Genomic DNA, 72,089 nt, shown 5'->3' with positions numbered 1-72,089 from the left:
GAAAAAAAAAATTGCAAGTGATATGAATAGAGTTTGTAAAATGTAAAATAAGCATTCTTAAACAAATGAAAATAAGCTCAGCTGCAGATATAAAAATAGAAATGCAAATCCAGTTACACTGAAATACATGTTTTTTTCCTCACACACTGACTGGAACAAATGTATGGGGAATCTCTTGTATTATTTGTGGGAGTGCAAATTGGTGAAAGTTCTCACAAGAATTATTTGCCAATATCAAGTTATAAATTCTCCTAACTCTGTATTTCCTTCACTTTTAAAGACAGATATGCAAGCATACACGAAACCATCCATTTAACAAATCATGATCCTATTTTCAAAATGAAAATATCACAATTTGTTTGTTATACTTTATAAAATTTATTTAACAAGGAAAGTAGGATCCAGAATATTTTAAAACATTTCCTATATATACATATATTGTCAATGGGGTGAAAAAAAAGGTAACTGTTGAGATTTATTTCTCTCAGTCTTGGATTTTGGGTAGTTTCTTTTGTGTAGGGAAATTCTCATTTAATATTCCATTATTTTGATTTTCAAATTATATATATGATTCAAAAGAATTAAAGGAAATTGTTTTTAGTTTTCAGTTTTTATTATCCAACTTAAAAGAAATGTCACATCTATGTTCACTCTCAGATGGAACAAATTTTGTATGAATAAGAACTTTTTTTATCACTAATTTTTACTAAGATATTCAAGACTTGAACAAGATTTGAAATTATGGTAAATAGGGTCAATTGCATGTATTCCATATAAAAATTTGTGATTTTGATTAGTTATGTGATTTATTCTTATCATGAAAGGATGATAACCTATGTGCATATATAATTACATGACCGGTATGATTCTACATCATGTACAATCAGAAGAATGAGAAGTTATATTCCATTTTATATGATGTATCAAAATGCATTCTACTGTTGGGTAAAACTATTTAGAACAAATATAAGAAAATCAAAGAATGAAGTATACAGTAGTAATTAAATGCACACATTTGTACCCATTTCTGGGTACAAATCCAAAGGAAATAAAATCTGTATGTTGAAAAGATATCTGCACTCGCATATTCACTGAAGCAGTATTCACAATAGCAAAGAAATGGAAACAACCTCAGTGTCCATTAACTGAAAAATGGATAAAGAAAATGAGGGGCATATACATAATGGACTACTATTCAGACATATAAAGGAATGAAATCCTGACATTTACAAAAACATAGATGGAACCAGAGGTCATTATTTTAAGTAAAACAAACTAAACATATATGACAAGTAGCACATGATCACCCTGATGTAAAATACAAGAAAACTTTCTCATAGAAGTGAAGGATAATATTGTGCTTACTAGAGACCAGGGACACTGGGTGTCCAGTATGGTAACTAAAAATAACAACAATGTACTAGGTGCTTCAGAAGTGTAGAAGAAAGAATATTGAAAGATTTTACCACAAAAATGATAAACGTTTGAGGAGAAAAACTACGTACATATGTATCAGACATTATATGGTACCTCTTTGTTGTGTATGACTTTTATATTTTATTTTTAAGTTAAAAAATCAGACATCTTAGTCTTTGAATTGATTTTGTAGTATCAACTTACCTGCCTTTTTTCCCATGTTAAAGTACAAGTAATAATGTATCAACAGGTTAAAAGAATTAAAAAATACAGTTTATATAAAATGTGTGTCATGTGGTATGATGCTATATAGAATTGTACACTCAGTTAGTTTAACTGACCCTCAGTTTAAGTCACTTGAAACCACACCCATGTCCAGATAGAGGAGTAGCCCCTGTCAGGGACATGCAGATCTCAGAGCAGAGTCAGAAGACAAATATAGAAACCATCCAAAGGTTCCTAAGTATCATGAAAATTTACACAAATTTTCTTGGCCAAATCACATCACATGGTATAGAGGAAAATATAATCTTTCTTTATGGGGAAATCTGGTAAGTGATAAGGCATGTTAGGTAGCAGCAGTAGGGAATATTCTGACAATGAGACAATTTGCTATGCCCAATCAATAAATAATTATTTTATTACTTTGCTATATATTTAGGAATCAAATGCATAGTTTAAATTAATAACATATAAATTCTTATTCTAAACTTGTTCAGTTTATCTCCTCAATTCTTTTTAGAGAAAAAGGGAAATATAAAATAAAACAAATAGAAGGGTGAGACTTTTCAAAGTCTGTCTTCTAAATTGGCAATGCAGTCACATAAGATTAGTGAATAACTAATTCTGACTTGAACTTTGCAAATGTCCCTATTGCATAAGAAATACAGACTTATAAAAACTCCTAGCTATGAAAAACGTACCTGTCAAATTCATGAATTTTAAGTGAAATACAGTTATAGGTCATGTCTCTGGTGTTTTGTAAAATCTACTATTTAATATGCATGAAATAATGAGAAAGGAAAATAGTCAACTGACACAGTTACACAATGCATAGGGAGATTTTTGTCATTGAGACTCCCAGGATGTTTCAAATGAATTGAGGCAAATATAATGCTGAGCAGGTAAGTATGTAAACAAAACTTGAAAGGTGTAGTTTCTGAGTATTGCTCCTATTCTTATGCTTAAACCCATAATTAGAAGTGGTTTGTTCAGCTTGGTTGTGCTACCATGATCCCTGATTTTCTTCTACTCTATAGTTCTATATAGGGTTCCCTTACACATGGAAAACAGAAAGTAAAAACCCGATGTTTTGACTTTGTGAAGAAAGATAAATTGCCTTCTGGTACTACTTTTATCTGTTTACATTTATTTTCCACCCTGTCTCATTAAGACTTCTCTCAGGTCTTCTAATTTTATTTCTGACTATTAGGTCAAAGAGTATATCAAACCTACCTTATGTTTAGTCTCTACATATCCCAGAAGATCTTATTTATCTTACCATTCTGTAATGACAGTTGTTTATGTTGTATTATGCAATTTTAAAATGAATAAATTACATATAATGCCATTCATTTGAAAGCAGATCATAGCAAAACAAAAAATTTACTGCTTATGACTTTTAAGTATATTTTTTTCTTACTGTGCTTTTTGCTTTACATTAATGGGAATATGCTCAACTACAAATAATATATAACTCAAACTGCTCCAAAAACATACTAGAATATGTGGATAGCAAGGTAGCTGCAGTAATTCTGCTCTTTACTTTCACATATAATGCTTTTCATTTTCTGAGCCTTAACTAGCAGAGCAAAAAGATTTGCCATTATTTCTTAAAAACACCTGCATTAGACACATTGTTTTCAATCACGTGATCATCATAAGCCAATCATTTGCAAGGTGAATGGAACTACCTGTGCGCCAATCAGAGCCACTGCAGAAGCTAAACATGGAGAAAACTTTAACTGAACATATGGTAGGATTCTGTAGGGAATGAAGAAAAAGGGCATGCAGGATGCATGAACAAAAATAACCACTCTAACATTTTTTTAAAAAATATTTATTTTCTTTTACTCCCATTACTATTTTTCTTTTAAATGTTTCTACAGTAAGGAGAAAATATTATTATGAAATGCATTAATTTAAATATTTCATGGTATAAAATGTTTTCAAGTACATATTTTATTGAAAGTATCAATTTTTACTGCAAAAAACTTTTTAAAAGAGCAATATACCATTTTCTTATACTGTGTCAGAAGAAGCTATGTCTTTGACAGTAGAGACAAAGTCATAGCATTCAATAAAAGAGAAGGATAAATGGGTTGGGGCAGTGGCTCCGTGGTAGAATGCTTGCCTAGCGTGTGTGAGCCACTAGGTTTAATCCTCGGCACCACATAAATAAAGGTACTATGCCCATCTACAACTAAAACAACGCATATTTTTTAAAAAGAACAGTATTAACACTATATAACATTGAAATTAGAAAAGATGTGGTTATTTCAATGACAGTAACACAAATTTCTAGAACTATTTTCTATTTTATTTCATAAAAGCACCAAAAGTTCTCTAGATCAGTTATTTTTTTCTGATACCACTTGATTTGTATCAAATAAAATATCCAACAAAATATTACATTTTGTCTTTTTTTCCCCAGAGTAGACATTCAGGGCTTTTTTAATGAGGACTATATATAATATGTAAATACTGAACATAATTCAAAAAGTACATTATTCTAATACTATTGCTAAAAGTAATATATAAATTTCATACTTAAAATATAATTTAAATTAAATATGAGCTGTGACAGTAAATCATATCAAAGAAAATTTATTGACCTAACACTTCATTATTCTTCCTTCAGTTTCTGAGTTAGTTCATGAGTTAGATGAGAACAGAAGATATTATGGATCCTGTTTTGCAGGTACATTAACAATATGAGATATGTCTGTCACATTCATATGACAGGTAGCTGAAATAATGAGAATTAATATAATCTTACTTTTATCTGACATACTTTTAAACTCAAGAAGGGATATTCATGAGATAACTCAATTTGGTTAGTGTAAAACAGTGTAAGTATCATAAAATGATCAGTAGTTGTTATGGTTACATATGGTATGTCCCCCAAAATCTGATGCCTGAGACAATGCAAGAAACTTTAGAGGTGAAAACTTTATAGGTGAAATGATTGGGTTAAGAGAGTCTCAACTTAATCAATGCATTAATCTCCTAATGAGGATTAACTGGGTGGTAACTGTGGGCAGGTGGGTGTGACTGGAGGAGGTGGGTACCTACAGTGTGCCTTTGGGGTTTATATTTTGTCTTTGATGAGGAGAGCACTCTCCCTCTCTCTTCTCCTCCTCCTCTCCCTCTTCATCCCTTCTCTTCCCTCTCTCTCCTCCCTCCTCCTTCCTTCTTTCTGGTGGCAATGTCCTACACCACTTAACAACTCTACTCTCTTCTGCCATGAAGTTCTTCCTCACCTCATGTCCCAAAGAAGGAGTCACCATGGACTGAGACATTGAAAATCATGAACCCCCAAATAAACTTTCCCTCCTTTAATTATTTTTGAAAGTTATTTTGTTCGCAGTTGCAAAAAAGCAGACCAAACTGTGGTTATATTTTATCATTTTGAACTGACACTTTTTCATAGTGAATTGAAAGAAAAACATTTTGTTTTATGGGGACTATGTAGTTTACTTCTAAGAAGGTAAATGCCGAAAAGATAATTAGTAAAAAATTTTTCTTTTTAACAGTCTTTTCCCTATTATTGATACAGGAAATACTTTAAATAATAAGAAAAATGAGAAAAGGTATTCAAAGGGAAGTATAACCACACACACACAAACATTTTGAAAAAAAAAATCATCTACATTTAACATGTTTTCCCCATATTATCCAAATATGCATGTTTAGATCATCCCTTTTAGCCTTACACCATGACTAAAAATATACTAAGGGCATTTCCTTTGTCTTTGGTATTTTTAAAACAAACCACATCTATGAAATAGGATATTTAAGATAATTCAGATTTTAATTTTATATTTTATATAACTATTTCATGTAACATCATTTTTTGTGTCCATCTCAATAAAATAAATAATTTCAGAAGAAATGGGTGAAATATGAATCATTTTTTGTGGAACTAAAAATCAAAGTTTTTTTCTTATAGCATTTATGTCAATTGATTCATTTGCATAAGTTTCTGAGATGGCTTTATTTCATAAACATATGACAGTGATAAGTATTTTCATTTAAAAATATAAAATTTTGTGTCATTTATTTTTGGTGAGAATGAAAATTATATTGTATATTTACTTTCTAATATTATTACTTTGTATTCTATCTTCATATTTAATATATATTTTGTTTGATAATTTTATTTATTAATTATTAATTATTAGACATTAATATTTAACTTAGCAGTGATAAAAATTTGAAGTTGTTTGGGAAAAGACAAATTTAAAAAAGTCATCTCAGAACTTGAAAATTCCCAATAGAGACTTTCTCCTCATTTCCCATGATATATTAGTGGAGGATATATTTTTGAGAAAAATACTTATTGTTGTTTTTCTCATTTGTATTTATTTTTCAAGATTTTGCCTAAAGCAAAGGATAACTTTTTGCTGCATTTACAAACATCAGTTAGATTACTAATTTTTGAAATTAGTTTATAATTTCTGAGAAAATGAAAATAATTATACAAATTCAATTAAAAAGAAATAACATGAATCTTGATAAATCAGGAGAGTTACTAAAATTCCAAAATACAGGTGTATTACCAATAGAATTATTCGTAAGATCAATTGTGACACAATCTTCATTTGAAAAAACATTTAATTCAAATTAATTGTTATAAACCATTGTTACATTTTTATGTAGACAAATTGAGAAATATGCTTCTGTCCATTAACTTTTTAGATGAGATAAAAATATTTAATATCATTAAAGTTTACATTTGTTATTATAGGCAAGAGGATACTAATACAGTATGAAATTTTACAACTGATTAGTTATGAAAATACCCTGTGTGCTAATTGTTGAAATTACTATCCTTAATATGCATAATTTTGAAACAACATAGTATTGGTATTCACTCTTAATTAGGATAAAATGTTTTAAGAAATGTATATGCTTAAGCACTGTTTTTAATTCAAAGATTAAAGATTGAGCATGCTTCTCTACATTCTGCAGCCACATTTCTATTGTTATTCTATATTCCTTTTCCTTTACAAATTCTAGTATATATATATATATATATATATATATATATATATATAAAACAAAATATATACTTCAGTATAGAAATACATAAGTAAAATATGTCAGATGGGTATTTTGGCAATTATTCTAATAAGATTATTTATTTTACTACAATGTCTAGAATTTTAAAATCCTTCATTTGCCAGATTTCTTTCCTGTAAACATTCTGAATAGTAATGTTTCTTTTCAAATAAAGTGTTCTAGAATGTGATTTGAAAGGCAGCAAAAAGATAACATTGTTATTGTAGAACAGCAAAATATTGGTAACTTATTTTTTAATTTTACAAAATACTTTTTAAAATGTATGTGTTTCAGCACTAAAGGACTTTAGTGAAAAATGGCATTGTCATAATTGTTTCCTTAACTGTTGAAACCCAGGTTGTGGGGGGATGTCAACCCACAAATTGCAGGGGCCACTAGAGCAATCAAGTGTCTACGTTGCCATCATTCTAGGTACACAAAAGGATGGATAGGGTAACAGTTTCCTCATCCCTACTTTGCTGGTCATTGAATCATGATTGCAATACTGTCTTCTTGAATTTAAGACTCCCAGTGGTTGTCTTACTGATTACCAGTTTTTCGGTTCTAACGTCCAAATCACTATAATGGTATTCCATTAGTTCTACAAATCTGCTTGTATACGATATGCATGAAGAAATCATATGTCCTTTTATATTTGTTATTTACATAATATCAATGTTATAATACTAATTGCTCTTTAATCTCGTAGTAGATGTTTCTTCTAATCATACAAAGCACTTTCAAATAATTTCATGATACATATGGAACCAGTGGTAGAACAACATTTTAGTCATATTTAAATAAAGGACCATATGATTTTCAGCCTTTCTTAGCCTCAAGATTTTACAAAAACCATTCTTAGTATTTTGCCAGTTACTTATGAGAACATTATTAAATGGTTTCTCTAAGTAGTTGTAAAGAGTTTCATACCTAAAGTGAACATATTCAGGGTTTTGGTTTTTCTCTTTTCAGGCTGGTCTTCAGTTGCCAATCTCACTGGAAGATTCTTTTCCATAAAAATTAAAGTCATACACAGATTCCACTCTCATCTTCTTACGGACACCTTGACACTTGAATCTGAGAATTCCTAGATTAGACTCTGGATGAGAGTGAAGACCAATTTCTTGGCTATAGCTTTGAGCTTTTCAGTGGATTTGTGTGCCTTCTCTATTATTTATCCCCAATTTCCTGGTGTGCGCTTGCTGTTATTTCTGGTTCACTGTGGCAGTCATCCATAGACACATCTTACATTGCTGAAGTCAATGCTGATCTGTTATTTCCATCTTGATAATCCATAGATTCCTCAAAGACTGTATTTTCCAAATGAAACTGATCAGCTCCACCTGCCATCCCATATCAATATTCAGCAGCTAAGATAAATTAGCATATTTCAAGTAACATTACCACCATTCATTTCACAGTTAGAAAATGTTTTACTGTCCTTCAGCCCATGTTCTTCATTCATCACTTTTCATACACTATGTTTTCATTTTGACTCCTAAATTCTTCCCTAATCTATCAATCACTCCCTTCTTCATGATCACCATTCTAATTCAAGTATCAGTGAACTCAGTTCACTGATTCTTTCTGTCATGTTTTAACATTTAGAATCCATTATCTTAGGTAGAGTGAATATGTTAACCTGGCCATTTTACTATTCCTGAAAGTAATTAGAATTAATATTTATGGCATTTGAAAAATGTATTTAAGGAGCTGTATATCAATTTGTACTACTCTTAGGTGCTTCATATATCGTGGTTTTTGGCAATCGTGTATAGTAATTTAAGGTTTCCATTGTAATCTTTTATTTAACTTAATTAATGGTGACATTTTACCTTAATTCATTTTTCTTTATATTCTTTTCAGTATTTATCAGTAAAGGAGTTTTTAAGAAAGAAACTGAATAACCACATCAGTCAATGTGCAGTGGCACATGCCAGTAATCTAGCTACTCAGGGGGCTAAGGCACCAGCATCCTGAGTTTGAGATTAGACTGGATAAGTTAGACTCTAACTCAACATAAAACAATTTAAAAAGCTGGAGAAATAGCTCATTGGTAGAGGGCTTGCTTAACAAGCTCATGGCACTGGTTTTAAAAAAAGTATTATTCTTCACCTACTTTGAATGAAGTTAAAATTAGGTATACTTAGAATTATTAGGAAACCTCTATTTCTTCATTAATTGTTTCCATCCTTGTTGTTATTAGTTTGTACTCTTATTTACACTTCCACATTTTTTCTACCAGTTTTTCAGAGACGTTTGCAAAAAGACAATTACCTTTTTGAATTTTATTCAAATAAAAGAGAACAGATACATTTTTTCTTACAATTTTCAATTTATTTCTTTCTTTAAAAATATCCAGTTGATGGATCATATTCAAATTATCAAAAGGCCCAAAATACACAAAGCACGTTCATTTTTATGACCATCATCATCATCATCATTATCATCATCATCATCATCATTATCATCATTATTTTGGTACTGAATTGAACACAGAGGTGCTTTACCACTGAGCTATATCCCTGGCTACTTCTTTCTTTCTTTTTTTTTTTTTGAAACAGGGTCTCTCTAAGTGGCTGAGGTTGGCCTAGAATTTACAATTCTTCTGTCTGTGCCTCTCAAGTTGCTTGGATTACAGGCATGTGCCACCACACCCAGTAAACTGTGTTAACTTTATTTGGTTTAATACTCTAATTAATATGCAGATAATATAAGTTTATGCCTATTTTATTAAATCAGTAGTGAGGTATTTCTAAATACTCATTTGTAGAATCAAACTTAAGACAATTTGCTTCATGGTATATTTGCAATTAATATGTCTTTACTACTCTATGTTTCCCATGCATTTGAAGATATAAGCAAATGTTGAGTATCACACTGAAGAATTACATCAAAAAGTTAAATGAGAAGACGATATGAATGAGTACTATAGTATAAGGTCACCAACTTTGAAGGCAAACTTAATCAGAAGTCAAGCTCTGTAATTTTCTTTAATTATATACTTGGACAATTTTGAATATTTTTCTTATCCTATATTTCCTCAAGAATGTATACATAACTCATGAAATTGTATTAATTAAATAATACAATACATGTAAACATCCCAGCTTTACATAACATTTCACAATATTAAAATATGAAAGTTATGGATATCATTTGAATTAATGTCAATATTTCTGAATTTGTCAATTTGATTTTGAAATTCTATTATTAGTTAAGTGTGGTAGAAAAATGTCACTTTTATGCATACCTACAAACCTAAAACAGCAGCAAAAAAAACCTGAGAAACATTAGAGAAAATAAACCATAGTTTGTCTACCTGTACCTAACAAGCTATATTATAAATGTAAAAAGTTAATTACATTGGTTTGCATTATGTACGTACCACATAGTAAGCACAAAGGATGGCATAAGTTGATATTAGTATATGTTTTAGACCCTAATCTGTGTGTATTTTACACCAAAATTTACATTCATTCCAATATCATTCATCATTTATCAAATATCAAGCTGTCTATGAAAAACTGTGTAATGATAAAGAATTACCAATGATATGCTTTTATAATTCATTTGCTTTAGTCACAGGTGCAATATTATTATAATGAATTATATCTTTGGGTTTTTAAAGCAAAGAATATTTAAAATCCAGATGTGGGCTTTCACTAGTATTGGAAAAATATAATGCTTGTCCTTAACTTTGCAATTTAAAGGTTTAATGAGCAGTGATTATTACTTGCTCAAATTTCTACATTTTCAAAGACTATGCCAAAATGAATTCCTACATCTGTTCTGTAGTGTGTATTTACTAGAGCTTGGGGGTGTTTATAATACTTAATCACCAGTATTTCTCTAGTCCTTTTTACTAAAAATCTATACCTACTGATTTTTGTACAATCTAGCACATTTAAAGTGGTTCAACAGGAAAAACAATTTAAGGAACTGCAAATTAATCAGTGGGAGGCAAATTTATGCTAAATCATAGCACTGAGTATAGAACATTAAAATTATCTAGCTTATGTCATTATTTTAAAGCAAGGGATATTGAAGACCAGAAATATTAACTTCCTTACTGCAGGTTACATAATAAATTAGTAGCTGAGACTTTCAATTATTCAGTGTATTTTTCTTTTAATAATTATACATAATTACTTATTTTGACATATAGCATGTGATATAACAGGTATGAATTGGGTTGAAAAAGATACTGAATCTTCATACCATGCATTTCTTGCCTACAGTTCTAAAAAGGTATCAGTAAATAGAAAAATAAAATGCAATTATATTTTTTATTTTAAATTTTATTACATTTTCAAGGGTACATGGTTAAAAATAAAGCAAAACAACTGAAGCAACAGGAAGACAAAGGAAGTGAAAGAATCCAGGGAGACAGAAGCACACTTCTGGAAGGTTTACTGTATGCATTAACTTCAGGGTTGTGAGCCACAGTGAGGAGTACTTACAAGGGTAGAGCTGGTTGTAAGTTACAGTAATTCAAGGGCTCTCAGGTAAAAGAAACATCTTCCAATGAGACTCATGTACATGCAGAAGGCAGTTTACTTTAAGCAATATTTTTATGCTTCCATAGTCAGCTTTTTATTAATCTTAGACCACATTCATTGCATAATTCATTCCTTCTTTTATAGTACACACATTTTTCTAAATTTTAATGCAATTATAATACAAGTGATTTCTAAAACTTAGTATTTTGTTAGACTGAAATAAATAAGAAATGTATCTACAGTAGATTTACCCAGTGAAGGGTTTATTTTTTCACCCAGGAAGCAGTATAGTGTTAGCTAATATTGATCTGTATAATTACATCAATGAACTGGACCCTGTCTTTAGTGAGGGACTTTTATCAGCATAGTTATAAGTATGTGTGTTCCGGGAAGGGCAAAAAGATAGAATTTAAGGTCAAAGGTGCATGCCCTTTGATTCAAAAGGGTGTGTTCTGTAGAAGCCTAGTTAAGTAGGCTCTTCTCATATATCACCAGTCAGGATTATTTATACAACCACCTATAAAAAAGATGGAGGCTGATTTAGTTAATATTTTTAAGCTTGGTACAGTGATACAAGGAACAAAGTATATGTTTCATTAGAAATAAAGAAGACTGTCATTGGTTGGTGATTAGCAGTATCTACCACTGTCAGCCTCATAAGGAGAGAAGCCTGGATTTATGAGTATTTTTGGATGAACACCTAAGAACCCAAACCTAAGCACACTGGAGGCCATGTTAATCAAGTTGAACTTAATTTTACTGGCAGTAGAGTGTTACATTAGGCAGAAATGATATACAATATCATTACATTGTCTTCTGTTATCCTAATCAAAAAATTAAAAAGACTACATTAAACCTATAATGTGTACTGTTTCTCAAGAAAGGCATTTGCCTACTTCAAGGCAATTGTACTCTATTCCTTCTTCTTCAAATTTTCTTACTCCTAGCCTTAATCCCTTTTAAAATTTTTCTGTGTATTGTTATCTCTTCCATGAGGTCTTTGCTGGCAACCAATGCTTAAGATTGAAAGAGCTGTTTACTAGAAACTTCCTGCCTCCATCTGATTTCTGCTCTTTCATAGGTTTTCCGACATCTAACATGCAATGTACTCTTCTTAAGTTTTAGCTTATGTCTTTCTCCCCTCAGGAATGTAAGTTCTACAGCCAAAAGTAGTACACAGTATGTCCTGTGTGCTAATGTAGTCTTTGTTCCCAAACATAATTTTAAAAAATCCAGTCATGCATTATTTTTCAATATAATCATAGGTTTTTAAGATGGATATAAGTAATTTTTAAATTTTTCTTAGCATTGTTCTAGCTTTTATTTTCTATGGAATATATTTAAAATTTCTTAAAAAGCCCAGTACATTTGATAGTCTTAAAACTCTCTGAGCCATGAAAAGTATAAACCAGAAATTTATAAAGTATATTGAAAAGGGAGTTAATGCTTTTTTGGAAACCAATTAGCAAAGATAACAATTGATAGTATGATTTTATGCAAATCAACTCACAAGTTATAAACACAGATATTCAAACAGTATTGTTTTGTTACAACTTTATAAGCCCATTAAAGTCTTATATATGATTATCAATGAATTATCATTAAACAATCTGAACTATTATAAGTCTAGTGTAATAGTATCATGAGAAAATGAAAGACAAAAGAAAATTTATGAATTTCCTTGTGTGGCTGTGTGAAGAAATTAGAGAGAGATGTCTTTTTTTAATCTTATTTCTACTGAAATCTGTGATTTAACCAACACTTATACAGATAGTAAGTTCATTATCAAGTATAAATTGAAATCATAGACACTGGGACAAAGTAAAGGTCTATAACCTGTCATCAAAGTCTTTTCATACAAGGTACATTTGTTCTACTTGATTTTAATGAGAATGGATTTAATACTGAATATCATTGAAAATATATTGACATTTTTCTGTTCATTTTCTTTTCCCATAAATTACAAAATACCTTATCTGTAGCATTCTTAATTATTCATTAACTGGGATTTCACCTTAATGTTTGTGAAACTATAAAAAAGTATGTACATGAGGTTGAATGAATTTGGTTTTAAGGTACTTTACCATAATAGAAGTAGGAAAATTTTGTGTCTATGGAACATGTCAGTCACACGAATGATTCCTCAGTTAATTCTCTATCTTCAGTTCTAAATAGATGGTAATTTCCATTATGCCAAATTTTCAGAAGGCAGCTATTCTTACATTAAAATAATTATTTTAAATAGGGGAAAAATTGTGCACGTATTTAGTGAATAAATCTAAGTTTCACATGTGCCTAACAACACTATTCTGAATAAAACTGATAAGGGTGGCATCCATGTGAATTTTAATACAAGTGTACTATTATTATTTGATAACATAGCTTATGGTAAATTATTTGACGAGAATCTATGAATATCAGAAGTACAAACAAAAGTTTATCACAAGGATTTTTAAAATGTCAGAGATACTCTTTGATCATTATACTCTGTTTTACATTATAAGTACTATGGTGCTCTTTGCTTGTTGACTTATAAAATGTAAGAGATTGTTACCTAAATAGGTAACTGTTAGGGTAGAGTCTGGGAGACCACAAGTAGTTCTCAGAATGCACTCTGACATCTACTTTGCTTCTCAGTCACATGACATGTGTGAAATTAAAGCTGTTAATGCTGAACATCATTCTCCTTTGTTTACTTTGGAAGGAAAAGAATAATCTTTGCTGTTCTTTTATAAACTAACTCTTACCATACTTGAAGTTTAGTATTCCTAATTTATCTTGTGATTATTACAATAACTTAAGATGCATGTAGTTGTCATTCTTAAAGTTTAAAATGGAAATGTCAGAAACGTCATGTGGTTCAACATAATAGGTTTTGTATTTTTTTCCTGTTATCTGCACATTTCCATATGTATGTAATTGAGGTTCATAAGTAATGTTATGAGTACGATTTTATCATTGTCAATAATTAACAATTAAGAACTTAGAAAATAAAAATGACCCACTTTAAAAATGTTAAATTTCACTTTATTTGCTAAAACATAATCTCCTCTGCCAGTTAATGAGACAGTGATATTCAGTATTAAATCCATTCTTAGAAGAGGCCCAAGTGTCTAAAGTTGACACTAAGTCTTAATTTCAGAAGATTACTATGTAGTTTTCAAAAAACAAAACTACTACTTTATGTTATTTTCCTAGGTAAGTTATACTACATAATATTTGATGGTGCAACCTGCATGACCATTAATTCAGGAAACTGAACCAGGTGGTGAAGGGATGAAGAAAAAACAGACACACAAAGAGAGAAAAAGCTGGGACTCAATGGTTCACTAACAACCCCAATAGGAGTAGTGACCATGAACAAGCTTGGTATACTTATCATATAGGTTTGAGCATTAAAATGATTTATTATGAAAAAGTTTCAAGATAAACAACTGACACTGAGGGTATAAACAGCCCAATTAGAACTATTGGCTTGCACCCATAATTCTCTACATGGGGGCAGCTAGCATTTGAACCTATGTCATGAACTGATAATTCCATGACTGGCACAGAACCTCCTTTTGAACAGTGCATGACCACTGCGGTAGGCAGTCTAAAATTGACACCTTTGTGCTGAGAGTTCCCAGGAGGGGCATTACCTCTGTCACCAGACAGCTCAAGGACCATAATTCATTTGTCCCTCTCAACAATTTATCAGAAAATAAATTCATTGGATAAGTTAAATTCAATTTTGACAAATTTCTTTAATTACATGCTGAAAATTAAAAACTATTTTCAAATGATTAGAACACATAATCATAATTTTCATATTTTTACATATTTTCAAATAAATTTAATATTTTAACATTTTTAAAACACAAAAATAAATCTGTAGGTAGGAGATCAGCATTATTTCCTCAGAATATTTTCAAATATCTTAGATAAGTGGATTTATATACATGCATATATATGCACATACAAATACACAAATATACTGTTATTAAAGTTTGCAATAATGCAAATGGGCATTTCCATCATTTATGTCAGACAGTAATTGAAGAAAATGGTAGAAAATTATTTTAAAACTGTAAAAACTATTTTAACATGAATACTAAGCAAGAAATACATTTTACTTTTTTAGTTGTAAAGCAGACCAAGGAATTAATATTCAGATAAAGTAGAGTCATCACTGTCATTAAATAAATTGGCTTAATTGGTGGTATAGCAATTTAAATGACACACTCAAAGTTCTCATAAATTAGAAATGCATTCTTATGAATAATAAAGACATTATCCAATTCTTTCCTGCTATTTATTCCCACAAAATTTGCTTTATAAAAGATGAACTTAAAACTCTTTTCTTTGATTTTATAATGAAGAAAATTTGTTATGTATGAAGTGCTATTGTGCAAATAAATGACACTTCATCATGAAATTTTATGGACACATTCAAAACACAATTATTTAAATCACATTAAATAGTACATGATTTATTTTTCTCAATTTTTGACATTGCTATTGTTATGGGAAGGCTATTTGCTAAACAGAAAACTGCATAGAGAAAAATTTTAAAATACAAAATATATAGAATTTTAAGGAATATAATTTTGAATACTTCCCATAATCCCACAATAAATATTTTCATAAATTGTTTATACAAGCTCTGCAGCATTAGCCAATAAAAATATAATGTATGTTACATATGTAATTTTAAATATTCCTATACATGAAATGATAAAGAGATAGCTGAAATAAATTTTGGTGATATATTTTATTTTACTCAGTATATACAAAATATATATCATTTTGATGACTAATTGTATGTCATCTTGACTGTACTAGGATACTCAAATATTTTGTCAAACATTATTCTGAATGTTTCTGAAAAGGAAATGTTTAAGATGAGATTACCACTTAAATTAATGGGATTTAGGTAAATATTGTTGCCTTTCATAATGATTGGTGGGCCTCATCTAATCAGATAGAGGTCAGAATAGAACCTGTTCCCTCAGCAACAGATAGTCATTGACTCTTCCCAGGATTTCTAGGCCTCTGAGCTACCCTTCCTATTCTGGACTTCACAGCTTACCGTAACTGTGAGCCATATGCTCACACTGATAGGACAATGGATGCTCACCTATACACACACACACATATGTGGGTATGTGTGTACAGCCTATTTTTTCTGCTTCTCTGAGAAACACCTACCAATCCCATATGCAGTTATTATAAAATATTGAGTTGTTTTGCATTCCTTTTTAATACAGTTATCAAATTCCTTTGTGTAGTTAAGATAACATATCTCAATTCAAAATAGTCACTTTCAAATGCTCGATATCTGCATGTGACTAGTGGCTGCTGTAACAGATGGCTTAAAGGTTATCTTTGTTTCTCTTTGTCTCTGTTCAATTTAACTATTTCTTTAGCATACTTGTGAAAATATCATTTTGATATCTATCTAGTATTGTATTTATCCTCTGTAACAATTTTTATTACTTAAAACTTCTCACTTTTTAGTTAAAATATTGTTTTGGCATCAAATTTTGTTTATATAGTTTTGTTTATCTCTGATTTGTGCAAGATAAATTCTTAGTAATAGAATTTCTGGGAAAAAGATTATCAACATTTTAATGTTATTGATAGATATTGAAAATGGATGTCAATGACCATTTTCCCGTAACTCTTGCAAGACTATAGGTTCAAGAATATTTATAATTGTTCTGATATTTAATGGCTTCAGATTACTATAATTGTATTAACATGTTCTGAAATTTGATTGGCAAATTACCTTTTAGTAGTTTAGAATTTTAAGGAATATAATTTTAAGGAATATAAATAATAACTACCTATTATTTGGTTATGGCTATCTCAGACTTCATCACACATAAAAATTGCCTAGGATTTGTGTAGAATGCAAATTCCTGGGCCCACTAGCTACAGACCTTCATCCAAAAGGAGTGAGGAACTCTATAGGCAAAAGAACTGATAAACTCCTATTGTGTTAAATGTAATTTAATGCACTTTCAAGCTGTTCCATGGAAGTCAGTTTTTACTTCTCAGTGTTAATAGAAATGACTAGTGAGTCATAGCAGATGCTTTCAGGGAAAACAGTGCTATTTTTTTCCAATCTTCATATTTGCAGTCTTAAAATGAAACCTAGTTTAGGCTAATGCTAAGTCACAAGCTACATTTAAATAAATAAAATAATTAACTACATCTATAAAAATTGAGAACCTCAATTAATTCCTTCTGATTCTTATCATTTTGAAAATTCTTGATTTTGTTTGAACCTGAAGATACTTCCGTAAACTGTTTCAAAGTCAGGCTTTTTTTTAAATCACAAGGCAGTTTTCTTGTGAGATTCACATAAGAAGGCAGATTCTTCAATTGCCAACACTGCATACTTATTTAATAAAAGGTTGGAGAAACTATGTATTTTTGTTTCTGCTTTGCAATTATTTAAATGCAACATTATTTATTTGTATTTGCTATTTCCAATTTAGTAGTCTAAATGAAAAAAACATGAGTTGAGTTTCTTAAAAATTGTATATAATTTTTTTATCTATTCCACATATACCAAACATTGAAGAGAAGCTACCTTTGTTAATGATTCTTAAGATTTACTAAACATTTCCTTTGTAGGCCTTTGTCTGGCTTTTCAAGTACCATTAAGCTGAATAAAGTGTAGCTATTATGTACATTTTATTTCTTCCCAAATATTTCCCTACAGACATGCATTTTAAAGTTGGGCTGAAATGTTGCAGAATCTCCTTCAGCATTATTCTTGGTCAATCTTTTATCTGGATTGCTTTTTATTGGGTAGTCTTGTTTTTATCTAGTCCCCCCTTGCATTGTTCTTATATATGTTTTTTATTATCTGTTCCACCACTATTTTCTACACCAATTAATACCACCTGGATGTTTTGTTTGATAGCTACTTTTAAATGTTTTACATAGGGTAAATGACTACAAAAAGAAGTGGGAAAAAATCCTTATTATAAAAGCATTACAGCAATTCTCTACGAAGAAAAGGGCAATTTAATCATTCTTTGCAAAGATTTTTTTTTTACGATATGTGGTTGCAGAGTAATGTTGATTCAGGCTAGTTAAGAGGCTCTGGCCTCAGGTGATAACACAAAACTGCACAACCTCTCAGCCACAGATGGTTTCTCAAGCTCATAACACATTAAATATTTACATATATGTCAAAAAAGATTTTGTTATTGCAAAATAGCTGCTTTTATCATGTCCTGTTTTAAAACTTCTCGGTGCGTTTTTGTCCTTTGCAAAATATAAAAGTTTTTGATTAAACAAAGGCTTTTTTAAAAAATTTCAGCAGAAACAGGAAAGAACAAAAACTGACAACTTTTCAGTTAGAGTCTACACATATTTATATGTAAATGTGTATATGGAATAATGGTAACAATGAATCTAAAGATCATGTATATCATTAAATAACAAATAGAACTTAATTCAACAGGCAATGGGAAATATTTAAAGATTTAAGCCAGAAAATTGAAATGATTAAAATTGAGTTTTACAAATGCTAATCTTCTAATTCTAATATTCCTCCTCTATTTACAAGTTAGAATACATTTTTTCACTTACTTTTAATTCACCCTTAGTATCAAAAGTAAAAAAAAATTTCTTCTTTTTTCTTAGTTTACCAATTTTCTACATTCCTGAATCCCTCCCTGGAAGAAATTGTGGCTCACAAGTACACTATGGACTATTTAAGATATATGCTCCCTGGACTTTTCATTGCTAAGTGCAGAAGGCAAATTTACTAGCATTTATTAGCTTAACATTTTCTATTTAAGGTCAGATGTGTATATATTTGACATTTGTAGTTTTAAAATTGGAAGGATAAAAATGTAAAAATTTTAAAGATGGTTGTCTTTTGAGAAGAGAAATTGACTGGCAGGAGGAAGGAAAAGCTAGACTTTTTAAATATTGTTTGTTTCCAGCATTTGCCTTGGAAATATTGTAAATTGTTGCTAACTAAACAAGTATAATAAATACTAAGGTAATTTCTAAATATCAAAAGCAAACAAATGAAGGAAAATGTGTACTAAGTGGTGCACTAAACAGAAAGGGAACATCCCATGTTTTGCTAGGAAAGAATACAATGTTCTGCATTTACAATGGTGCAAAAACAAAGAAAAAAAAGCATTCAGCAGAAATTATTTTGAGTTATAATCTTTTCTCCAGGTTATTCAGGTCCAGCAGTACTTCTCCCAATTCTGGGTATCAGCAATGAACTGCAGCTCCTGGTGAGCCACACCATCATCAGGATAAACAGGTGAAACTCTTCAGTATGCTGTGTTGCAGTAGGTTAGGTGCACAAAGAAAATTTTGAATGCATATTTTCAATGTACAATAAGTCTATCATAAAGCAATCTCATTCTAAGTAGAAGAAAATATTGACTTTTATTATCGAATGTGTTTAACAATTTTATACATATGCTGCAGCCTAAAAAATAGCATCTTTTAAATAGGAGAATCACATAATTGAAATAAATCAATTAATTTATTTCTGATTTGGTTGATGGGCAATGGTTCATGTATATTTCTATAACTCTTCTAATGGACATAGGAATTCATTTATTTGTCTTGTTTTCCATGTAGCTTTCAGTAGCACTGCAAAAATTCTATAACAATACTTTTAAAATTCTGCTAATGATTGATTTTGACAATATTAGACATACCAAGAAGTCCTTCAGACTTATTTTTTTCTTCATGAGACATGCTCCATGAAATTGTCTGTCTCCTGTCTGATCTTATAACTATCATGATTAATTTTACCTACCAACTTGCTTCCTATACTGTTTTGATTTTCTTTTTAAGTTTACTTCTTGCTTTTAGTGTGACTTTTCTGGTAAATTACTGAAAAAGGGACACTTGTATTCTTATATTTTTGAAAGATCATAGGCTTTTAGAGGGAGACAGAATTTCAAGGTATAAAATTTCAATTTGAGAGCTGGGCACCGTGGCATATTCCTGTAATCCTAGCAACTCTGGAAGCTGAGGCAGGAGAATTTCAAGTTTGAGGCCAGCTTGGCAATTTAGCAAGACCCTGTCTCAAATAAAAATGAGAATGTAGCTCAGTGGTAGAGCACCCGTGGATTCAGTCTTCATTATTAAAACAAAAATACAATTTGAAAATTATTGCTCTTATAAAATTTTGAAAATATTGATTTATTCTTCAGCTATTAAGAAATCTGGTATGTATATTCAGCTTCATATATTTTGTATGTTATTTGTAATGTTTCATGAGTTATATTTTAGACCATCTATTTGAAAATGGAGTTCTGAAATATTATTTAGATGGGACTTGGTATGGCTCCTCTTCCTCCCATCCCTTCATAAGCCAGATGTTTTTAATTTAAAACATAAAATAAAAACAAAATTTTTCTGGGGAAAATTATATTATTTCTTTGAATCTATCAACTTTGATTTTATAGGCTTTACTTTGGGGATTATTAAGTAATCATACAATGAAATTCAGATTTTCATCTTTTTTACTAGTTTTGAATTTTTTGTATTTTTGTATTAGCAAGTATGCTTGACTTTTCCTTCAAATTATTTATGGAACTTTGGAGGCTTATTAAATATCCCCCTTCCACCTTTTGGCTGGTACTTTTAGATCATATCTTTCTAAGCAGTTTCAATAGTGTCTGTCATATATATGATACATCTGTACACATACATATATATATTATATATATATATATATATATATATATATATATATATTTACACTTACAACTTTCTGTTTTCAATTCCTTGTTTGGTTGGTTTGTACCCTTATTTGAGCTTGTCTTTCTTTCTCTCTGTGCATGTGTGTGAAAGATAATTTTCTTTGAATTTATTATTCTTGATTTGGGTTCCAAAATTTATATTAAGACAAAGGTTTTCATTAAATAATGGGAACTCCTTCTTTAAGAGAGAATTGCTGAAATAATGATAAGTTTTGCAATCATGGGTATTTTAGTTATAACAACAATCACCAAAAATTATTTCTTCTCCTCTCTTCCTTCTCCTTTCTTCTTCTTTTCTTCTCCCTCTTCTTTCTTCTTCTGACAACGTAAGTTCTTGTGATTCTTCCTCTTCACTGTGGCGGAAAGTTTTTTATTGTGCAATTCTATCTTTGAGAAAGTATTGTCCTCCTCACCCTTTTTCTGTATCCCTTGTTTCAGTGAAAGTTTCATTTCAGTTTCAATTTCTTTATGTAATAAAGCTTCTATCTTCTTCAGTTTTGAGTCAGTTTATTCCTACAGATAGACTGGACACTGAAAGGCAACTGGGTGTGTTGATGGTTCTTTTTAAGGGAATTTTGAACAGTCCTGCTTTCTTTATTACATTTCACCTCAGCCAGATCTATTGTATTGTACTTTCTAAGTCTGAAACTGTCCTTGGTTATGTGGCACTTATTGGTATACTTCTCATTTACATCCCCTTCTCTTGGCAATTAATATTTGGCTTTTTTGTGTTTGCTATCACATCCATCTGCTGTCCATCTGTCAATAACTTCACAGACTTTCTTCTCCAAATATTTTTCCTTCAGGTTTATCCTTCTTCTCTATTTATATTTTAAATGGATTTAAGTAGAGAAGAAAGGTAAAGATAATGAGCAAAGTCCAAATCGATCATTTTATCTGATAGTGGTATCTCTCTTACTTATAGTTCTTGGTATTGTAAGATTTTTTTACTCTTACAACCCTTCATCATAATTCTTCAAATTTTGAAATTTTCTGTAGTTATTATAGGAAGGAATCCAGGAAAAGTCATTATAAGGATATTACAAAATGAGTGCTATTTTTAAATTAAGTTACTCTAACTTACTCAGTTAGCATTGTTACCTATCAAAATACCAGAACACAATATTTAAAAAGAACAACAGCTTATTAGCCCACAAACCTAGATTTGTGATTTTGCATGAGCTTCATTAGATGTTCTTTCTGGTCTGGGTTCAGCTCAGCTATTAAGTGGAACCTCGAACTAAAGACATTAAGATGACCAGAAACCTCAGGTGTCCTCCTCTTTGTAAGCTCATCTTCCAGCACGACAGCTAGGGCTTCTTTACATAGTGATGGGAGAAACTGAGTAGCAAGAATGTAAAACCCCTATAATTGAGCCAGTTAAACTATTTCTATTTAATTTTAAGTAGAGGAGATTGACCAAGGTGTGCTTTGCCACTGAGTTTTTTATTTTTATCCACCCTTTTTATTCTTATTTTGAAACAGGGTCTCATTAAATTAGTGAGACTGCCTTGAATCTGAGCTCCTCTTCCTCACACTCTGAGTGGGATGACAGGCATGTGCTACTATGCTCAGCTCCATCACGTTTTCTACCATCACTTGGCCAAAGAAAATTACAGTGTCGAGCATAGACTCAAAGGGTAGAGGAATAAAGTCCACCCTTTAGGTAAGGTTTTTCAGAGTCACATTACAATCATAAGCAAGAACATGATGGCAGTTTTCGCAATATACCACAATGATTACATAACTATATTTTCAGGAAAATACGTTTCCATATATTTTATTTTCAGGAGATTGGTATTTGCATTAAGATCTATTTGAATAATAGAAAATCATAGGAAATGTTTATTCACAGAAAATCTGAAAATTGATCATGGAGGCAATGTGCCATTGACTTTTCAGTATGGATGGAGTCTACAAGTGCAGAAGGAATTTAGGTTCTCTATCCTAAGCATAACACTAGACAAAAGTGAGATATGAACTGACTAACTTATAGGAAAGCAGGTAACAAGTTTCTTCCTTGGTTACATGTTATAAATCTTGTTTTAAGTATTTGTGCAAATGATCTATGTAAATAAAAGAAAATTCTATGCTCTTTCATTGAATAATTTCCCAAGTCATATTTGAGAAAGTAGCGAAAGATACAAATGAAATACATACTTACCTACAAGTTGTAGAAAATGGAATATATCAAATAAGCATAGAAATAATATAGTTGTATATATAAAAGTAATTATGTTCACGTTACAATATATTTTTGTTTTGTCTTTTTATATTAAAACTGATTTTCTTAGGACAATGTGAAATATACATCAGAGAGAGGACAACCAGATAACCAAGATATAATTAACTTTTAAGGATACAAAGATTCTGGAAGTATAAAAGAGGATCAGATAATGCAAAGTGACTTTTCCTTAAAATGTTACGAAAAACACTATACTGGTATGAAAGATCAGACATATAAATATTCAGTTAATTTCAAAATCAATCTTTAGTTAGCTGCAGAAACATAAGACTGAGATATTTCTCAGAAAATATCACTACAAAATATTTTAAGTACTGAGTTGGTTTTGGTGCAGCAACCAAAGTGATACCAACACTCATTTAACAGTGATGAACTAAACTTTCGATATGTATATTGGTTTTCAATTTAAAAATTACAGAGGCAGAACAGTGAAATATTTAAGAGATATAATATGAATTGAAATGAAATATGTCTGTCTTGTTAGATGCATAATCAAAATAATGTTAGATTTTATAGAGCTAAGGTTAATTCTTTTTACTATATTCAATGCCTAAAACATTTCCTGGCACAAAATAAACACTAATTGTTGTGAAATAATAAATAGTCAACCTTTATGTATATGCACATTCTTTGACTTTTTAAAATGTATCTTATCAGTTAAAACTTTTTCAAAACATATTAGGTAGACAAATAAGTATTGCCGATTCATTAATTATCAGTTTCAGGTAGAATTTGAAATTTAACATTGCTCTTTCCTATGTATCTATTTTAGAATTTTCTGTGTGATCTGAATCTACATAACCATTCTTACATGCCATCCCTTTAATTTTCCAGAGAGCATATGGAATAAAGCTGCCCTTATCTCCTGGTACTTCTTTTTTAACTTAGCAAGATACGGCTCATCTCATCCTTGAAATTCTTATCTCTTGATTTATGGATTCTGAGGGGAAAAAAGATTCAAGAATTTGAGTTCTTAAAAGTTTCATAGTTTTTTAACTTTATTTTTAAAAATTATAATTGATATGCCTTGTTTAAAAACAAGCTGAACATTTTGAATAGTAATATGTAGTTACAGAAGGATCAATATATATGTGAAAATCTCAGCACAATCAAAGCAAGGTACATACCTAATATCCTCCCAAAATTTCTGCTTCACTCTTGCTATTCCCTTTCACATTCCCAGTCATGAATCTGCTTTCTGTCTTTATGTATTAGTTTGCCTTTTCTAGAACTTTTTAAAAATGAGGTAACAAAGTGTACATTCTCTAGTGTCTATTAATTTATTATCTGGAGTTCCCTAATATCTCCAGGTTTTAATTTTTTTGTGCTTTATTCATTCCATCTTAACGTTGAATGCTCCTTTTCCTACTAGAACTAGTGTAACCTTTAATATTTGTCATCTTGACTTGAAACTGTGAATAGAAAATAAGTTCAAAAGAAAAATGTATCACTTTTTAGGTCATGTATGAGAGGTGAATTAAAAGTAGATTTGTAAAGAAAAAAAAAGATACTAGAATATACCACTTGCAGAAATCAAAGTTAGAAATCCTCATTATATTGATGAAACAGTAGAGTCTGTGTGGAAGAAAATTTTTCTTTATTATAAAAATGAATTCATACAGGTTTCTGCTTTTCAATAAGATTGAGGTGAGATATACATATCAATTAGAGAACCCCTAGAGAGCACTACTGAAATTTTTGCAGTTAAGTTTCATTGATTCCATAACTTGCTAGTTTCTCTATATCCTAATGAATCAGGGAAGCCTCAGGAGATTTCCAAAATGCTGATCAACACAATTATAAAGACTTTAAAGTTCTAAATTGTCTGATGTTTATCTTTCATAAAGAAATTTTAAAAACTTGTAATCCAACAGTGACTGTGTGCGCATGTGCACACACACAACACAACACATTCATTGTCCTTTAGGTTTTGGAATAGCTCCAAATTATTTATGCCAAAGATGTAAACCCTATTTGACTAATGACACCTGTACGCAGCTAGGTCCTGATCCAAACAGAACACCTAATTATGAGAAATAAAGTGACCATGAAGTCAGAGTTCCTATCAAATGATTAGTGATGCAGAACAACAAATTGTTGTAAAGCTTGCTGGGACCAGTAATCATCTAACTGACAGAACTCACACACCCAGAATTAATCATCAGCAGAGAGAGTAAACATAGGATGTATGAACAAGTGACAGGGATTGGGACTTTACACTACTCACCACCTCATCTGTTAGCCTGTTACTCTTGGATGCTGACAGAAAATATGAGATCCTTACACAGAGAAAAAGGACTTTAGTATTCATTGCACAGCTAGCAACATGAAATCTATGTTAGCACTGACATCCTTTATCCCCACAAGTCTAGGAGGGACTATGCAGAAGCAGCAGATGCAGACTGTGACTACATTCAGTATCACAGGACAGAAATACTGACGGGGGTATTCAACTCTTTCAAAGCAAGGCCAGTTTCTGTTCAAGAAGAAATACTACCTCAGCTTTCAAGGGCTTTTGTTGTTATTGTTGTTGCAAATGTAACCATGAGGAAAGCCACAGGTGAAGAGTGGTCATTGCCTTGCATTCTTGACATATCCAGGAGAACATTCCAGAGCATGAGTGATTCATGGAAGATTTTATCTCCCTTAACCAGTTGTTCAGTACACTATGTTATTTGTGTCAGGTCACATTTATTCTCACTTGGGGAAGTTCTTTATGACTAGTTGATAAAGGGAGGGAGAAGGATGAGCTTGACTCATACCCAAACTGGTTGCCCTTTTGGATGCAGATTAAAAAATGAACTGCTAGTCCAAAACGGCTTAATTTAGTTATGCATCTGAAAGAGCAGTCAGAAAAATCCACGTAATGGGCACAATTCCAAGCAGTGCATGTGGTCATCCACTTGGTATATAAACAGAAGTGACATTAGGTAAGACTGTACACTGACTCATGATCAGTGATGAATGACTTGGCCCACTGATCAGTGACTTGAAAGGGAAAAAAAAATTAAATTTTGGCAACTAAGAGGTCTACAGATAAACATACACATGATCATGTGAAAAGTGCAGTAAACCTGATATTTATATCACATGTTAACATCTATTATAGAACAGAAGAAACCCAAGTCAATACAGTGACTTGACTAACTGATGTTAGACAACTTCTGTCATTCTTTCCCTACTCACAGAGTACAATGTGTTCTGAAACAAGGTAGACATGGGAGTAGGGATGGAAAATATTTGTGGGTGAAAGATCATGGGTTCATGCAACCAAGGTTAAATGGTGTCCTCCTTTCCCTCCATCAGCATGGCTACATGGAGTCCCATTTTCCATCTATCAACATGGATAAATGTTCAGCACTACCTGACTATAAGTGGTTTTCAGTGATTATTTGCATGGAGGAGATAATGATTTATCTTGTGTGAGTGACACATATTTGGCATATCATTTTTCCTACAGGACCTCAGCTAGTACTCTGAGGTCCAAATGTTTGCTCCAGTAGCATGAGATTTCTCAGAAAACAGTAACAAACAAAAGAACCCAATATACAGGAAAAGAGTTGTTGCAGGAAACAGACAATGAATCAATTGACTTTGTAATATAATATACTACTTGGAAAATTCTAGCCTCATAATGATATAATGACCTTTTGGAAGTTCAGTTAATAGGCAAGCATGTACATAATTGTCAATGAAGTTGTATTGTCTTCATCAAGTATATGTTATCTGTCTTAAAAAAAGAAAAGGCACTTTATATGGATTGCTCCAGGAATATAGTTTGATTAGGAGTAACCCAGCTTCCAAAATACCCAGGACCCATTTGGAGGATATGTGTTCCATCTTCCCATAAATCATAATCTTATGGCTTAGTATACTTGGTTCTTAAAGAGACAACCAATCAACCATCTCTAGTCACTGAACTTTGAGCTACTGTCTCTACCTGGTCATTCTAGGAACCTCATTGTACCAAAAAATTAGCAGTCAATGAAGAGGGTGATTTCCTGGTAGAATTTCAGGAAGTAGGTAATGAAGTTGCTATTAAATAATGGGGACAGAGAAAAATGCATCTGAAACACAATTGATCCACTGAGGCATCTGTTGATTCAGCCTTATCTAATTTTGATGAAATAAAGTCCAACAAAATCAACTTGAGGAAGCTTGGTGACCAGGAATTTAAACATTTTAGGGATGGACCAAAAGGGTGTACCACTAAGAGCTCTTTGGTTACAAATATGTACTTGGAGTGATGACTAATCTACATCAACTTGATTGGATTAAGAGATGCCTAGAATTCAAATATTTATGGATTTACTGAGAAGGGTGTTTCCAGAGTTGATTGGCATGTGGGATAGCAAACTAAGGGGAAGACCACCCTGAATGTGAATGGCACAGTACAATAGGCCCAGATGGAACAAAAGGACAAAAAAGGAGGAAGCTCCCAAAGATGCAAGATCTATTCTTCAGTAGGTTTGTCCATTGCTTCCTCCACTCCCTGGCCAAGGACATTGTTCCAGCTTCCAATATTGACTGTGATTAATGATCCTTCAGGAGTTCCCAGGCCTTCGGTCTTGGACTGGGGCTGCATCGTTGGTCCCTCTGGTTCTAAAGCTCCAGTTTCTTGCCATGAGCAGCTATTGGCTTCTTTGTTTCACCAGCCTTCAGATGACCACTGAAACTATCCAGCTGATCATGTAAATCAATATAATAAATAATCATATATTTTCCTACACTGTTGGTTCTGTTCTTCTTCTAGAGAAACCTAACTGATATGCTTGGTATAAACATAAGTCACATATGGCCACTGTGTATTGACCCCTTAATTGTTTACTACTTTACTGCTGCCTAAGACCTATTAGTTCAAAGACCATTAGGGCAAATACAATTTTTTCCACATCCAATTGTTTTTAAAATAACCCCAAAACAAGCAGATTTTGTATCACTGAGAGCCTACTGATTTGAATATCCCAGGAAACCTCATATGGCAGCCATTGTCCATTAATGAGTTAAAGTCTCAAAGTGCTGCTCCTGCTCTTTAGAGCTCTCTGACCTAAAGACAGGGAGTTCAGGATTATCCTACTGCATGACATTACCTAGACACATAATCCTTTTATGCCATTTTTATCTCCACCGTTTTCCTACCTTCTGGAACATGGTGCCCACATTGTAAGCATCTAGACTATTTCATCCTTTAACAATTTGCTTTCTTGTGCAAATTTGCCAAGCACAGCCTCTTATGGTCCTTTAAAAATTAAGCATTCCCCAGTCCTTCAAACTGGAACCACATACAGTGCTAAACTCCAAACAAAAAGAGGATCACTTAGATGGCATAGCTTTATGCTTAGAGGGAAGATTCACTACTGCTAACCCAGAAGGCAGAGCTTTAAATCAGAGGAGTAAAGTCAGATGATGATGATAGTGATGATTCTGCTTCTTTCTCTTCCTCTTCTTCTTCCTCTGAATTCTTTATGATATTTCTTTAATAAAACCAAATACATAATGCAATTTAATAACCAAAATATAGCATATATGAATATGTCACAATAAGTTTCATTATTATGTATAATTGTGATGCAGTAATAAAAACACAGTAATCAAGAAGAGGGCTGGTTGCCATGACACAGCTCTGTAATCCCAGTGGCTCATGAGGCTGAGGCAGGAGGATCATGATTTCAAAGCTACCCCCAGCAAAAGTGAGGTGCTAAGCATCTCAGGGAGACCGTGTCTCTAAATAACATACAAAATAGGGCTGAGGAGGTGGTTCAGTGGTTGAGTGTCCCTGAGTTCAATCCCTGATGCAAAAAAAAAAAAAAAAAATTAAAAATAGTACAGAGGATCATTCTCAGACTTAAAACCTAAGCTAATTTTCTCAATTTCAGACTTCTTTGAATCTGGTGAACCATTTCTTTCTTTCAGTCTCTGTTTTGGGGAAGAGGGATGTCTATCATCTCTTGGTCTCAACATTGTATTTTGGAAGCAGATAGCTTCTTTTCTGATATCACAGGTCTACAGGTAGGTAATAATTCTCACCATACTGGATCATATCCAGAGAATTACCCATACTTAATGCAGATGGTTTAGATAATGTGATTTGGATTTTAAAAGTTATTTTTAGGTGAGATTTTTTTAGTTAGAGTTGATGCTGGAATTTTTTAAGCTTTAAGAAATTGTGAGGTGAATATATTTTGCATATTTTGTTATAAATTAAAGGGATGGATACAGAAAGCCGAATACATGCAGTTGTTTGAAAAGCATCCTCCCAAAATGCATGTCCATTTAAAACTTCAGAATATTACTAGATTTGGATATAGAATTTTACAGACGTGATTATGAGAAATAGCAAATTGAGATCATACTGTTAGATTTAGCTGGGCCCTAACTAAGTTCAAAAAGGATATCCTCACACAGAAAAGGACACAGAAACACAAGGAAGAAAATCATGTGAAGGTAGACACAGAGATTAGAATTAAGTTCCACAAACCAAGAAATTTCAGAAGTCACTAAGATGTAGAGGAGGTGAAAGAAGGATTTTCCCTTGTGATCTTTTATAGGCAACTTAATCCTACCAACATCATTATTACTGATTTCTGGCCTCTACAACTTTGAGAGTAAGTGCCTGTTATTTTGAGCCATTAAATTTGCGGTTATGTGCTATTATAACTCTAAGTAACTAATGCAGGTCCACAGAAAGGCAAAGTAAGGATTAGGGAAATGTCCATGTTTGTCGCAGAGTGGTGATGGATCTTGTTTGATCTCTTAACATCCGTTGCAGAGAACAATGGTAGTTTTTTGGTATTAATGTCACACTTTTAAGTCCACTCAGTACCTAGGAAACAGTTAATGGGTTTAAGGACTGCAAGGGAAGACCTTAGTGAAAGATATTATGCCCAACCCAGATCTCCTTTTTAGTACTGAAATACTCTTGGCTTCAATTGAAGACCATTGTGAAAACCACCTCAGGTATTGAACTCTTCAAAAGATGGAAAAGCTAGATTTAAATTTTCTTAGACTACTTTTAATAGTCATACATCTTTTTCTTTGAACTAATCCATATAGAAACTTGTGTTCTATGATTTTAATATCATTTCATGCAATTATAATAATTTAAAAATTTTAGTAGAAAACAATTAAGACATTATTAATAATACAATTACTAATACATTTATGAATAATGACAGTTTTTATAAACTTTTCTTTTCCCCTATTGATGGTGGAGTATATAGAGAATGTTCTGATTTTGAACCGTTACTTCTTAGTAGTGCACCTAAGAAGCAGTAGTCCTGTCACTGCAGTCCTCTTTCTAAATACTTGTCTATTGTCCAATATGTGGCCTTTGGGAAATTATGGAGCCATTGAGGTGATGTTTAATTTTCAGCTGTGACATTAAGAATTTCAAGAATTTCAGGAGAGGTTATCTAGGTTTGTTTGGAAGAAGGAAGACAAACAAACTCATATTTTTTTAGCATAATATTCTATAATCTTTCTCTCTGTGGATTCCTGCCTGCTCCCCAGGAAAATAGTCTGTGTTAGTCTTAATGCCTCTGGGATCTTTCATTGTCCTAAATTCATTGGACAGCCTATTTTGAGTATTTTATACTATCATAAAATATCCCATACCACTATTAAATTTATATTTTAGTGGTAAATTCATAAGTTTATGTGTTAAACATAACAATCAAAACAAAGACACATTTGGTAAAATATAGGTATTTCTAACATTGAAGAACAGTCTTAACTATATATTTGTAAATGGATATGATATTTCTCTATTTTAAACAATTTTATACAAAAATATAGTCTCTTAGGAAAATATTGTGTTGTCTTTGGACTAAATCATAGGTTGAATTCCCCTAAGAGATCATCTGGATCACTGAAGCTTTAAAATGTAGGCAAATTCCCTAAAAAGATTATTGGGTCCCTAGAGTTTTAGAAATGATCTTTAAAGGATTTTATTTAATTGTTTTCTGAATATACACCAACACATGGTAGTAATAATAATTTAATTTTTATATATAATTTCACTTTGAGTAAAACTTTGTGATAAACTAAAAAGAAACAACTGGAAATATTTGCACTTGTGATTTTAGATCTGAATTCCATGCCACAGTCAATGGCAGATAACAAGAGAACTAATTATTATATACATTTAGAATAAAGATCAGAATATATCGTTCTAGATTTTGGAAGACTATTGCATATCCCTCACTGTAGTCACAACTAAAAAGGACATGGGGGTTACTATCAAGTCAATTTTCTCACAAAGATGAAGAACACAAGTTATTGAATAGATGAACTCATTCTGTGAGTTAATAAAATGTATATATAACATGATAAAACTACTAATATTTCTTATCTGCTTTTAATGTTGTTTTAATTAACCTTCTGTTAATACTCAGTTAATCTCTATCAGGGATTTAATTCAAAGATTGGGTTTAGGTTCTTATAACCCAATCATTTCACCTCTAAGCCTTCTTAAATTGTCTTGCACATGAGTTTTTGGGGACATCTCAAATCCAAGCCATAACAAATGTACATGTTAAGGACAATAAAACTTATTATGACCATTAAAAATGATAACCTATGTAAAATAATTAGTTCAGTACCTGACACACATGTAGATGAGGAAATTGCCTTAAATTAGTTACAACCAAGTTTTTATGAAATATCTGGAAGGCAAAATGACTAAGGACTTGAAAGCTTTGATGATATGCAAGGCTTATAAAGGTTGTGAAATTTTCAAGAAGAGTTCAGAATAAATAAAAGTTTTTAAGTTCATAGTGATATTTTTCCTAAAATATAAACTTATTGTTTAAAAATATATTTTAGGTAAAAAATATTAAAGATGACCTTACCATGGAAAATAATTTTATACCAGAGAACTGGCATAAAAATCTAGCTATGGAGACAAAGTGGAAAATGATGAAAAAGCTGGGCTACATTTTATTCAACAGGGAACCAAAACAATACACTTAAAATGCCTATTGGCTATGAGTCATGACAAACTGCTTCCCCATCCATGAATCAGTTTTAATGTATGTGGTTTACAACACCATGTAATACAGTGCATACTGCTGAAACCCACCTTCCTTGTGAGTTTTAAAATATTAATTTATGACTCACTCAGACTAATTCATGAAACTTATACTTATCCCATCTTACATTAAAATAAACCTTACACGTATGTGATTTTAATTTCCACTTACTTTCTAGTTTCTGATGCATTAATAAAGCTACTGTGGCAGTTATTTTCAACTGAATATCTGTAATATAACAAAACTCTCTTTTGCTCAACCAATTCTAACTGAATTGGATGAAGGAAATAAAAACATATTCATACTATGAAAACATAGTCTTAGCAATTTCTCTGAAGTCAGGTGGAATGAATCTACCAAATGAAAGAATGTGAGCCACAGCTGCTGCCCCAAATTGATCTATTTAGTAGAACATATCTGTTTAATTTTTCATGATGGATCATGACACAAAAAACATCTTGACATGAACTGAACTTGACATTTGCCAAATTAATTTCTCATTTTCAATCCAGAAACAAGAAATGTTGTTAATTTGCAGCATATTCACATCATACACTAACATTTATGTAATTATATAACATATGGCAAATGATAAAAAAGGTCTATGGGACATTGTATTAAAATGGTTATTAATTCAAATAGGACTTAACTATTCAATTTCATCTTGATACCTGTATTTGTGATTCTAGCAAAATACATGGTTTTGAGTATATTAGTTATTCTTACTTTTTTATTTATCTAACTCATCAGTAAGTTTGTTAAATTTTTATCAACACACAAATAAATTCTTATATTTCCATATTTAATGAAAGTATAAAGGTGAACAGTAAAAAATAATATAATTAAAATACTTTTAAAATATTTTGGTTTTAGGTTAAAAACATGTTACTAGATAAGAAATACAAAGGCATTAAACCAGTTTTTATTCAATTTTGTTTGAGGACTGGGACAAGTATTGATTCAAAACTGAATTATATTGGTAATTGTTAAGAATGAAGTAAAACAGACATCTCTGCATAACTTTTTAAAGAAAGATATTATATCCAATGTTCCATTAAATATGTAATTCTGAGTGTTATGTGGTTTAAAGATACAAATAAGTATGAAATAAGAGGAATAAGTATGTGATTTTTTTTTTAGGTGGGAAATGATATCTATTGATAGATGGATTTTACTGAAAATACAAATATTTTATAGAAAGAGGAAATTGAAGAGTTAAATTTTAAACAAGTGATTTTCAGATACTGAAATTTGAATTTTCAGAGTTAAAACAGCCATGTGTTCAGCTGGTATGATTCTCAAGGGAAAAAAGTATGAGAATACTATACTGCATGGTTTCAGTAACTGAGAGGAGTTAGGATTACTTAGGTAGAAATAATGCCTCTCTATTTTATTTTATTCTGGGTGACAGAGTCTCTCAGATTTTTCATTAGCAATTTTGAAGCTGTCCATATCAGATACCTGAAATTACATGCACTAATAGGCATCCTGTAACAGTGTTTTATTGGGTGGTAGGTATTTTGATTAAGTTAAACCAAAGAATTTCCATGCCCAAATACATTGTTTCCAAGAGATTATACTTGAAGATACACTGTCTTGCAAAAAGTGTGTTGCTTCTTACTTTATCTTATGGATTTGACTCTAAATAACCTAAAATTTAACTTGAGGTAAAGTAATGCAAATGAAAAGAATATCATTTGGCCATATCAAAATATCTTATTTCTCTTTCTGACAATAAATAAGTAGGTTTTAACAGGCCAAGTGTTCAGAGTTTGGATCTGAAGTTTCCTCCAAAAGTTTATATGCTAAAGCCTTGGATTCCTTTCTATGGTGTTACAGAGAGCTGGTGGGGTCCAGTGGAATAAGTTAGGTCATTGGGAGCATGCCCTTTCCTTTATCCTTCCTGTCCACATTGCAATAAGCAACTTTGTTTTACCATGATGTTCTGTCTCACCACAAGCTCCAAGGCAAGGGAGCAAAATAACCACATTCTGGAACCTCTGAAACTGTGAGTCAAAATACATCTTTCCTCTTTTTAAGTTGATTATCTCAGGCATTTTGTCCAGCAATGGAAAGCTAATGCACACAACTTTTTCTATAAAACAAGTCTAAACTGTGGAAAATTATTTACAAAGAAAGTTATGTGTTAGCATTTGTAAATAAAAAAGAACTGGGCCAAAAACAGAAAAGAAATACACTCATAAAGAAGAGATTGAGATTTATGTTCATGAGAATTCTTATTTGAGAGTGTTTCCTAACCTACTGATGTCAGAGTTGTATATTCAAGCAGAATATCATGGTTTTATTCCAAGTATAGAAAAATATAGTAGTTTGAATTGCAACCAAAGCTGAAAGGTAAAGATAAAAATCACAAAAGAAAGAAGCTAAGATGGAAAAGCAAAAGTATTACATAGGTTACCCAAATCCTTGACTAACTTTATAAACTATGCATTTAGAGAGAATCCAAGGAGTCGGTAGACATCTTGAACTAAAAGAAGATTGTGTCTGCTGTCCACTGAGAGGGATAATTTAATTTTGAATTTAATTCTAGCCAAGATAAAAACTTCTTAGCATGGAAATCAACATAATCCAGGAAAAGATGACCAAACATGTTATTAATCACAATATCATGGTTAAAAATAAAATTAAAAAATAATAGGCTTGGAAAAAATGGTAATATTAATGTATCTTAAGCAACCTAGAGTTAAAATTAAGCATTGTCTTGCAATGTTAAATTACAAGACAGGAATATTAGAGTATTAGAATATTAGACAAGAATATTAGAGTATATCAAATGTGTATTCAACCACTTGAAAATAAATATGATTGTAATTAATGCATAATAGGAAATATTAGCAATGAAAAAACTAATCCTATAACTTATTAAAGACACAGAGCAGAGGACAGAAAGAATGCTTCTGAGTATTCCAGAATAGGACTGATAATAGAACAGAAAAAAATCTGAGCCAAATATTGACTATTTCTCAAATTTGACTTAAAAATATTTTAGTTTATAGATCTAAGAATCTTAGCCTAACTCAAGGAGGAAAAACCACAAGTGAAAAAATATAACTGAGTTGATCATAGTCTAATTACTCAAAGCAGAAAAATCAATAAACTTTTGTAGGTTGCCAAGAAGATGTGTGTGTGTGTGTACATATTTGTGTGAATACACACATACAAGCGCATGCACACATACACATTCTACATAAAGGAATAGCCATACCAAGGAGCCTGACTTCTAATCAGAACAATGGGTGTTAGAAATTAAAATATTAAAATAGTCTATTCCTAAACTACAAGGAAAAAAAACCTCAGCATTATATACCCAATAAAATGACTTTTCAAAGATAAAGATAAAATACAAACATTGTCGTGTAACTCTTAACGGTAAAAATTATTCCTGGCAGATTTGTACACTGTAAGTTACTTATAAGGAAGTTTTTCAGGCAGAAGAAAAAACTAGGTGAAAATTCAAATCTTTGAGAGTAAAGAAGAGTAATTGTTTGAGAAATTAAAAATTGCTATACCAGGGCTGGGAATATAGCTCAGTTGGTAGAGTGCTTGCCTTATGAGCATAAGGCCCTGGGTTCAATCCCCAGCACCGCCAGAAAAGAAAAGAAAAGAAAAAATCGCTATACCAAATTGTTATTTTTATAATGTATGTGAATTTTATACTAAAATATATGACAATAACTACACAAAAGATAGGATGTTAAAGGAAATTGTATTACTAAAAGTTTCTTAAATTTTAAGTGAAGTAGGTAGTAAAATACTCAATAGATTAACACTGCATAGGATATACCTAAATTAATCACAGAAAATAAAGTATGTACATATGGCTTAAAATTTAACAGAGTAGTTAAAATGCAATATCTCTTATTTATGTAGAAGAAAAAGAGAAGGAGCAACAGAGAAACAGAATTTAAAAAATGGAAAACAACAAAAAACAGTGAATCTAAAACCATCTCTGTCAATAATTATATTAAATTTAAATGCATTAAACTTTCTAAATAAGATAAAGGACCTAAGTTGGGGAAAGGCAAATTCTACATTCAATTTAGTGTGATATCATTGTCAGTTCTCATTATTCACTGAAATATCTTTCATTCTTCTTATGGTCTTCATTGTTAAAAATGAGTAATACTGCAGAACTTATTTCATAGGATGAGTTTGTGAATTATGTTAATGCATGGAAAACTTGATGAAAATCATGTGGCAGATATCAAATAATTACTATTTGTTATTATTTTTAAAATAATGTATTATTCAGGTTTATTCAGAGAAACAACATGTATATATATGCACATCTTATTGACACATCATATTACATATATATACATATATATGTGTGTGTGTGTGTATATATATAGATAGATAGATAGAGAGAGAGAGAGAGAGAGAGAGAGAAATGAAGAGCAATTTCAGCTTTTTCACTGCTGTGACCAAAAGAACTGGGGAGAACAATTTTAGAGGAGAAAAAGTTTTCATTTTAGGGTTTACAGTTTGAGGTCTCAGTCCATACATGGCTGACTCCATTCCTCAAGGTCCAAGGGAAGGCAGGACATCATGGCAGAAGAATGTGGCAAAGGAAAGCAGCTGGGAACATGGCACCAGGAAGCAGAGAGAGCTCTGCTCAACAAGAACAAAATACATACTCCAAAGGTATGCCCTTAGGAACCTACCAGTCACATCCTACCTGCCTACAGTTAACATCCAATTAATCCTTATCAGGGTATTAATGCCCTGATTCAGTTAAGGCTCTCATAACCCAATTACTTTACCTCTAAACATTCCTGAATTGTCTCACACATGAGTTTTTGGGGACATTGTGTTTCTAAACCGTAATGGGAATGGGGAGAAATCTGCTTTAAGGAATTGAGTCACACAATTATGGAGGCTGGAATTCTAAAATGTGCCAGCTAGACAGGTTGGAGATTGAGTAGGGAACCAATGTTTCAGTTGAAGTATAAAGAAATTCAGCAAGCAGAGTTCCCACCTTCTGGAGTGAGGTCAGTCATTATTCCATTATAGTCTTCACCTGATTTAATTATGCCAATTTGCATTGTAGAAAACTATCTATTTTACTAAACGTCCACTCACTTAAATTTTAATCTCCTCCAGAAAACACTCTGTGTGACCACACTGCCCAGTTATGTAGACAAAATAAATAAATAAATAAATAAACTATCACAACTATACACCATTTCTTTTGTTGAAGTAGTTTTTCTTTGTAAGGAAAAGTTTCCATCTTTTGTATTTGTCCTATTTGAATATGAAGAAGCATTTGAAGCATCTAACTCTCCTATAAATAGGGATAGAGAAAAAACAAAATTCTTTATTTCAATACATTAATTTGTCCAGTTGTTTAACCCATGAGAATTACTCTTAGTTTTTATATTTTTATTAGAGTTTAATAGTCATACAAAGTATTTGGGTTCATGTCTACATAATCATACATGAATGGAATTCTACTTCAGTTCGTGATTTCCCACTTTTCCCTAATTCCCTACTCTCCCATGTACTCCTTCCATAGAAACTACCAGAATTATTCTACACCATGTACAAAATTGGTTTTATATTTTTCAATTCAAGTGTCATACTGAATATATTTGCCAATTGTAATGTTATAACTGACATTACTTTTTGTTTGAAATGCTGAAATATACTGGCAGGATGCCACTATGCACAGGGGCTAAGTTTTTGTTCTTTTTAACACAGTGATGCACATATGTCAGATGTCAGAAGGAAGGATAATTGTATTGGATTTAAAAAAAACATTATACATAATATCTCAAATGACCTTTTGGAAAATGTAACAAATTCATATTAAGATTAGAATAAGAAATCAAAATCATAATTTTTCAAAATTATAAAGTATAGAAAATTTAATAATAGTTTAAATTTAGTAGATGAAGTATTCTAAGTTACATTATATTTAAATTAAGAAAAATAATTGTCAGTATAAATATAAACATCACATTCTTGTCACTCAAATATTTGAAGACATTATTATTACATTTAAAAGGAAAATGACTTCAAGATAAGTCTTAAGTTTAAGTAAAATAATCTATGCCTAATTAAATGTAAAGCTAGCTTCTCCCAAATATTATAAAGTGAACCTCTTTCAATATTAATTTTCATGGTCCTTAGAGTTTTGTTTTGAGCAAGTTTAATTGAACTTTTTTTCCATCATTGCTTAACAGACTTTGTTTTGAATCTTACTTAACAATCTTGCCTGAAGCCATGTAACTTTAAAGCTTGATTGCAACAAGAAGTATTTAGTTTGCAGGATATGATGGAAGAAAACAAGCTGTTAGCTTGGAGGCAAGAATTTTCAAAGAGCCTAATTAGTAGAACTGAAAGTTGTGTTTTAGCTTCAAAAACTAATAGTACCAAATTATTAGCTTTGAGTTGAAAAATTTAAGATGAACTCTTGAACTCTCCTGTATTAATGAAACATGAATACTTAAACATTAAGTATTAGATAATTATTCACTCTATATTCATTACATATACAAAATATTGTATATGTGATTTTATATATATATACATTATATACTACAATATATACTACTATAATACATCATAGTTATAAGATAGATAACTTCATGCATGTACTCTGGTTACTGGTTATATATATATATTATATTGGTACCAGGGATTGAACTCTGAGGTGCTTAACTAATGAGTCACATTCCCCAGTCCCTTTTTCTTTTTCTTTTGATACAGGGTCTCTCTAAATTGCTTAGGGTTTCTCTAAATTGCTTAGGGCCTCACTGATGAGGCTGGCTTTGAACTTGGGATCCTGATGCCTCAGTCTCTTGAGCTGCTGGGATTACAAGTGTGTGCTACCATGCCAGGCTATTGTTTATTTTTTGTGTTAAATATTATATTTTGGACTTTAGCCATATTCATATTTAATAAATGGTAAGAGAAAATTAAAAAATTGAAGAATCCACTAAACAACAAAACATGATTTTTTCTGTATACATATACTATATCAACCTTTCTTCAGCTTAAATTGTATTCAAGAATGCTTATAGTGATCTTTTGTCAATCAGCAAGATCTTGAAAAAAATTGGTAATCTCTCACTAGCCACCTGTATAAAGGTACTATTACTATGTTCTTTTCTACTTTTCCCTCCCTTCTTGTTTTAGTCAGCTTTTTTGCTTTTGTGTTCAAAAGACCTGACAAGAACAATTAGATAAGGAAATGTTTATTTGGGGGCTCACAGTTTCAGAGGTCTCAGTCTATAGATAGCCAGCTCCATTCCTTGGGGCTCCAGGGAGGCAGAACATCATGGTGGAAGAGTGTGGTGGAGGATTTTAGATGGAGACAGTACCAGGAAACAGAGAGAGACTCTACTTGCCAGATAAACAATATATACCCCAACAGCTCACCCACAATGACTTACCTCTTCTAGCCACACTCTACCTGCCTTCCATTACCACTCAGTTAATCCCTATCAGAGGGTTAATTCACTGATTACATTAAGGCTCCGTGTTATGGTTTAGATGTGAAGTGTCCCCCAAAAGCTCACATGTGGAGCTTTTGGAATTCTACTTCAAATGGAATTCTACTTCAGTTCGTGATTTCCCACTTTTCCCTAACTCCCTACTCTCCCATGTTCTCCTTCCATAGAAACCACCAGAATTATTCTACACCATGTACAAAATTGGTTTTATATTTTTCAATTCAAGTGTCATACTGAATATATTTGCCAATTGTAATGTTATAACAATCAATGAATTAATCCCTGATGGGATTAATTGAAGTGCTAGGGTGTGTCTAGAGAAGACTGGAATTGGGGTGTGGCTTTGGGGTATATATTTTGTATCTGGATAGTAGACACTATCTGCTTCCTGATGATGCCAGCTGCTTTCTCCTCCATTCTCTTCCACCATGAGGTTCTGCTTCACCTTGAGTCCTGAGGAATGCAGCCAGCCTTCTGTGGACTAAGACCTCTGACACCGTGAGCTCTCAAATAAATTTTTCCTCCTCTATAATTGTGCTGGTCAGATCATTTAGTCACAGCAGTGAAAATGTTGACTAAAACTCCCTTAAGCCAATCACTTCACCTATAAATCTTGCATTTTCTCACACATGAGTTTTAGAGAGACATCTGGTATCTCAACCATAACATTTCTCTACTTCCCATCACCAGCTCAAGAGGACATAAATATCATTTTTTGAGCTTGGGAGTAGAAACCTTGGTTATCATGCAAGGTTGGAGTTCTACATAACTTAATAAGAGAAGTATTTCTATATCAAATCTGTCGCAGTGCTTCGTCTTTAATGAGGGATTTGAGAAGAAAGTCAGGAGACATGGGCAGCCAAGAAAGTAGACCCACACAGACAGGAACAGAGAGAAATAGTACAAAATGGAGCACTCTTTACCCTACTCCTTATTTAGGTGCTTGGCTTCTTCTCAGGATGGAATGTTAAACAATGAAGGATGCCAACTGAAGCAGAGGCTCTCACTGACTATCTTCTTTGGGTCCTCACGATTTCTCTGCACACTGGCCTGACTTACCAACTGCCAGCACCTGCATTTCATCACCAGGAAATTTTCTTTTACTGGAAAAGTCTATTTTTCTTATTTGGACCAGCAGTCAAATATTGATGAACTTTTCATGACCAGGAGGAAGTCCTTAAATACTGCAAATTGGCCTTAGTGTCCTGCAGAACTTGGTCATTTACATACAGTGGTAACTCTGTTAAAAACTGACTTTAAGAATTTCTTTTCATTAATATTTCTGATATTTCTTTGGATCCCTCTCAAAGAAATATCTTGTGTACTCCTCTTATTTCCGGAGAATGTCAACTAAGAAACTGATTTCTACCCTATGTCCTAAAGGATATATTGATGTTTTCCTGGGAAGGTGAAATTCCTGAATTGAATTCCTTAGTTAATTTGATACTTCATTTCTCCTTCCTGAATCACAAAGATGTATTTAAACCTATCCTGAAGCGATGTATAGTCTTATCACTGAGATCTAGCCAATGATTAGCGGGCACACATGATTTTCAAATTCCCAGACCATAATTTTTGTGGTAATCACCTACATAATTCCATGTTTTATTTTTTTTTTGTATCCTTAAATTGAAATTTTGAGTAATCAATTTATTTAAATTAAATTGGATAACAGCAAGTTATTTTTGTTTGTCTATGTCTTTAATCCATTCTTTTGTCCAATAATTATTTGACGAATCTGAGACTTGGGTTACAATTAAGAGCCTCCAGATGAAACAGAAAACAATTCAGACAAAAGGTAGAAAACAAATGTAGACATTTGTTCAATGTGCAGAAGTATAATGCAGTTTTCTCATTGTGACTAACAGGTTGGTTTTTCGAAGAAGGCAGCTGAGAAGGCCTTTCTTTAAAAGTAAATATTTCAGTGAATACTCTGAAGAACAAGAAAAGTTAACAGTACAATCATCACTTTGGAAAAGTATTCTGTGCAAGCAACCAAGCCAACAATCATAAGAGTGAGAAGCAGTAAATAAAAAACTGATAAGAAGCCATTATAGCTGAGGTAGTGGAAAAAGAAAAACAAATCTAATGGAAGATGAACTCAGTGAAGAAAGAATAATGCAAGGAGTTTGAACTTTTATTCTATGGGAATACTTTTGGAAGGTTGTAAGAAGTTGAGTTCAGTATACATTTATTGCAGGTTATTCCAATGTTTGATGAAAAATGGATCCTAGAAAGACAAGGGCAGGCACAGACAGAACAATCACAAGTCAATACAATTAAAGTGACATAAAATTTATTCTAAGGTAACTATTGCCTAACCAGAGGCAGGTGTTTCAAGAATATATGTTTAGAAGATTGTTGATATAAATTGCTAAAGGGTTCTATGTATTTTCACATGGAAGTAGAGGAATCAAGGATAAATTCTAAATTGTAAGCTAAAGCAACAGGATGATGTTATTACTACTTAGTGAGGTGAAGAAGACTGTTGAAGTAGGGGTAGGATAAAAATCAATAGCTTTACTTTGGTCATGTCGAATTTGTAAAATTAGCATACTATAGTGACACAGTCACATCATTGTTTATAGCAGCTCAATTGACAATAGCTAAGCTATGGAATCAATGAGGTGCCCTTCGACAGATGAACGAATAAAGAAAATGAGGTACATATACACAAGGGAATATTACTCAGCCACGTAAAAGAATGAAATTATCCACATTTGCCAGTAATTGGATGGAACTGGAGATTATCATACTAAGTGAAATAAGCTAATCCCAAAAAACCAAAGGCTAAATGCTTTCTCTGATATGTGGATTCCAACTCACAATAAGAGGGGCATAGGGAAGAATAGACGTACTTTGGATTGCACAAAGGGGAATAAAGGGAAGGGAGGGGGAATGGGAATAGGAAGTTAGTGGAATGAATTGAACATTACTATCCTATGTGCATATATGATTACATAACCAATATAATTCTACATCATGTACAATGAGAAGAAAGAGAAATTATACTCCATATATGTATAATATGTCAAAATACATTCTACTATCATGTATAACTAATAAGTACAAATTAAAAAATATTAAAAATTTGTGTAGGTATTATTAAAAGAGGTTTTTTATTTCTGGTGAGTGTTGGAAAATTAGTATAAACTCTTTTATTTGGATGTGGATTATTACCCATAAATTTTCATTAAATATTATTAACAGCCATGTATTCATACTAACTGAGTCAATAATAACTATAGGACAAAATTACCATAAAGAAATGCTAATATATATTTGGAGTTCCTGTATCTTACCTGAACTTACATATCTGAAAAGCTTTGAATAGAGACTCTTGGGAAAGAGATTTAGAAAATTAATTCTAATTAATAGAGTAAAATGTTCCTACCATTCTTATCAATTCTTTATGCTGAATACAGAAGTTTGAACTAATTTTCATCTTAGACTTTTTAAGGTAAGCGGTAACATAACTGACTTTCCTCTTACTCAAAAGTAATCTAAGATTTCATTGGCTAGAATTGCAATGTTCACCTATTGAAGAAGGCCATGTGATAGAAAGGTTTCAACAATTTATATGCTATTTTCATTTATTACTCAGTATATTCTATGTTACTTGTCAAGTAAAATATTATTTGTCAAAAGCAATGCAATTTTATGTAGACATGCTTCCTAGGGATCTATCAAAAATAGAAATTTATTTTAAAGAAAAATTTTAAATAAAAAAATTTATTATGATATGTTAAAAGGTATCTAATGTATAAGAATTTAATGTGATGACAGACATTTTAATATCAGAGGGTACATTTAAGGATGCATAAAGAGGAAAGTTCATCAGATTAAGTGTGTTTCTCTCCTATTTGTGGTAGACTAAGGCTCTGTAAACCAAATGTGGTAGAATGATATCATTAAAGTCAGTAATAAGTGAAGATGGTGATATATACACCATTTTTAATTTCAAAAATTTTAAATTACTTTTTACAGTAAGCAAGACAAATACATAAATGATTATCATCAATGTCTCTTTTCAAAACAAAATCCTTTACAATTTTAGTATTAAAGAGAAGAATGAAGCAAGATGTGACAAGAATAGAGTCAAACACATTATGAGGAATTGTAACACAGTTTGATAGCAAAAAAGAATTGTGTCAAACAGGAACCTTATCATTCCAACAGTGTGGGTTTTCAGATATTTTTAGTATTCAGTGGATCTAATAATAGAGGCATTAGGGAAGAAACCTTCCATTATTCAAGAGCCTTACTTTTTTGTTTCTCCATTGCTTATTTTTGTTTCATAGGCAAAGTTTAATGTGTTTTTAAAATATCTGAAGATGTATATATCTCAATGAAAGTATATGTGTGCTGTATCAGTTAGGTGTTTACAAATAATTAGAACATTGAATGAAAAGACTATCATTCTATTAATGCATTTGATTTCTAAGCTTTGTATTGTAATTATTGGTTTATAGAAAATCCCTTATACATTTTCCCTTATTTATCAGCTCTATTTCATTACAGGAGTTCTCAAAACAATGTGTGTTTTTTTCACATTTTGTGATTTAAAGACACCGAAAATATAGTATTGTGGATATAGAATGAATGATCATTTTTAAAGGAAAAAAATATAAAATTGTATTATAAGCATTGGAAATATGACAAAGAATAATACATGTATATATAATGAGCAAAAAATACACAGTGAAAATTATAAAAAACTGAGCCTGAGTTGATTAATGCAGATAGATGGGGGCTTAGAATGTGAGAACTGGAGGAAAATAGTCATTGGGGATAGCAACTCTGAATTGGTTGGTTTGTGATGAAAGGTGCCCGAAAGGTAAGTCATCTGCTACCTCTAGGAATTAGCTAACCGAGGAAAAGGTGAGCGAGTTCAACAATGTCAGAGTATAAGAATATAGAAGGTAAAAATCATGCTTAGCAGAGTGAAGCACTGAATAAGGTCATATCTAAAATAATGCTTTCTTAGTTTTTAAAAAATATTTTGGCAACTTTTGTTTAAAAACTGACCTACTCAGAGATATCATAAGGTACTAGAAGTGAACAAATCTCACTTTGAAAAGTAATTAGGTATGACCCAGAGATATTTCAAAGTGTATGTTTTATGCTTTGGAAGTCCTATTTTCAGTATGGAACATACACAAGACATATATGCAATGTTTAATGACTACATTTAATTATAACATGTATTAGATACCAAATTATTATCTATAAATAATTTTATAATTAAAATGATCAATATAATGAATTGAATATAGGAGTTGAAAATGAGTTATAAAAGAATACAATGAGTTTTAATAAATACACATTTATATATATAATGATTTTATAATAGCAAAATTCCACCATGCCCTTCCTCCATGAAGTTTTGCCTCAGATAGGTCTACAGCAATGAAGTCAGCCCCCCCCCAAGGACTAAACCTCTAATACCATATATAAAATAAACTTTTCCTCCTCTGAGTTATTATTGTTGGGTATTTTTATCACAGTGAAAAAAAACTAACAAAGAAATTATCTGAATTTGAAATTCAATCATTAAATTTATAAATCATATTACTTACACATTTGTATTTTCAGTGGAGATAAAATAATTCACAAAAGAAGTACAGACCCTCTCCTCAGATATTTTATAGACCAATGTGAGAAACTGTCAAATAAATGAAAGAATTGCAGTAACTATGATCAGTGTCCAAATCAGAAAACAAACTGTAATGTTGGAGAACATGAAAGGGTTTTATATAGTCCTTTCATAGGGTTGTGTTAACAAATTATCACAAGTTGGTTAGCTTATAACAACAGAAGTTATTTTCCTATCATGGTTCCAGAGAGTGGAAATACCTAACCCATGAGTTGGCAGAGCAATGCTCCTTCTGAAGTCTTTGGGAGAGGATAATACCCTGCGTCTTTCTAGCTTCCAGTGAAGTCAGACATTCCTTGGCTTGTGGCAGTGTAACCCAGATATCTGCATCCATGGCTGTCTTCTCTCTGCATACTTCTGTACATCTTTTCACATTTCATTCTTTTTTTTTTTTTTTTTTCTTTACAAGGACATCAGTCATACTAGATTAGGGGACAATTCTACTCCTGTATTGTGATAGTTACGTTAATGTATCAAATTGACTGTATCTGGGATATTTGGATATTTAGTTAAATAGCATTTCTAGATGTGGCTGTGATCTAGAAGAGATCAGCTTTAAATTGGGGAACTTAGTGAAACAGATTGCTTTCTCCAAAGTGGATGGATGTTATCCAATCCTTTAAGGGTCTGAATAGAACAAAAAGTTGAAAGAGGGAATTTTCACTATCTCTTTGCCTGACTGCTTGTGCTGACCTTGAGTCTCCCAGTTCTCAGGCCTTCCAACAGACTAGAATCTTCATTATCAGCTCTCTTGCTATCAGTCTTTCAATCCACACCATTGGCTTTCCTGGATCTCTAGGCTGCAGACTACCGATCGTGGGAATTTTCAGCCTCCATACTTGCATGAACCAACACAAATTGTAATAAGCCTCTATCTCTATCCTTTTGGTTTTATTTCTCTGGAAAACTGTATTACGAGAGGAAGGGTGGACCACACATTCTGCAGTAGTAGGAGTTAGTGTAGGGTTTCAGCATATCTTTTTTTGTAGGGCAACATGATTCAACCTATAATAATAATCTATATATGATGTCTACTCCACTCGAGTATAATAATTTATTACTCACTTAGACAGCTTGGTAGCTTGCCCCAGGTCACATTATTAGTGTGTTAGAAAAAAGAACTCAAACAAAAACACAAATTCCTGCTAAGTCATACTCCCCAGTGATGCAACAGAAAAAATGAATCCAATGTTGACATTCCTTTACAAAATTGTGCAATGGGAAATAGATGAAATTCAATCTCTTTAGATGGCTAGAGAGTCTGGCCTACCACTGATCCAGTCTCATGAGTTAACTCAGTTTTTCCTTCTTTGTTATAGGTATAAGAAGCATTTCTTTTTTTTTTTTTTTTTCTCTTCTAAAACACACTCCTTCATTACTTGGGTTTCACTCCAAATTTTTCTTTTCATGTGAAGTTCTTTTCCAATTCATCCGTCCAAATCTTCTTTCAGTTCAACAAGATTTTTTTAAGCAAAAAGACCTTGCTGAACTTTCTTAGGACTAGTTTATTCAGTTTACCGTACCTATATCTTCTACTATTTAGGATGGGAACAGTACCACAAATTCATCCTTTAAATTCCTTATTTGGTGTTTAGCTAGCCCAAAAGATGTGTGATAAAGTGGCTTTGGAAGTGTGCATATGCAGCAGATACCTTTCAAAAAAGATTGAGAGTTGATGCCAAATATATATATATATATATATATAATATAAGTTTAAATACATAAAACAACAATCTGTAATGTACAATCTGTAATGTAGATACTATAACTATTATTCTCATTTACAAATGAAGAAATTGAGGAAGGGACATCCACCTGATATATGACAGAGCTGGAATGTGAAGCTAGCTATCTGTCTTCCAGCAGAATGCAAACAATTCAAATGCACTATATTTCAGTGGTTACGTTCCAATATGGGAATATCAGGCAGGAAGTTTTTACCAAGACAGTGACTCAGGTCAACTGAAGATCTTGAAAGAATGGGGGAGGGAGAGAGAGAAAACAAAATATAGACAGACATGGTAACCTCAGAATGTATAAGAAAAACATTTCATTTTTCTTTTATAACAAGTACATAAGTTTTCCTGTTTTTGTTGTGGAACTAAATTTAGAGAAAGACTTTTTTCCATCCAGTGAAAGGAATATTTTAGTCTTTGCTCTTCACTGTTTTTCACTAGCATCAAATATTTATTTTAACCATCCATTTGGGATGCCCGTGCATACCACATGATAAATCAACTTTGAGCATCCTCTGGGACTACATAAAAGTCACTCTTTATTCTTCTCCTTGGTTTATAGGCCTCTGGTAGCTCAACATGATATTCTTTATAGAGTGGAATCATACTAAGATCACATCTGTTCAAATCACTTTCTCTTTTGTTTGAAGTTACTAAACATAAAATATTTGAATATGAATTAAACTTACAATATTGCTTTAACACCAAAATACATTTTCATTTTCTGCATATTCTATTTCTTTTATAAATTCATCAGGTTAACTAGCAAATTTTCAATATATAATACAATTTATTGAACTACAATTCTCAGTGTACATTAGCTTTCTAAATTTAATTCTTCAATATCTTTTAATTTCTTCTATATAGATAAAATGATGTTTATAATTTAACTAAAATGAGAAGTTAATGCTTGTAGTAGAATGGACATAGTCATATTTAATTTTGATTTTAATTTTGATATTGTAAAAGTTGAACTAGTGTGAATTCTTCGTGAATTTATTAGTCATTGGCAAATGATTTCTCCCCTTTACTCATGAATGAAAATACCAGTTCGTAGCTGCCCAATAACACTATATTTTAGAGTCTTCCTTTAACAGTTGAAGTTGTTAAAGAAAAAATTATCCTCAGACCTGGTAATTAAAAAGAAGACTTATTCATGATTTATGCAATAGAGGTATTACAATAGGGATGAAGACTCGGGCTCAACCCCAAATACAACAAACGAGTGCAGATTCATAGCCAAGGAGCAAGCAGAGAGAGCTAGTGGAAAGAAAATTATTAAGAGAAGGCACCCTAGGGCAGAGGCATGGTATTAAACTGATCTGTGAGAATTTTTGCTGCAGACAAGCCAAGGACTTATCCATAATGGATGGTGACTTGATAAGATATTAAGGATAGGGGTTCTCAGTAAACTGATTTACCAGAATTCTTGCAAAGGCTGGACCAGGCAGGGGAAAAACAAGACAAGTCCCTGAGGCCTAGTCAAGAAAAGTTCTCTGAAAAGTCTGCATAAAGTCTGGTTAAGAACATCTCTGTCAAAGATGTAGTCCTATTTTCTACAAAGGAAGGTAAGAAAAGTGATAAGCAGGGCTTATAGGAGCATATCCTTAGGAATAAGCTGTACCTTGTGTATAACCCTCCCCTTTCCTTAAACCACAGCACAGTTGTGCATGTGATCCAGATTTAATAATGCAGACAATGACTCTCCCTTATGAACTGACAAAACAAACACCCAAAGCCAAACAAAAATAGCAAGAAGAAGAAAAAGTAGGGAATCTAGCTTTCTGAATATTAATGTGGAGCACAGCACTCCACATTAGAGAAAATAAATTTCCACCTTAGCATTCATTACATTTGGGCTCTCTTTGTAGGAGCAGATCAACATGTTAGGATGGGATTGTCCTACAATAATATATGCTCCATTTTATTTGCCTAGAGATCTAACAGCAGGAAATGTGAAGACAAAATTGCAGGTGAGAAAACTGTCAAAGAAACAAATCAGGTAAATGATTGCAACTAAGTGAGTGGCTTTAGGAGACATAGTCGAAATAAAGGACTATTAGTATAGTGGCACTTCCTGAACGTGTAGTGTGTAGTGCTTTTAGCAAAGTATTAAAAAGATAAAGCACAGTAAGTTGCCATGACCTGCATGACCATTCATTCAGAAATCTGCAAGGGGTGTTGGGGGCTGAAGAAAAGACAGACAGATACAAATAAAGAAAAAGTTGGGGCTGTGTTTCTCCATCCCCTGATCAGGAATGAACCACCCAGAGCCAGCTCAACACTTTATTGCATAGTTTTGACATCAAAGGGGTTTTCTGTGAGAAAGTTTCTTCAAAGCAAGCAGGATCAAGGTCAAAGACTTCCAGTCCAATTATAATTATCAACTTGTGCTCATAATTTTCTACCCCCAGAAGCTGGTATCCAAATTGAAGGTCAAGACTAGGTCCCTTGGGAAACATGAAAACCTCTTTTGAACAGGGTGTCACTGGAGCAGCTGGGCAGTCTCCACTGTGCCTTTGTACCAGGAGTTCCCAGCAGAGGCACACTCCTGTTGCTGGATAATCAGAGACCACAATTCAAATCACAGCTCCCAACAGTGAATTGCAAGGAGAGATAAAAGAGAAGAGAGCCTAGAGATTAGGAGATTCAAAGATTATAGAAGTCCAACTCTCTAGGATTCAAAAAGGTATAATAAAATTTGCCAGCACCAACCTTTCAAATGGCCTCAAACTGTCATTACCATGTGAAAGGAAAAGTATGTTACTCTAGCTATGTAATAAGACACTTTACAGCTTGATATAACAGCAATGACGTATTAGAACTCATAACCTTGTGGGTTGCTTAGCCTGATCTTTTCAGTGTCACAGTTGGCTTTCAGAAAAGGAGCATTCCTAGAGATCAAGTCCCAATATGAAAGCATTTGCCAAGCCTCTGTAATTACCTTCTCTTGCCTCATTGGTGGATGAAGATTGTCAGGCCAGTACCAGAATAAATGAGGAAAGATTTTACAGCATGTAAAACACTGAGCTGTACTTTATTAGGATTTGACAGAGGTAGTCATTTAAAAACAGAATAAGATAGTAAAAGAATGATGTTTATTCCACAATCTGACTATTGTGAATTGAGCAGCTATGAACATTGATGTGGCTGCATCACTGTAGTATGCTGATTTTAAGTCCTTTGGGTATAGGCCAAGGAGTGGGATAGCTGGGTCAAATGGTGGTTCCATTCCAAGTTTTCTAATTGATGAATGGATAAAGAAACTGTGATATATCTATACACACACACACACACACACACACACACACACACTGGAATATTACTCAGCCATAAATAATAATAAAATTATGTCATTTGCAGGCACATGGATGAAATTGGAGAATATCATGCTAAGTGAGATAAACCAATCTCAAAAAACCAAAGTCCGAATGATCTTGCTGATAAGCAGATGATGATACATAATAGGAGGTGGGAGGGAGGCAAGAATGGAGGAAGGAGGGACTGTATAGAGGGAAAAGAGGGGTGGGAGGGAAGGCAAAAAAATAACAGAATGAAATCAAACACCATTACCTATGTAAATGTATGATTATACAAATGGTATGCCTTTACTTCATGTACAGAGAAACAAGTTGTACCCCATTTGTTTACAATAAAAAAATAAATTTTTAAAAAATGATGTTTAGAAAAAAAAATACTGTGAGTCTACTAAGTTTCTAAGGAAACTCTATTTCTTTAGAAAACTCCATCCTACAAAATCCATAAACAACAATTGGATTGACAAAATTTCACTAGCAGGGAGGAGTATGCAAGTTATATGACTGAGACAATTTGTACACCACAGTGTTTATTTACTTCAGTTACATTTAAAGCGTAATTTGAGACAGGGAAATGCCCTTTGGAAATGCCAGGACCACAGAAAACACGGAAATGGGACTTCCTTCATCCCCTTCCTTTCTCTCCCTCCTTTCTTCCCTCCCTTCCTCCCTTCCTTCCCATTAAGAAAGATAAATATAATTTTTCTTCAGAAATATTAAGATGAAGTCATAAATCCACAGAATATATACCAGAAAGAATGTGTTTTTATTATTCTTGAAATGCCATCACATGCAAAATAACTTTTTGGAAAACCTACTATCTGCACAGATGTTTATTCAACTTTTCTGATCCTGTGATTTGGGTTTAAGGATTAACATAATTAACGAGAAACCTAGATGCCATTTTTTTCTTAAAACATATATAGAACATTCGTTGCATGCAATAAGAATCATTATACAGGAAAATAATTTAGTATTATTATATTATCATTTCCTCAAATCATCACCTTCTGATATTGAAAAATGTTTAAGCAATATGAGTTTTAGTTCTATTATATATTTACCTTTAAATGTGCTATTTGCAAAAAAATGTAAGCAATGTCTTTGAAGACATATAAATGATATGACTAGATCCATTTGGAATTGATGCCTTAAGACATTAAATTAAAATTTACCTATAGAAGTATATTTTTAAACTTGTATTATAATTTATGAAATTAGAAAAGTTAATTCTTAAGATAATTATATTTTAAATTTTTTTAATGTTATATTCAGAAACACTGAGGAAATGATCTAGTTTTAAAATATATTTGAAAGTAATTTCATTAAAAAATAGCATAAAGTTGTTTTCATTTTATCACTGCAGCATTTAGTATGTTAAAAAATTGTGTTGGTAATAAACAGATTTTTTTTCTCTCACTATTTTTAATAAAATATAATTAACTTGTATTTTTACTTCAGGCTCAAATTATGTATCTACTATAAATCCAATTTTCTATAAGTGAATTCTACTACAATGTCTTTCTAGGAAGTTTTATTAAGCTTATTTATTTTAAATCATTAGAAATTATACTCAAAGATAACAATACAAGAGAAGAAATTCATTACATAGCTAATATTTTCCTTTTTCAAGCTTTTCTCCAAATATATATAAGGATTAAGGACTAAGGACATAAAGACTTGCAGAACTCAAGGCTCTCTTAGATGCTTTTGTATCTCCTAAAACTGTTGGAAATATCCTTAGTTCTGTTTATACACATGAACATATTTAATGAAATGAGCTTTAAAAAAATCACAGCAAGTCTTGTCTTATACATTGCTGATTATACTGCACTTACCATCTATCACTGTTAATATCTTTTATCTTCAATTGAAATGCTTGTTTTATTAGATTTTCTAATTTATAAATATTGTTACTATTTAGGTAATAGTACAGTTCACATTAACTCTTCCTTGAACTGTCCACATGAATTGCACTATTAAAACAATATAAAACTACTCTGCACAGGAAAGATGGTTGAGAGAACTCATCAACACTAATACACACTACTAATCCACTGTGTTCTTTGGGAATAAACTTCTTACACTGTATTGTTTGATTCTACAAATTTACAAAAATGATACCAGATTATGACCTAGTGATGTTTACCCAAGCAATGCAAAACTGGTCCAAATCTGGTAATAAGTCAATGTAAATCATGATGATAAGAGCTAAAGAACAGTTCTAAGATCATCTCAGAATATGCAACAAAGCATTTGATAAGACTTATGAGTTTCTAAAGGTGAAAAAACTCAAAAATTAGAAATAAAGAAAAAACTTCCATAAACTAATAAAAGGAATCTACAAAATACCTACAGTTATCATCACCCTTAACAGTAAAATAATTAAGTATTTTTTACTTTCTAATAGAAACAAATATAGGGTAAGCAATATGACAAGAAAAAAATTCAGATTGTAAAGGAAGAATTTAAATTTTCTGTTTTGAAAGATAATATGATTGCCTATGTAGAGTGTAGAAAATTCTAAATAATTTATATATTAGCTCCTAGGACTAGTATATAAGTTTAGCCATGTTGCTATCTATAGAGTTAATGTAAATAATTTCTATTTGTACATAGTACCAGTAAATTTTAATAATTTAAATTTTCAAAAATTTGAAGTTTTAATAAATATAATATTCATAACCAATTAGTAAATAAATGTAGAGAATAAATGCCATGGAAAGGACAATTAAAAAAACATTTTTAATCTAGATTCAAATACACAACAGGCTTTTAAGAAGGAAATCACACTGTATCAGTGACTAAAAAAAACCTTACAGAAAGATAAACTCCCACTCATTGTCCTTTATTTGACTGTCCCGCTTATCCCTTAATGTCTATAAGAGAAGAAATACTTCTGGATTGATGACAATGATAATAATCTAATGTATTTGCTTTTTTTGTTTGTTTGTTCAGTTAACTTATCACTCTGCTCTGCTATCTTGGGAGAAAGAATGAGGAAGTAGATAGAAGTAGCTAATTTAGTCTAGACCAAGTACTATGTAACAGAACAAAAAATTACAACTAAGGAAATCTGATTATAGAAACACAATTTTTAATGATGTCCCAAATAATCTCTTATTATTTCTGTATAGATCATATCCTCAAAATTCAGAAATAGAGGAATCCTTTAAATATGATAATTTAGTTTGATCAGGAAAAAAATTTTCAAAACTAAATTATTATGGAGAAGTTATGGAATATAACTTTATGCTAAAAAGTATCTTAAATATCCACTTATTATAATGATAGGTATAATGACAACCTGGAGAGGAAATTAAAAAAAAAATAAAGCCCTATTTAAAATCTGCTTGAAAATATATCAGTGAGATGCAGACCACAAGGATTTAAATAATTAAGATCCAAATAACCACAAATAAATGCCACGGAAGTGAACTAAGAATGTGGAGTCACATTTCTAAAAGTGTCAAGCTGTTTCTGTTGAGAGAAGAAATAGTTGTACAGATTTTTAATAAACTCAGAAGGAAATTTAAACAAAGCTTGTAGATCAAGGTTCCCATTAAAGAGAGTCCATTTTTCTTATTTGTAATTTTCATCTTAAAATATCAAAGGAATACAACAAAGAATAAGAATAAAACACAAATAATCCAACCCTTGTTAGGAAAAAATTCTGAATGGGTAAAGTGACCCTTATTACCAAAGGCCTTGCTAAGTGGTTAATATCCAAAATATGTAAGGAATCTAACTCAATGGTTTAGAACACACACACACACACACACACACACACACACACACACACAGATTTTAAAATAGACTAATGAACTGAGCAAGAATTTCTTCAAAGAAGACATAAAAAAATGTTCAGTATCACTAATCATTAGGAAAATGCATATTAAAACCAAAAAGTGATATCAACTCATATCTGTTAGAATGACTTATATAAAAGAATACAAAAAATTAACTGATATTGATAAGAATGTGGAAGAAAGGAAACTCTTCAACCCTGTGGTTCCTGAAGCTTGGTATTCTCAACAGCAATAATAATTGTTATTATTTGGGGAGGTCTTAGCAATTCTTCTATGTGACTACTACTATCTCATTGATATTTTAATTTTCAGTTCCTCAATGACAAATTGTCAGGAATGCAGGAACTGAATTATGCATCCTGAACTGTCCTGTGACAGAGGTGATGCCCCTGTAAAAAACCCTTTGAGGGAAGGAGCCCATGGAGATAGTATAGTTGCTATGGTAACACCCTGTTCAATAGGAGGTTCTGTGCCAGCCATGGAGCTATTCAGTTCTTGTCCTTGAGGTTTAGACACTAGATGCTTGGGATGAAAAGTTATGGGTGTAAACTGATACTGGTAATCTGGCTGCTCCTACTCATGATCTTGATTTTGCTTGCTTTGAAGAAACTTTCTTACAATAAATCCTTTTGATGTTTAAACCTATATAATAGATAGATAGATAGATAGATAGATAGATAGATAGATATAGATATATATCCACAATGGAATATTACTCAACCATAAAGAAGAAAAAATTTATGGCATTTGCTGGTAAATGGATGAAGTTGGAAAATATCAGGCTAAGTGAAATAGACCAAGCCCAGAAAACCAAAGGCGAATGTTTTCTCTGATAAGTGCAATATATAATGAGATGGGGATGGCGGGAGGTGGGGGAGAGAAGATTGAAGGAACTTTGGATGGTGTTGAGGAAAAATGGGGTGGGAGGGGGTGGGGGACGGAAAGATAGTAGAATAAAACAGACAATATTACTCTATGTATATTTATGATTATACGAATGGTGTGAATCTACATTGTGTACAACCATAGAAATGAAAATTGTACCCCATTTGTGTATAGTAAATCAAAATGTGTCTGTAAAAATAAAAAAAAAGATTAAAAATAAATAAATAAATATGATGAGCTTGTTGGTGGTCAGTCTTCCTCCATCACTGGTTGGCGGAACCACTGGTACCAGATTTTTCTCTATTTGTGTGTCTGTTTGTCTTTTCTCAATCCCCTCATGGCCCGTTTTGGCAATCTGAATAATGGGCTGTACAGTCGTGGTAAGAGATTATACTGAGTATTTCTATATTATATTTTCATTTCTATATAGTTGTTGACCATGCCATCTGATTAGATCTTTTTGCTGATTTTTAATTGGGCTGCTTGTTCTGTTATTGTTAAATTTTAAATATAGTTGTGTATTTTGAATTTAATTTCCTAATCAAATAAGTGTTTTGTGAGTACTTTCTCCTATATGTAGATTGGCTTTTCATCCTCTTATCAGCATCTATTTGCATGAAAAAATTTTTAATTTTAATAAAGTTCAACTTACCAACTGTTTCTTTCATTAATCATGCTTTTGTTATATCAAAAACCCATGGAAAAAACAAAAGTCAATTGAATTTTCACATATCTTTTCTTCTAGGAGATTGACAATTTAGCGTTTTGCAAATTTAGCATTTTGTGTATTAAAAACAAATTTTGAATTAATTTCTGTGTAAAGTGTGAGTTCTGTAGCTAAAACTCATTTTTTTTTTTGCTTCTATAAAGAAATCCAAATTTCCAGCACCATTTATTAAATTCTGTCCCTTCTGAAGTGAATTGTCTTTGCTGCCTTTCCAAAGATCAGTTGAATATATTTATTTCTGTCTTATTTAAGAGAGTTTTGTGAATTTCTTCTCATAAGTCATATGAAGGTTTTACTAAACATACCTACAGATTTCATTTTTGGGGAAGATATAAATGATATTGCATACCTTTTAAATTGAAACTCCAATTGTTCATTGCCCATATCTAAGAAAACAATTGCTTTTTTATTAACCTCGAATCCTGTTACTTAGGTATACTTAACTCATAATTATGTTTTGTAGGTGGTTCGTTGAAGTTTTCCATTTTTGTAACAATGTCATCTGCATACATGACATTTTTATTTTTTCTTTTCTCATTTGAATATTTTTTATTTCTTCTCTTGTCCATTGTGTTACCCATGACTATGTGTTCAATTTGAGAGTTGGGTGAGATTTTATCTGATCTTAGAGTGAATACAACCAGATTTTCAACATTAAGTATGATGTTAGCTATAGGGTTTTTGTTTTTTTTGATACTCTTCTTCAAATTGAAGTTGTTCCAATTTACTTTTAGTTTCCTGGTGTTTGACATGAATAAGTGATAGATTTTATTAAATGCTTTTTTGTGTCCATTGATATGATAATATATGAGCTTTCTCCTTTAATATGTTGATGTGATATGATTAATATTTGAAAGCTGATTCAGCCTTGCAAACCTGGGATAAATCTCATTGTTCTGGTGTGGAATTATGTATATGTTATAATATGATTATCTAAATATATGGAGAAAAAGCATTAGAGAAAATCACACATCACTTCATAAAATTACTGAGCAAATGAGGTACAGATGAAAGAAACTTCAACCTATTATAGGCAATTTATAGTAAGCAAATATTTAACATTATATTGAATGGGGGAAAAACTGAACCTTTTGTCTTTAAGATATGGAACAGGAAAAGGATGAACACCTTCACTACTTTTATTATTCAACATAGTATTAGAAGTCCTAGTTAGAGAAATTAGGCAAAAGAAAGAAACAAAGGCACCCAAGTTGAAAAAGAAAAAGTCAACATATGACAGTGACATGATTTTGTATTCAGAAAACCACAAAGATTCCACCAGAACCTACTAGACTGAATAAACCAAATTTAGCAATTTTGCCGGATACAAAATTAGTATAGAAATCCCATTATAATAACTAAAAATAAATGAATAAATAAAATAATACCATAGGAATAAATTTAATCAAAGAAGTAAAGGATCACTACAGTGAATATTATAAAACATTGATGAAAAATGTTCAATGGAATAAAAAAATGGAAAACCATTCCAAATTCATAATGTGGAAGAATCAACATTTTTGAAATGTCCGTACTACCCAAAGTGCTCTACAGATTCAATGTAATCATTATCAAAATGCCAAAAACGTTATTCACAGAACTAGAAAAAAAATCCTGAAATTTATATAAAACCACAAATAAGCCTAAATAGCCAAAGACATTTTAAACAAAATGAACAAAATAGAGTCAGCAAGGTCCCTGAATTCAAGATTCACATTGTTGTAATAATCAGAACAATAAGGTATTGGTATAAATATAGACAAATAGAAAATGAAACAGAACAGAGATCCTAGAAATAAATTTATGTGTATCAACTGATTTTTTGTTGTTGGAAAGGTATTTAGAAAACAAGCTGGAGAAAGGAAAGTATTTTCAATAAACGATGCCATGAAAACTGTGCACATGCATGTGTGGAAATGAAACTAGACTCCTGTTTCTCTTCAGTTACCAAAAAAATATATATAATATCATATTGGATTAAAGGCTTAGGTATAAGACTGAAACTACATAACTTTTATAGAAAAGGACTTCAGGACATTGGAATAGGGAAAAATTTGAGGGAGGTGGGGTGGACAAGACCACAAATACACAGGAAATAAAAGCAAAAATGGACAGGCAAGGTTGTATCAAACTAAAAATCTTCTATATGATAAAGGAAATGATAACAGTGAGGAAACAACTTACAGAATGGAAGAAAACTATTTCTAAGCTATATATCTGACAAGGGGTTGATATTCAGAGTATATAAAAAATTCCAAAAAATTTAAAAATTCAGGCAATAAATCTAAATAGACATTTTTCAAAAGAAGAAACAAAAATGACCAATAGGTATATGAGAAAAATGCTCTGCGCTATATCAGTAATCATGAGAGAAACCAAAATAAATAAATAAATATATAAATAATTAAATACCACAAGGTACTGTCACCCCACTCCAGTAAGAATGGCTACTATTAAAAAAAATAATAATGATAACAAGTGCTGGTAAGGATATAGAGAAAAGGGGACACTTGCACATAGTTGGAGGCAGTGTAAATTAGTATAACCTTTATGTAAAATGGTAGGGAGGTTACTAAAAAAAATAGTATTACCATATGATTTAGCAATCCCACTCCTAAGTACATATCCAAGGAAAAGATATAAGCATGTCAAAGAATCTTTTGGACTTCTATATTTACTGTATCTCTATTCCAAACAGAGAAAACTATGAAAACAAGCTAAGAGTTCATCAACTGGTGAACGGATAAACAAAATGTGGTGCATATGCATCATGGAATATTATTCAGTTATAAAATGAATAAAATCCTGTCATTTGTGACAACATGGAGCAAAATGGAAATCAGCGTTAAGTAAAATAAGGTAGGCACAAAGAAATGAGTACCACATAATTGCACTTATATTTGGAATCTAAAAAGTTTGATCTCATAGAAATTAAGAGTAGAGCTGAGCACAGTAGTGGTTGCCTATAATCCCAATTACTTGGCAGGCTAAGGCAGGAGGATCACAAGTTCAAAGCCAGCCTGGTTAACCTAGACTGTGTCTCAAAATGAGAAAATTAAAAAGTCTGAGGATATAGTTCAGTAGTAAAAAAAAAAAAAAAAAAAAGTCCAGGGTAGAATGGTGGTTACTAATGGTGGTTACTATTTATATCAAATTTAATTCTAGGAGGAGATTAATGGGTATTACAGTTAGAAGCAAGAAGTTCTGATGTGCATTGTGTAGTAGGGTGACTATGGCTAACAATAATGAAATATGTATTTCAAAAAACTAGAATAAAATATTTTGAAAGGTTTTACCATAAAGTAATAATAACTTCTGGATGAAAGAGATGTATTTACCCTGGTTTAAACATTACACAATGTATACATAAATGGAAGCTTCACATGGCATGTACATTAATATGTATAACTTTATTTTTTATGTCTTGGGTAAAAATAAATTAGCTTTTTGAAAGAGAAAGAAATTATTTCTAGATTATAAGAATACATAAAAATTTGATTTTAAGTAAAAAAAAAGGAAGAAAAAAACTGCTGAAAACAACAAAATCATAAAAGCATCGTAAAGCAGTCTGAGAAGAAAAAGAGATTATGTTTCAAAGAGCAACAGTAAAATGGCTATGTCTCCTTGCAAAAACAATATAAACCAAAGAAAAATGAATTGAACACATTCCATTTCTGAAGATTGCCTTTTCAATGTGACAATATTTTACATTGCAAATATTATGGTTTGGTTGTTTGCAATTGCAGAAATACATTTCTCTAGTTTATCTTAAAACTATTAACATTATTACCATGTTATAATTTCAAACATGAATTTATCTTCAGAAGGTTCATTATTGTCCTCTTTCATCTGATACAAAAGAATGGTATCTAAAATAACATTACATTAATTGGATCAACATTAAAGATGGCACAGTTTGTCCTTAAAGTGTCCTTAAATGCATGTATATTTCAAGACATGTTGTGAAATAATGAAAGAAAAACTATGTGACTGTTATAAACTTAATAACTGACATGAAGTTTGGGGGAAGTTCAGAATAGGTTGTTTAGCAGAAGCTAGGCAACGTGCTGGTTTGGTATCTATAATTTTATAGGTTGGACAAATTTTACAGGACCTTTGAAGGTAACTCACAATCTCTTAAATTGCTATGACTTCCTCCTGAGATTAGGAAAGTTATTTTTAAATGGCAATTCAAATTCCCTACCATCATTATAGCCTGTTAAAGGGAATTACAGATGAAATAAGATAAGGAAGGAACCTCACATCTCTCACTGGAGAAAGACCTATGAGTTTACTCAAAATAACTTGTCAAATTTAGCCTTCATAATTATCTACTATGGCAATGTTATCAGTAATATTATTCTGGAATATACATAACATTTTCTTTTACATATAAAGACAAAGAATTCAAGGGTTTTGGTAATTAATTTTTCCAAGGTTACTTACGGAAAACTTTAGGGTCTGTGTTACTCCCTCTGAGTTTCTAGTTAATTATGCTTACCTTTCCTTCCTTAAGTTTTAATTCCTTGGATAGTCAAATACACCTGGAAGTTTAGGGTAATTAATCCCTGTGATTAAATGACTCAGGTAGGTTCAAACAACCTACAATAGATGATGCAGAAAACTTTTCCTTGAATTCTGTTCAGTTATAGACATGCTAACCTTTGCCTAGCCATGCCAACTGCTGCCTTCAGAAGCTTCCCGTGTCTCTTAAGTAATAATGTCACCTTCATACTTTTGCATGTAACATAACTAAGCAATCAAAATTTCATGAGTTTATATCTTTAAACAGATGTGATGATTTTTTACTATCTAGAATAGATCTCAAAGATGGAGTCATTTTTTCACTTAGTTCAGAATGTTTGTTTCAAATTCTTTTGGGGAGAGAGAACTCTATTTTATAACAACTTTCCTAAAATTTTAGAGCCTTTTTTTCAGAGAACACATTACTGCATTTGGTTCTTCTATTAATAATACCAAACTAACTCAAAACCACAGTTCACATTTATCTGTTTATCAGTCTTAACAATCACAAGGACTTATTAACTCCGTGTCACAAGAATGGTTCTAATCCCCTTAATTTTGATATCTACTGTGTGTGAAGTTAACTCTGCATAGGAATAAGCCATGGGAGATGATTACCAGTCTTTAGTTTACTCTTCGATTTCTGTTTCATTTGTTCAGGCCATCATCATAGTTTCACTGTTGGTTTGAAATGGATGTTTATGTGGTTGCAGTTCTAATATAATATTTTCATTTAGATGTTTTCACTGGAGAAATTTAAGACAGTTACTCATAAACTCAGCGGCTGAGTGGAAACCTTTTTCTGAGAAGAAGAAATTAAAAGACACTGCTGGCTTATCTGACTTCCTCTATATTCCATTTTTGCTCTAACCTATTGTTCATTATGAATGCTAAACCTCACTAACACCAATTCTAAGTGCATCACAACCTGTAGATGCCAAATAACAATGGCTTGCAAGTGCTGAGCTGGGTTAAATTTGTAGCTTTTTAAATTTAAATTTGTAGCTGCCTTGTCCAAATTTGCCACCCTCTCACTGGTTCTGGCTTCTGTTTTTCTAGCAAACATTTTGGTTGAGATTACAATCATTGTGATAGTTAATCTCTGTTTTTAATGGTTGAGATATTAAATTTACACAGCTCGATTTCCAAATAGTGCACAATATTTATCTTTGTTTGGAAATACAGAATTCCTCTTACATAATGTCATCAAATTAAAATAGTCATAATAGTCATCAAATTAAAATAGAAGATTATATTTAAAAATATTTTCTTTTATGCTTTGCTCTTGAATCATTGTCAAGCAATTAGTGTGTTATTTGTGCTGCTGTTATTAGGTTCAAAGCTTAACACCTGTGCAGCCGTTTTAAATCCTTACCTCTATTTTATAAAATGTTTCACTCTCCTGACCTAGATAGGTGCTTGCAGAGAAAACAAAAGTTAGCAGCTCCCCGTCCCTCTCACCACCTGTTAACCAACATAACTGAAATATCTCCTTGTTCTCTAATAGCCCACCTCAAGGTTTTACAGACAGCTGGTACAAGGAACAGCTCACTGCAAGCCTTCACACAGCTCATGCGAGCTTATGCAACAGCCCTATAAAATACCCCAGAGTTGGATTTTTCCCTGCGCTCTAGCACCTTTTCTGAGCAATGGCCTTTGTCAGACTTTAACTGACAAATAAAACTTTCTACTCGTGGTGGATCTCCTTGGCTGGTTTCTGACTTGCTCCTCAGATGGCACTTTGCTTTCATTTGGTGACTCGGATCCTCGGATCGGGCTCCCCAGCGTGCTTGCTCCCCTTGTTCTAAGGCCTTTAGCTGTATTGGGACCCTGGCTCCCCTGCGGTAGTGCGCTGCTCCTTTTGCTTCAAGGGTTCCAGCTGCCCTGGGACCCGGTGCGACCCTCTGCGGAGACCAGGATTCCGGCTCACAGGGTGCTCCCCTTCACATCCCTACCGGCCTCATTTGGTAAGTGGCAGACTTGCCTGTGGCCCCTCTACTCCTAACCCTCACTCCTAGTCCCTCTTCACCAACCCCCACTTACTCCCTCCCTCAGAGGTTGATCTCATTGTATGGGATGTCTCAAGTCCTTCCCTTGCGCGATACCATGACCCTATACAAATCCATCTCAAGGACCCCTGCCACTTCCCAGCACAACCCCAATATCCATTTTTCCCAAAAAAACCTCCTGGGTTTACTGCCCATTGTCGAATATTTCTTAGAAAAGGACTTTCTTAGACCCAACAATTCCCCATAGTATACCTCAATCTTAGCAGTAAAAAAACAAATGGCTTCTATTGCTTAGTTCAAGACCTTCATCTTATTAATTCAGCCATTATACCATTCATCCCATAGTCACCAATCCCTATACCCTCTTATCCACCATCCCCTCAGGCACTACTCTCTTCACTGTACTTTACTTAAAGGATACATTCTTCTCCATTCCTTTACACCCCAACTCTCAAAATATCTTTGCTTTTACATAGACATATCCCCATTCTCATGCCTCTTCCCAGCTGACCTGGATCATTCTCCCACAAGGATTTTTTTTTTTTTTTTTATTGTAAACAAATGCGATACATGTTGTTTCTCTGTTTGTACATGGCGTAAAGGCATACCATTTGCATAATCATAAATTTACATAGTCCCACAAGGATTTAAGGAAAGTCCCCACCTCTTTGGACAGGTCTTAGCTAGGGATCTAGCCCCATTACCTTTTAGCAAGTCTATGGTATTTCAATAGGTTTATGATCTCTTTAGTCCCTTTTATGGGGAGAGTTATGAGGACACTTGTAAGCTTCTTAACTTTTTATCCTCCTGTGGCTATAGAGTATCTGCCTTCAAACCTCAATTATCCTCAACATCGGTCACTTATTTAGGCCTCCTCTTAAGAACAACTCAGAAGGCCATCATGTTGACAGAAAGTGCCTTATTGCTAACTAATCAATTCCCTCCACTAAGGAAGAAATCTCTTTCTTGGGAATGGCAGGATTCCTTCGTGCCTAGATCCCCATTACTCCATATTAGCCAAGCCCTTATATGTCGGAACCCAGGCTCACTCTCTGAACCCCTATTGCAACCCATAACCACAAACTTTACTAAACTCCAGCAATCCCTCCTTCACGCACCTGCCCTCCATTTGCCTGAACTCTCATGCTCCTTTCTACTTTATGTAAGTGAAAAACAAGGATTTGCCCTTGGAGTTTTAGGACACATGCTGGGACCAACTTTTGCCCCTATGGCCTTTCTATCAAAATCCACCACTAAAGGCTGGGCCCCTTGCCTGTGGATGTTGGCTGTTGCCTCTTTACTGAACAATGAATCCAAAAAACTTACCTTTGGGGTCCCATTAATAATCCTGACCCCACACCACCTTAAAGAGCTTCTCATTTACAAGGGACTACATTCCCTACCCCCTTGTCACATCCTGACTATCCCTGCAGGTATCTCTGTGGCAGGACACCAGCCTCACCTTTCTCACATGCCCTTCATTAAACCCTGCTACACTTCTTCCTGTCCCTCAGGCTCCTCTTCCCATTCATTCTTGTATCAAAACCCTAGAAGAGCTTCTCACACATTCTACACATGTACATGAAGGACCCTTACCCCAAGCAACTCACACTTGGTTCACCGATGGCTCTTCCTTTTTACGTGAAGGAACCCGCCTAACAGGATATGACATAGTTTCCCTAACATCAGTTATATTGGCCTCCTCACTTCCCAACAACACATCCAATCAGTGGGCTGAACTTATTGCCCTCACTAGGGCTTTTACTTTAGCCAATGGTCCTCCCTCAACATTTACACTGACTCTAAATATGCCTTCCACTCTTATTCAGCCATCTGGAGGGAATGTGGATTTCTCACCATCAAGGGCACCTCTATTTTCAATGCCAGCTACATCACAGATATGCTCCAAGTTTCATACCTTCCCACTGCCATTGGCATCTCTCACTGCAGTTCTCATCAACCTGACTCCTCCTTTGTTTAGATAGATAACAACAATGCAGAATTAGAAGCTAGAGCAGCTGCCCTCCAGCAGGCTCCCAAACACCCCCATCTAGCCTCATTACCTTTTAACAAGTCTATGGTATTACAAGAGGTTGATGATCTCCTCTTTAGTCCCTCTTATGGGGAGAGTTATGAGGATACTTGTAAGCTTTTTAACTTTTTATCCTCTTGTGGCTAACTCCCCCATCTCCTTCCCCTACTCTGCTCTCTTACAACTCTCTCATCACAACATCCTTCACTTAACACACAGCCAACAACCCAACAGATACTTGCTTACCTCCATAAGCTCTTTCACCCAAATACTGCCACTTCATAGCACTTTGTTTTCTCCCAACTCAAGCTTTCTCCCGAAGATTGTCAATTCCTTTCTAACCTTTCCTCCTCCTGTGACATCTGTCAAAAAACCAATCCTACTTCCAACCTTCTACCTGCTGCTTTCCCATCACATTAGGTGAGGGAACATCTTACATGCTCTGATTGACAGTTGAACTTTACTCACTTGCCTCCTGTAAAGTGACATAGATATCTCCTTGTCCTAGTTGACACTTCACAGGATGGATTGAAGCCTTCTCCACCACCAACAAACATGCTTCCATGGTAGCCACTACCCTTATTACACACATAATTCCTCAATTTGGCCTCCCTATATCTCTTCAGTCTGACAATAGTCTGGAGTTTACCTCTCATATTTCACAATTGGTAGCCAAAGCTCTCAACATCTCCTGGCAATTCCACATTCCCTATCATCCACAGTCATCTGGAAAGGTGGAATGTACAAATCGTACTCCAAAAACCACCCTCACCAAACTATCCCTTGAATTACACCTAGATTGGATAAAGATCCTTCTTCTAGCCCTCCTCAGACTATGTGCTCTTCCACAGAAACCTCTGAACATCTACTCATTTGAGCTCTTATGTGGTCGATCTACCTCCCCCTAAATCCCCCCGGCCCTAGAGTCACCTGTGCTCCCTCACCTTCTTTCCCCTCTGCTCACTTACATTAGGAACTTTTTCTGGAAACATGTGGATAACTTTCTGGCTAAACCTAACGCTGACCCCCATTCTCTTTTAACTTTCTCACCTGAGGAAGATCTAGTACTTCTTAACCATCCTAACAAAACCTCCCCCTCCTCTTCTCATCTTACTCTGAAATGGAGTGAGCCTTCATCAAATGATACTCACAACCTCCACAGCAGCTTGCCTTGAAAGCATCCCCCACTGGATGCACAATTCTCACCTAAAATTATTTGTTCCCCTTCATATTCGGTCACATCTACAGGGCCCCTCAATCTGTGACTCTCAAAGACCACTACTCCAAACCTCCCTCTGATACCCAAGGATGCTGAGGTCAAGGAACAAGGAGTTGAAAGGTCTGTTAACATTGACTGTAAGATGAACATTCCACATGGTTCTATTCTCATTATAAAAAATTATAATCAGGAAATGTCCTTAGCTAAAATCATTAATGTACTGAAAGATACATCATCCCATCTTTCCCAACAATTGTCCCCCCAACCCAAATTATCCTGGACACAACTCATTGAATCTTCTCTTAACTTCCTTCACCAGGTTGTCAATGACTCCTTATATAAAAAGAACTGTTTTACATGTGCCCCATTAAACCAATTTCCAATCACAGTAATTATGCTCTCCAATGTCTCAATTCCCCACAACAACTGCATACCACAACACAAAGGATCTTCCAAAATATACCAGTCTACTCTTTAGAAATAATTGGACCATGTTGGCACACCCTCCAGGGCACCAATCAGGACTCCACTCTTCAATTTCCATGCTCCACAAACATCACCCTTAACTCCACTACCTCCTCCTCTAGCCCACCAGGCACCTACTCCTCACGCTCACAATCCCTAAGTACTTGCATCAACTCCTCTATATAGGACCCTGCATACTAGTCATGCTCTCCCCTCAACTCACCCTTTATAATTATTCAGGATTTATGTTAATTTTTGCTCTAACAACCTGACAAAAATGTGAAGCCTTCCTCCAGCTTTGGTAGGCATTACTGTAGCCACCTCTGTCAAAGCTGTAGGACTTTCAGGGGGAACTGTAGGACATAGCATAGACCTTGCTAAACAATTTGAAGAATTGAGCAATGAGGTGGCTAGATATATCTAAACCTCTACCAAGACTATTCACATCCTCCAAACCCAAATTTCCTCCCTAGCAGAGATGGTATTATGAAATAGACAGGCTTTGGACCTCTTCACAGCTGAAAAAAGGGAACCTGTTTCTTTCTTGAGGAACAATGCTGTTATTATATCAATCAAGTCAGAAAAATTGAAAAAAATATACAAACCTTTCAAGATCTGGTCACAAAAATCTGACAAAGGAGCTTCACACCTTCTTCCTCATCCATTTGGAGCCCTTTCATGTCTTGGGTATTTCCCCTCCTAGGTCCATTAACAGCAATATTAACTTTGGCTTTCTTAGTTTCCTGTCTCTTCAGATGCCTCCAAGAGATCATCCTGGAGAGAACCAAAATCTTCACTAATCAAACAGTCAACCAGATGCCCCTTGGGGAATATGCACACCTATCTGAAAATGCTGGGTCCCTCCTAATGTCACCACTGCCTCTCAGTTGAGAAGACAATGGATATCTCCCAATGTCTCCATTGCCTCTGGGTTTAGATCTTCTTCAGTATCCTAACAACCTCCCATATCCCTTAGAATGATAACAAGAATTTGAATTAGGGGACAATGCCCCACTCCAGCTGGAAGTAGTTAGAAGAGCAATCTTCACCCACATTCCCAAGGGGTCTGATACAAAACAAAAAAGAGGAATATTAGATCCAAAGCTTAACATCTGTGCAGTCATTTTAAATTCTTACCTCCATTTTATAAAATGAGTTTCACTTTCCTGCCCTTGATATGCACTTGCAAAGAAAACAAAAGTTAGCGGATAGCTCCCCATACCCCTTACCACCTGTTAACCAACATAACTGAAATATCTCCTTATTCTCCTAATAGCTAACCACAAGGCTTCACACAGATAGCACATGAGCTTACACAAGCAGCCCTATAAAATACCCCAGAGTTAGATTCTCCCTGCCCTCTCTTACCTTTTTTGAGTGATGGCCTTTGTCAGACTTTAACTAACAAAACTTTCTATGTGTGGATCTCCTTGGCTGGTTTCTGAGTTTCAGTTTCCTTTCAGCTGTGATTATAATGACAGACACAGGGAAGTGGCATATATGGAATACATGGACTATTCTTAGTAACTCACTGTGTTCTTATTGATAAGATGACAAGTTGTTTTTCTAATCAGTTTGGGTAGTACTATAATAGAATGCCATACATTTTTAACCTTCATTCTACATACATAAAAAGACCAAAATATTTTTAGAAAATAATTCTGTATTATGATCCAATTCTGTCAAAAATAATAGATAAGGAACATAAACTTTGCTCAATATCTACTCTGGAATTCTGCCCTAAATTCACTAAGCAGAATAATTGATATATTCTCAAAGATTATAAAATTGCAGGAATGGTACAACTATTTTCATCAAAATTACTTTATATTACAACTATTCCCTAGTTTTTATATCCTGAATCTAAAAATAAGAATTTTGAACATGTGTATATGATACTAATTTGTGTACTTCTCAATCCAAGAAGTATTTTTAAATTCTAAGCATGTGTTTTGCTGAAATATTTTGATTGTTTTAGGTTTCTCTTAGAAATGCAGAGATTTTTTTTCTAGCATATATTATTAGTGATGATTGGCTAGTCAGTGGCCCATCTCTAGTATAATTTTAATTTCAAAGTAGGCTAATAAGAGTTGACTGATGCCTGCCTGTGCACATTTTTAAGTGATAATAAGTATAGAATTACTCGTCAATAGAGGCTTATGTCATAAGCTGACTGTCTAAATGATGAATATATAATGAAATTAAATAGAATTGAGACAGATGGTTGTAGCTTTTGATAAATGTGCATATCTTCATAATCAGATAATAAGTCTGTTGCCTGGAAGATCAATTGGGATATAATAACTTTGAAAACTAAATCATTTCATTGTTTGGCATTTATGAGACATGGTAAAAAGCAAATTCCATTTTAATTTACTTAAAATATTGCATATTGTCTTCCTAAGCAGTTGATTAAAACTAGAAAGGCAGATATTGTCATTTTGTTTCCTTCTCCTACGAAATTATTTATTTTGCTCTATAGGCAAGAGCAAATCATTTCAAAACAAAGTTTTGTAGAATAATGACTTCTTCTGCATAAAAAAGGGGAAATAAAACATTATAAATTAATGTAATAGAAAATGAGAATAAAACTGTAAAATTTATCTGAGATTCTTCATTTCCTTTACATAAATTGGTGAAATGGAAAGAGAGCCGCGTAACTGATTATTCTGGGAAGCTATTTGGATATTTGGAAAATTAGTGTTTGCTTTTTTATGCTAATTTTTTCAAAAAATATCCACATGCAAAATTTTAGTGAGACTATGTGTGAAATTCAAGGTGTTTGGTTAACAAATCTAAATTATAAGAAGATTATTTGGGGGAAATATTTGTTTTGCATTTAGGTTGCTTAAATATGATGAATAATTTTAACTTTCTTATATACCAATAATGCTATAAAATACTTACAAAATAAATTTAATGATTCAACATCATTTTTGATGATGTTTCATATGATTCTAATAGTACAACTTTACTTTCAGGAACGTGTTGTTGTTGAGATGTGGAGTTGCATGATTTATTTAACTTCTCCATTTGTCCAATACTTTATTACAGAACTTACATTTTATTTTCAACTTGAAGTACAATAGTATTTAGAAATTCTTATTTTTCAAATGAGTTGCATCTAAACTATTCTATTTTTAACAACCAGATTGACAAAACAGATACAAATTAACCTCATTCATTGCTAATGATTATTAAATTAACAAAATGTAAGGGCTGGCTTGGTTATTACAAATATTTCTTTTCTTCTTTACAGTCTTGCTATTTTTCACAACACCAAAATTTCATTCTTTAGAGCACCCTTAATAAATCCTAAACATTCAAGTTAAATGAATCCCTTCTTTATTCAAGTTACTAACACTACTTTATAGGGAAAAAAGTGATGGGCATAAGTATTTAGTTTTAAGTCATGAAATTCAATGTTTTAGGAGTGTAGTCTTTCTAAATGAGGAAATATAAGAAATACTGGTAATAAGAAAATAAATGCAAAACATGAAAATATTCTCTACATCTACCTAATGGTAATGATGGAAATTAGCCAGAGTTAGAAGTCAGGTGTTACTCTGTGCAGGTATAAGATGAGAAGAATTCTGAAAAATGAGGTCACTGCACATTAGTGAAGACCACCCTGCCTCAGAGTATTGCTTTGTTTCTGAGATAACAATTTTGTTCTCATTGCTCATTATATATATATTTTTAATTCCACAGTAATTACTTCATATTTGGAAAGATGTTGTGATGATTATTTGTAGTCACACAAATTAGTTTTGTTCTAATTCAGTTCTTTTTTAAAATTTGTTTTAATTTGTTCTAATTACTTATACATGAGAGTAGAATGCATTTTGATGCATCATACATAAATGGAATATAACTTCTCATTTGCCTGGTTGTACATGAGGTAGAGTTACAGGCCATGTAAACATATACACACATAAGTTAATAATGTCTGATTCATTCTACTATCTTTCATCCCCTCTTGCTCCTTTCCTCCCTTTACTCCCTTCTGTCTAGTCCAAAATACGTCTATTTCTACCCACTCTCCTTATTGTGAATTAGCATCTGCATATCAGAAAAAACATTTGTCCTTTGGTTCTTTCGGATTGGCTTATTTCACTTAGCATAATATTATCCATTTCTATCCATTTACCAGCAAAAGTCATAATTTCATTCTTCTTTAAAGCTGAGTAATGTTCCATCATATATATATATATATACATATATATATATATATATATGTATATGTGTGTATACCACAGTTTCTTTATCCATTCATTTGTTGATGGGAACCTAGGTTAGTTCCATGTTTAACTATTGTGAATTGATCTGGTATAAACATTGGTGTGTCTGCATCACTGTAGTATGCTGATTTTAGGACCTTTGGGTATAAAACTGGGAGTGGGATGACTGGGTCAAATGGTGATTCTGTTCCAGGTTTTCTGAGGAATCTCCACACTACTTTCCACAAAAGTTGCACCAATTTGCAGTTCTACCAACAATGTATGAGTGTACCCTTCTGCCACACATCCTTGCCATCATTTATAGTTGCTTGTATTCTTGATGATTGCCATTCTGACTTGAGTGAAATGAAATCTCAATGTAGTTTTGATTTTCATTCTCTAATTTCTAGAGATGATTAATATTTTTTCTTATGTTTGTTGATTGATTGTATTTCTTCTGTTAAGTGTCCCTTCAGTTCCTTTGCCCATTCATTGATTGACTTGTTTATTTTGGTGTTAAGTTTTCTGAGTTCTTTATATTTCCTGGAGATTAATGCTCTGAGGTACCTGTGGTAAGAATTTCCTCCCATTCTGTAGGTTCTCTTTTCACATTATTGTTTGTTTCCTTTGCTGAGAAGTTTGAATCCATCATATTTACTGATTCTTATTTTTACTTCTTGCACTTAAGGAATGTTGTTAAGAAGTCAGTTCCTAAGCCTACATGGTGGAGCTTTGGGCCTACCTTTTCTTCTATTAGGTGCAGGGTCTCTGTTCTGGTGCCCAAGTCTTTGACCCACTTTGAGTTGATTTTTGTACAGGGTGAAAGATAGGGGTTTAATTTCATTTGGCTACATATGGATTTCCAGTTTTCCCGGCACCTTTAGTTGAAGAGGCTATCTTTTCTCCAATGTACATATTCGTAGCCTTTGTCTAGTAGGAGATAATTGTATTTATGTGGGTTTGCCTGTGGAAAGCCATCCTTATCTAGCAGAATCAGATGAGGTTGAAACTCATGACACAGAGGCCTGACTTCTTGGAACTGCCAGACACAGAGATCTGTCTGATTGCAAGGGGCATGTGGCCCTATGGAAATGGTTCCCTGTCTGCTCTAGAATAGTTTCCCTAAGAAAATGGCTCTCCTAATTCCACCCTATCCTGTTCATCACAGAAGAAAAGCTCCTCCCAGTCTAGGGCCCCTTTACCTGTGTGATTATAAATAAAAGAGTGTTGGGCTACTCCATGTTGATAGAGGACAGATCTTGTAGAGCCCAACACATCATGTCCCTCTCATTTAAAAAGAGTATTGGCTCTTGTGTTTGTTGCTTAGATAAGTTTATGGGTAACTGATTGATTTATAGCCAACATTGTCCTCCGGCAGTTAACCCTTTTCTCATCCATAGGAGACGTGGCAAGAAAATCCCACTTTTGTCTCTGTCTTCCATTTTGTACCATGGGTCTATATATCTGTTGGTGTCAAACTAGTCCATCTTTGTTACTATGGTTCTGTAGTACAGTTTAAGGTCTAGTATTGTGATCCTTCCTGCTTCACTCTTCTTGCTAAGAATTGCTTTGGCTATTCTGGGTCTCTTATTTTTCCAAATGAATTTCATGATTGCTTTTTTTTTAATTCATTTTTATTGTAAACAAATGGGATACATCTTGTTTCTCTGTTTGTACATGAAGTAGAGGCATACCATTTTTGTAATCATACATTTACCTAAGGTAATAGTTTTTGATTCATTCTGTTATTTTTTTCTCCCCCCCCACCCCTCCCACCCCTCTTATCCCTCTATA

The 72,089-nt window shown here is 32.7% G+C and overlaps 1 long non-coding RNA gene across 1 annotated transcript; it reads right to left on the bottom strand.

Annotated features, from left to right (window-relative positions):
* Positions 1-24,771: 24,771 nt before the first annotated feature.
* On the bottom strand, positions 24,772-67,573 carry LOC306669647. The gene is made up of 2 exons (XR_013766191.1): positions 67,444-67,573; positions 24,772-28,978 (listed from the first exon to the last, which is right to left on the bottom strand). It is a non-coding gene; the product is annotated as an uncharacterized lncRNA (long non-coding RNA).
* Between the last annotated feature and the right edge of the window lie 4,516 nt (positions 67,574-72,089).

This window comes from Sciurus vulgaris (assembly GCF_902686455.1).
Source record: "Sciurus vulgaris genome assembly, chromosome: 9".
NCBI classification, from domain to species: domain Eukaryota; kingdom Metazoa; phylum Chordata; class Mammalia; order Rodentia; family Sciuridae; genus Sciurus; species Sciurus vulgaris.
The sequence above is the reverse complement of the archived record's forward strand: the minus strand, read 5'-3'. Positions and strand labels throughout refer to the sequence as shown.